The 60,948-nt window shown below is 43.8% G+C and overlaps 2 protein-coding genes across 2 annotated transcripts; both read left to right on the forward strand.

Moving 5' to 3' along the window:
* Positions 1-4,113: 4,113 nt before the first annotated feature.
* On the forward strand, positions 4,114-44,631 carry LOC108918298 (integrin alpha-5-like). Its single transcript, XM_018725418.2, has 30 exons — positions 4,114-4,537; positions 19,525-19,655; positions 22,293-22,393; positions 22,714-22,837; positions 23,073-23,134; positions 23,228-23,273; positions 23,409-23,534; positions 23,666-23,710; positions 23,951-23,994; positions 24,260-24,316; positions 25,181-25,233; positions 26,219-26,427; positions 26,524-26,715; positions 27,323-27,368; positions 28,523-28,636; positions 30,467-30,522; positions 30,678-30,835; positions 30,938-31,075; positions 33,578-33,645; positions 35,457-35,607; positions 35,961-36,053; positions 37,191-37,270; positions 37,546-37,626; positions 38,037-38,142; positions 38,399-38,557; positions 39,808-39,915; positions 42,866-42,979; positions 44,104-44,205; positions 44,301-44,423; positions 44,527-44,631. The coding sequence occupies exons 1-30, from the start codon at positions 4,317-4,319 to the stop codon at positions 44,608-44,610; spliced, it is 3,192 nt and encodes a 1,063-aa protein (XP_018580934.2). The 5' UTR covers positions 4,114-4,316; the 3' UTR covers positions 44,611-44,631.
* Positions 44,632-50,007: 5,376 nt separating this feature from the next.
* On the forward strand, positions 50,008-57,685 carry LOC108918428 (heme transporter hrg1-B-like). Its single transcript, XM_018725631.2, has 3 exons — positions 50,008-50,462; positions 53,947-54,114; positions 55,869-57,685. The coding sequence occupies exons 1-3, from the start codon at positions 50,333-50,335 to the stop codon at positions 56,003-56,005; spliced, it is 435 nt and encodes a 144-aa protein (XP_018581147.1). The 5' UTR covers positions 50,008-50,332; the 3' UTR covers positions 56,006-57,685.
* The last annotated feature ends 3,263 nt before the right edge of the window (positions 57,686-60,948 follow it).

The following is a 60,948-nucleotide window of genomic DNA, read 5'->3' on the forward strand; positions in this document are numbered from 1 at the left end:
AGCCATGGCACAAGTAATTTAGAAGTGTTTGCAGCTTTATGTACCGATTTCATACTATTTCTTTGAAAGGACACTTTTCATTAAAACAAAAGTGTGTATTTTTTACTTTAGAGTGAATTCATGTGATAACAACCATGTGTTTCATCTACCTGTGCAATGCCATGAGTATGTCTCTTGCAGTCACAGGCTGGCCAGTCGCTACATGTTTCAGGCATGACTTTTTAATCGGTTTCCTCACTGGATTTATGGGTGTGAATAAATAGCTCCTTTAGCTGAGTAAATTTATAGGACTCTAAATCTACTGTGTTTTCATACCCTGCAGAAATGCCCCTTGAGCACACATGAATTCAGGTGTTCCTTAACTTACTGTTGACGACCCGTAAAAAACTGCAGCAGTGGAGAGCTAGATAATGTGAAGTCTATCCTTGATGAAGCGTAGCTGGCAACCTCAAAGTCCTTTTCCAGCAGAGCTGGAAAATTCATGTGTAATTTGGGCCCACCAGGGTACGATCTGCTGCAGTGTAAGACTACTATACTACATTTTACCTAACCTCATGTCTATGTACTTCATATCACACATTATCTTACTTTTCTTCAGACTGCCTCATGTCTAACCTTACATCCCCTTGCTTCACCTCACCTCACCTCACTGCAAGATCATCACTCAGCAGCTGCATGAAATGGGCCACAAATTTAGCCAACCTCCCACTGCAACACATCTGCTTCTTTCTTTGTTCAAACACACAAAAAACGCAAACTGTTTGGGAACAACTGGTTACAATCAGTTGAATCACGATCTGGAAAGATCTCCATGACATTACCATTGTGAAGGGTGATGACATAAATAATATCTGAAAACACATTGATCTTTAATTGGATCTTAACTGTATTATTTCTATTGGAAGTGTCAGCTGTACAGAATCCAGTATGTGCTCGTGCTACAAGGGTCACCAAAAAATACATTCTTTTCAAAACAAGCCAACACGATTGACCAAAGTATTGTACATTAAAACCAATTGGAAGAGTTAAAGAATTTACAAAGAAAATCCAAGAAAAAAGAAGAGTACAAGTATGATCCTCAAGGAGATGAATTTAACACCTCTAGCCAAGAGTTTTCAGCGCTTCATCTCAATATGGGAATATGTTCAGTATTAAGAAGTCTGCTCCAAGAGCAATTTGAAACAGTTTGTAACACTAAATAACATGAGATACAGAGGTATACACACACACACACACACATTTTCAGAACCGCTTGTCCCATACGGGGTCACGGGGAACCGGAGCCTAACCCGGCAACTCAGAGCGTAAGGCTGGAGGGGGAGGGGACACACCCAGGACGGGACGCCAGTCCGTCGCAAGGCACCCCAAGCGGGACTTGAACCCCAGACCCACCGAAGAGCAGGACTGTGGTCCAACCCACTGCGCCACCGCACCCCCTTACACAGAGGTATACATACACAGAAATATACTACGTGAAAGAAGCCATACAGAACAATCAATCTGTTATGTATACATGTTAAAACAGCATGTTTTCTTATAAATGTATATATGTTAAAAAAAGAGGGGGTGTGGTGACGCGGTGGGTTGGACCACAGTCCTGCTCTCCAGTGGGTCTGGGGTTTGAGCCCGCTTGGGGTGCCTTGCGACGGACTGGCGTCCCGTCCTGGGTGTGTCCCCTCCCCCTCCGGCCTTCCGCCCTGTGTTGCCGGGTTGGCTCCGGTTCCCCGCGACCCCGTATGGGACAAGCGGTTCTGAAAATGTGTGTGTGTGTGTGTGTGTGTGTGTGTGTTAAAAAAAGTGCATTAACTTGTCAAATGAACAATTAAATGGACACTCAAATCCTTGTTGACTTTAAATTTATTTATTTAGCAGACACTTTTTTCTAAAGCGACTTCCAGTGAACTCTATGCAGTGTTACCAGCCCGCACACCTTATTCACCGCGGTGACTTACACTGCTAGATACACTGCTTACACTGGGTCACTCACCCACACATAAATGACAAGGGCCGTACTGATTGTGAAGAGGCTGCTGAAGGTAGCACAAGAGAACCAGCAGATGGAGCAATATGTTTTGCAAGACTAATCACATGAATTTCAGCAGCTGCAGCATGACGCCAATTTTCGTGATTTGCACTTTCATTGCAGGAATATACTTCAGAGTCCTTAACTCTTAAATGGTTGAAATGTCAGAAAGTACATATTTCAGAGGTCTCGTGTTTTCAGTAACATCAAACTGTATTGTCTATTCCTCTGTGAAACACAAAATGACAATGTACACCAAGCACTGAACAATATGTGTCAAACCGCTTAAGCTATTTAATCAAAAATAATCAATTACAAACCGAGGCACTATATTGCTAGAATAAAACGGTATTGTTCCAAACAGACAACTTAAGGGGGAATCCAAACAGTGAGTCTCATTTTGTAATAATAGGCTACGACTTCACCACTGGAGCATCTCACGCTATAAAAAAATCTTACACCATATGTCCTTTTCAGACAGTTTTACACAGAAGTTCGTACTATAGTCTCTTGGGGAGTAAAACAGAAGAGAAGTACTGTAGAAGGTGCCAGTTGCTGAGTGAGAACAATGAACTCTTCAAAGTGGTGTGTAAAGGGGTGTCACACCAGTACTGCAAAGGACAGGTGCAGGAAACATTTCAAGGTGGGGCTACACATGGAGACATGAGAACTGATGCCCAGCAGTGAGTGGAGACAAAACACACCCCAATTAGGGCTTGAAGTAGTTCTGCATGACTACAGAGACACTGAGGCAAGTAGCGAGGTCCAACTTACAGATGTGTTCTCAAAAGGTGTTTGAAAAGCATGAAGATCAAAGCCTAGAATGAATATATATTTAATTATATTTTTTCAGAACCGCTTGTCCCATATGGGGTCGCGGGGAACCGGAGCCTACCCGGTAACACAGGGCGTAAGGCCGGAGGGGGAGGGGACACACCCAGGACGGGACGCCAGTCCGTCGCAAGGCACCCCAAGCGGGACTCGAACCCCAGACCCACCAGAGAGCAGGACTGTGGTCCAACCCACTGCACCACCACACCCCCCCCATCTAATTATATACATACTGTATATTCACATTTATAATCATATATGCACAGACATCAACTGAAGCCACTTGTCCCAAGCGGGGTTGTGGCAAACCGGAGCCTAAGCTGGCAACACAGGGCGCAGGGCTGGAGGGGGAGGGGACACACCCAGGATGGGATGCCAGTCTGTCACAAGGCAGCCCCAAGCGGGGCTCGAACCCCAGACCCACCAGAGAGCAGGCACAGGCCAAACCCAATGTGCCGCTGTGCCACCATGCCCTATATATGCACAGATAATAAATATAATTTGATGTATTTATATATTATACAAAAGAATATGCAGTATATAAATGTAAAATTGACTACTGATAGTCCTTATATATAGTTTATTCTCATCTGCTCAGTTGTAGGTAACATGGAGATGTTATGTAATTCTATCATGTTGGCAGAAAAAAGATTATTCTGAATGGCAATAAACAACTTGAGGGCTGTAGCTCAGGCAAGGGTGTACTGGTTCACACAAATGTTGGAAACAGTTGTTGTGTATTTTTTTGTCTTGAAATTGACCCGCAGCTGATAACTGGATCGTTGCCAAAATATGAGCATCCACAACAATTCCCCACCTGTATTTTTTATAGGACGGATACTTACAAGAACTTTTCCTGAGGTGCTAGTACTAGTAAAATGAGTTTCCGAAAGAAAAATCAAAGTCGGTTAAGCGCTTCCATATATGATATGTTTATTTCACAACGGTTTAAAAAAACGCCACAAATAAAACCCAACACAGGATCTCTGATGAGCCTGTGTGGACATGATTGTACGTGGAGCTTCAGTTTCTTCATCATTCGCTCAGTGACAGGACGGAGTGAGTTCGTCGCGCGTGTCTGTCGGCCGCCCCCCCACGATCCACCGAATTTTTTGTGAATCAAAAGCTCCACCCCCATAAATGGTGTGTATGTGTGTGTGTGTGTGTGTGTGTGTGTGTGTGTGTGTGTGTGTGTGTGTGTTGGGGGGGGGTTCTCCATCGAGGTCGGGGAGGGAGTGAGTAGCGTTACACAGAGAACAGTGAGGAGGAGGTGTGTGTGTGTGTGTGTGTGTGTGACTTCATGGAAATGAGAAGCGCTCGCGATACGGATGCGTAAGCGCACGCAGAGACCCAGCGCAAATTCCCCATCCACTCCGGCTCACAAAATAACCTGTGGTGTCGGACACGTCGATCGCTTTAAGAAACTGCCGCGGACATACAGAAGAGCTGAGACTGAGAGTGAATGGAGGCAGGAATGGGCTTCACGGGACACATGATCATGTGGAGCGGCTGCGGCCGCGGCTCCGCGCTCCCCGGCGCGCTCCTGGGCGCGCTCCTCGGCGCGCTCCTGTCCTCGCTGAGCGCTGCCTTCAATCTGGACCTGGAGCGGCCGGCCGTGTACTCGGGACCCGCGGGCAGCTACTTCGGCTACTCGGTGGACTTCTACCTGGCCAACTCGTCCAGGTGAGCAGCCGTTTCATACCGTAAATTCTTCTCTGCAGATTTTTATTGTCTTTCAGTCTTTGCGCAAAACGTAGATCGGATACGCGAGTTGTGGGGAAAGTCTCCTTGGAGCACTTTAACTTAACGGGCGGACTCTTTTCAGAAGAAACTGGAAGAAAAGATACTAATTACATTTCAGACACTATTATATTTTTACATAGCCAGCTCCTCACTTCGGGATTATTGTAATTTGTCATTATTAATTCCTTATGTCGCGCAATCAGCACAAACTCTGCAGGAGTTCAGAAACCAGTAGAACAATGTGTGCTTTGATATTACTTGAAAAAATATTAACTTCACCATACCAGAGTACTGTGTTTACCCCAAACTTGCACGTTTAGATAACTACTTTTACAAAGGCTGTCTTGTTATTTCCATGTATTTTGGCAATAAGAGCTAACTCTCGTACTATTAGCATGGATCTAAAATAGCTGGAAACGATCATTCAGTTCAATAAAAACTGACATCTGATGTTGTGACACCGACTTGGATCGATCATTTTATTTCTTTATCGAGTGGAGACGTTTTTCAGCGCTTATCGAGTCTGACGCCTCCTCCTCTCACTCATTGATCTGTCTACGGCGCCTAACGGTGTTACCTCGTCAGCTTTACATTGATTTACCCCCCTGTGTAGTCTAACCGTAACCGGTGAGAGGAAATGTATTGATGAGGGGAACTAGAGCAGGAGTGGGATTCGAACCTGCAACCTTTAGACCGCGATGCTGCGCCTCTGGAGCGAAGGAGCGAGCGAGGCGGTCGGCTGCTGCTGCGCCCCAGTGAGCGCGGAGCGATGGAGCCGAGAGCCACGGATCTGCTCTCCCTGCCTGCGCTGAGCGCTCTTTCACCGCCGGCTGTGGTCTCCGCCGAGTCCCAGCGGGGGCTCCCCGGGCCAGGGCTCCCGGGCTTCGCCCGCCCCCCGCGGCTCCCGTCTCAGACACACACCTCCTCCGGCCGGGGACCCGCGTTTTCTCCGAAGGTTAACCCTTCTCGTGCCAGTGCTTGCGAGAGATCTCAGAGCACCTCTTTCACTAGGGACAATATTTAGCTCTGCTGCTTGCGGTGCGGTTTTCAAATCACGATCTGCTGAGGGAAAGATGTACATTTTATACACACACACACACACACATTTTCAGAACCGCTTGTCCCATACGGGGTCACGGGGAACCGGAGCCAACCCGGTAACACAGGGCGTAAGGCCGGAGGGGGAAGGGGACACACCCAGGACGGGACGCCAGCCCGTCGCAAGGCACCCCAAGCGGGACTCGAACCCCAGACCCACTGAAGAGCAGGACTGCGGTCCAACCCACTGCGCCACCGCACCCCCCACATTTTATACAGTTTAAACGAATTCTTACTTTAATGGGAGCGGCATATCGGGAGGGTAGGGCGTGGTGGCGGCGCAGCGGGCCTGGTCGGGTCCAGGTCTCTGGCGGGTCTGGGTTCGAGTCCCGCTGAGGGTGCCTTGTGATGGACTGGTGTCCCGTCCTGGGGGTGTTCCCTCCCTCTCCAACCCTGCACCCTGTGTTGCTCGGTTAGGCTCCAGCTTGCCGTGGTTAGGCTTCAGCTTGTCCCGAGCGTGTGGGTGTGCAATGGTAGGAGTAAACCTATTAGGGGGTAAATAAGCCTCCTTCAGTTAAAAAAGAACACATGTGAATATGATAATTATAATAATAATGTTAAGGTCAGCAGAGTTTAACTTCATCTTTAACCTTACAGTGACAAAGTCAGTATCAATAGGGTGTCAGTATCAGTACACTGTGGAAGATGACTTGTTGCCTCTGTTTGCAGTACCTGTAACAGGCTGGACTTTGACACATGACATAAAAGTGATGGGATAAGGAAGAATTTTCAAACCTTTCAGTAACCCAATGCAGTGCCTGCTCTCTGGTGGTCTGGGGTTCGAGTCCTGCTTGGGGTGCCTTGCAATGGACTGGTGTCCCGTCCTGGGTGTGTCCCCTCCCCCTCCAGCCTTGCACCCTATGTTGCCCGGTTAGGCTCCAGCTCACCGCGACCCTGCTTAGGATAAATGGTTTCAGTCAGTGTGTGTGAGAGTAACCCAAGGGGCAGTTTAACTGTGGCTTGAGCAATATGCTGTGCCGTTGTTGCCTCTGTGTTGGTGCATCTTGACTTTTCAGGTGCCCTGATGTTGCTGGTTGATGAGATTGGGAAATGTGCATCTCCTGCAGGTTGCTGAGTCTCTACTGCTTGAAGTCATGCAATCTGTGATGTGACAAAGAACGTAGCTCCAAATACCCCATGAATTGTCCGACAGCTCTCAGTCGGTCCTCAGCTGCAGGCGATGGTCTGCAGGTGCCTGAATTCCTTGCTGTGGTCTAACATCTGGGTGGCAGTAGCCTCTTTCATGAGGGATTATTTAGTCATGTTAAATTACTTGAGTTAATTCACAATCCATTTTTATGGGGTTTTGGTAAGTATGGGATGGTGGTTTTGTTTAACACCCAATGGGAAAGGTGTACAGTCTTCAGTATTTTCCTGCATAATGTAAAATCTCCCCTTTAAACATTTAAGACAGATGTCTTTATAAGTCATGCTCTTATCAGTCCAGCCTGAGTCAGAGCTCTAAAAATAATGGTATTAAATATGTGAGGTACAGTACCAGTGAAAGTTTGAGTACACTCAGTGGAATTTTTCACAAAGCATTCATGTGACCACAAAATACCCCGAATGTCTTCCCAGCTTCTGTGCAGCACTTCCAGAGATACAGAGCACGTGTGGTTTGCTTCGCGTTCACTATTTCGGAGTATCCCATGTAAATATTGCCCAGGTTGTCCAGGTGTACTCACACCTTTAACTACTACTCTAAGTGCTCTGTGAAGTCATACTCCGAAAAGTGTATACTGGGTGCTCACAGTTAGGTCATGAAACTGTTCTGAGTGGGTCTGCCTTTTGGTTTCTGTGCTTCATTCTCTGTAGAGATATACTGTGATTTAGAAGAAAGGGGATGCCGTTAATTGGCATTTTTGGCAGTCCAAGATTGAACCGCGAGAAGTTTGTGCAACTTTATTCCTAGGGCATGCGGGGTGTGGTGACGCAGTGGGTTTGACCGGGTCCTGCTCTCTGGTGGGTCAGGGGTTCGAGTCCGCATGGGGTGCCCTATGATGGACTGGCGTCTCGTCCTGGGTGTGTCTCCTCCCCCTCTGACCTTGCGCCCTGTGTTGCTGGGTTAGGCTCCGGCTCCCCGTGGCCCCGCATGGAACAAGTGGTTTCAGACAATGTGTGTGTCTTCCTGGGGTGTTAACTTTTGAAGAATTCTTCAACAGTCCATTCCAGAACATGTTTGGTATAGAAATGAACACTTAGAGGAAACACCCAGCATACATGCATGAACACAACAGTGGTCTCCACCCACGGTGCATGAGCAGAGTGAGTAGAAGGAGTCCAGCTGTGAGACTCTCGTGTGGAGAATAACTCTGGCTGGATAAGATTAGGCAGCACTTCTGTGTTACATAGAGCTAAGTCCTGCTACTCAAGTTCATTACAATGAATTTGATGCTATGATATAATGTACTGAAAGTGAGTTTTATTTTTTAATTCAGTTTAATTTGAATTTATTTTGTTGTTGGCTTCGTTGTCATTAAATGCTGTTTACAGAACCGCCCATGCTAGTTGTTGCAGTTGATGTAGATGTTTGTTAGACTGGAAAAAGAGTTGAAGACTTTTGATTCCAGCTGGATGTCGGGATAATTTAAACACTCTGTTTTAAACATTACACAACAAGCATTTTCTAATCCTTTTACTTCCCTACAAGAATTTGAAACTGACATCACCCAAGGCACAAAGATGCTCGGAGTTCGGGGCTGTTTCATAGATGTCAAATCATTTGAATAAATTAATGAAGTGTACCTGTCAGTGTTTATTTCTTATTGAGGAAAAATGAACTGCTAGACATGTTGAATCTTTTTGCCATATTACAAACTTTCAATTCTGGAAGCGTTTTTAAGGCAAAATTTCAAAGATTCCACTTACGTGTTCTAATTGTACATTGACCTTTTGGTAGCCCATCTTACAGGGAAATAATGCAGGTAAAAGACCATCATCAGATCAACTTGAAGCATTTATGGCCTGTACAAGGGTTAATTTCTTGTGTGAAATGGACATGCGTTCTCCAAAGCTCATGTGTTTTCTCTGTCATGGACAGCACTGACGTAAAATTTGTGTTTCATTTCTGTGTTCTGTACTTTTCAGTTTCTTAGTTTTACATTGTCAGTTTCTTTTTTTTTTGTAGATTTCATTTTGACACCATAATCATGTCAAAAGCAGAAGTGTAGTGGGAACATTAATCATATATATTCCGAATTTTGGGCGGCATGGTGGCATAGCGAGTAGCCCTGCTGTCTCACAGTGCCTGGGTGGTGGGTTAGGGTGTAGGTTTGATCCCCTCTCAATCTTTGTAGAGTTTGCATGTTCTCTCCGTGTCTGTGAGGGTTTCCTCTGGGTGCTCGGGTTTCCTCCCACAGTCCAAAGACATGCTGTTCAGGTTCACCCAGAGTGAGTGTGTTCCACTGATGTATGGATGAGTGACCCTGTGTAAGTAGCGTATCTAGCAGTGTAAGTCACTGCAGTGAATAAGGTGTGTGGGCTGATAACACTACATAGAGTTCATCGGAAAACTCTTTGGAGAAAAGTGTCTGCTAAATAAATAAATGTGAATTTCAAATGTTCCAGTAATGATAAAAATCCATGTTGTAATGCATGCACAGCCATGGTGATAAATGCTCAAGGTGTCCAATATACCGTAGGGTTACATGGGGTTTTAGCAGCATGAGGGTCATGATGGTGAGGCATGGGTTGACTCTCTGAGTTTTATTCAGGAACTTTCAGAAGCCTTGGCGGAGGGTGCTTTGTTTTTATTGAATTGTTAGTGATTACTAAACAAGGGCCAAAAGGAACAGATTTTGAAACTCTGTATTTTTACCAAACCAAAACCCTTTGCTATTACAGAAATAGTCTCTAACATGCGTCAGAAGAGTTTACGACACAGCTATTAGCACAGCCGCATGAGGCTGACCTGTAAACTTTATCACATTTGTATTTTTGGCAGGATTGAAGCATGATTGACATGCTGATCTTAAGTTGTGAAGCAGCTTTTTGGAATTGTAGCTATTACTTCCTAGCCATTGCCCGAGACTGAAGTAGAATAAACTACGGTACCCCCGACATGAGTGGAGGCTTGTCTCAAAATGTAATGCTGAGTATTCAGAATCCCCTTCATTTGCCCGCTTTTGATGGTTTTCAGCGCTGTACATTCCTTACTGGACTTGGAGATTCTGGATGCCTTCATAACAATCTATTGCTTTTGTCAGTGCTTCGGCACCAACCTCTCTCAGTAAATTTTCCTTTTAAAGCTTTCCCACTGTACATTTTTGAAGCTGTGGCTTGGGGGCTATCACATTCCTGCAATGCTGAGACAGTTTCTCAGAATTGTGATATAGGACCCTTTTACCATGGCCACTGTCACCCACTGCCAGCATGATGAATATTAATTATTACTGCCCACTCAAGAATTCATAGTCCGCATGGCAAAATGTCATGCCATATTTTAAAGGAAATTACTGTGCCAGAGTTGCTTTGTGGTATAATGAAAAGTGCATGACTCATACCGTGGCATTGTCAACAATAGTAATCCGTGAAAAAAGAAAAATATCAGCGAATTTCCTATAGCTTTGCATTTTTCTTTTTTTTGTACAAACCTGTCTAAGCACTAGTTTCCTTGTGCAGTAACGGGAACACAGATGGGCTGTCCGATGGACTGCTGTGTGTTCACTGAGGTTCCCGTAACAGCATGTGACTGGTGGCGGATAAGGCCGCTTGGGAGGTCTCTGTGTTTTCTGCTGTGTTTGAGTGAGGGGAAAGCCTCAGGCAGATGCATAGTAGTGGTTTAGAAGCCCTTTGTTCACGATGTCCCTTTCCACGCATACGTACATTTAACCTCTAATGGCTCTGCTTCCAGGTTTGTTTAGCCCAATTGGAGTTTAAAGGTGCCGCTTGAGCCGATAACAATCAAACCTCTCACAATTGGAAAATTGAGGTGACCAAAGATTGCGTTCCTGAGTAGAAATGTGGCTTTAATGGAATGTATTTGATTTGTTGTATATTTGTACTGCCCAACCCATTTTATATCCAACTGAAAAATGTTCTGCCATAATTAGACAAACAAACAAGGACAATTACTGGGCAATTACTGAATATTCTTGTCTTTCTTAGGATTATCATCTGAGTCTTTATATACAGTTAAATTACATTTTTGAAGCAGTATTTTTTCCTGAAATACTTTTACTTGTTTTCCTAGGGTTGAACTGAGCTCATTCGTAGCACTGACATATTTCTGACCACTTACATTAGCCTGTGTATAACCAGACAGTCGAAGCACGGTGATGTCAGTGCCTCAGTGTCAGTATTTGAGCTGCCTTTTACAAACAAGAAATTTGTAAGGTATCTCATTACACCAGGAGACAGTATAAAGCACACCAGTCTGTGAGTTTCTTATTCCATTTCAGCATGAGTCTGCTAGTGATGAAGGCCAGTAATCACTGTAATTTTTATTACAGAACAATGACCTAGAATGGCCTCAAGCTGTGATTCTACAGTAGCTGTGGCTTTGCAATGTGACCATAGGGGCAACTTAACATAAGTTCAGCTTCTTCCTGCTGCTTTGTCCCACACAACAGTGGCGGACTCCGCGCTGTAAAACAGGATTGAAAAATGACATTTCTTCTACATACCGTTTATACGATTATGGGGAATAATTGCATTCTTTTTAAAAATTAGCTGGCACCCAGTGAGCTACAGTTCTGGCACTAGGCACAGATGATCCCACCAAAAAAGAATCTACTGTTGTCTGCGAAAGGAGAGGCTTCTCCCACATGGCAAAGATGCTGAAGGGAGTTGAAGCATGGGACCAGGAAAAGGGAGACAATTAGAGTCTATTCAAAAGTTATTCAAATTGACATTGCACTGTGTGTCAGATAAATGCCCTTTTCTATGAGCCCTTTGTCTCTGTGGGGGTGATAACGGGGCATCCTAGAAAAAACACAGCAAAGGACCACTCTTCAGGAAGAGATTCATTATTGACTATGGGTGTTCTCATTCCAGTAAGAGTCTTTGTGAGACTGCTCTTAATCAGTTGACTTTTTAAAAAATGGGGAAATGACTGCACCTAACTGATGTATTGTCTGGAATTCAAAATATAAATTCGAACAACTGAAATTGTTCAGAAATAAGTGCAATGATTTATATCACACTACATTACATTACGTGATGCTGAAGTAACAGCAGTGATTTTTTTAAAGTTTCTCTATCTCTGGCCTTTCGCTTCTATGTTATGTACATAGCCTTCTTGAAAGTTCTGATATGTCATCTGATTGGTAAATAACAATCTATTGCGGGAATGATCATAGGAATTTCTGTTCTTCATATCAGTTCTTCTTGATAACAGAAAAGGTTATGTTGTCTTGATTATCCTTCAGAATGACACATGAGTTTGTGTATATTAGTTAGTTATTAGCCAGCTGAGAGTAGATAATGGAATTGTTGTTGCTATCAAAGAATGATGGCCCTGAGCTACCTCTGATGAGTCAGTTCTGCTATGGAAACCCCTCACTTTAAGCTACGCAAACTGAACGTAAGCTCCTCTTTCCGAGACTTTGTTATTTTCACCTAAAAGCCTTTGCAGCTGTCTTGGAGATAGTGCCATACTTGATTGTGCCTTGCAGTGGCTGAAGGAAAACATTTGCTTTTTCAGTGCAGCTGAAAAGGTGCAATTATGAAACTCTTATGGGAACTAATGATTCAGGAAAACCTCACAAAATGAGTCACATGTGTTCCCTGGACTATTGGCCTCTTTTAGGTGTTTGGATCTTAAAGTGAAGGAAGCCATTACGTAACGTACAGCACAGTCTGCAGCTGCCAGGGACTTTTGTGTCCCATGCTTGGCGTCTCCACAGATGAGCTTTGCAGGCTAGACGTGGACAGGTGTGACGCATGCAGAGTGCGTTTGTGCTGGCAGAACCACAGCTGGACCGCCAAGAGTGTGACACTCACAATTCATGGTCAGATTTTATAACCAGAAATGTACTGTGTGTCTGTCTCTGACAGATAGAGGATTAGCAAGAGGGAAAGAAGGGAAAAGGGGAGGATCAAAAAATGTAATTTATTGTCAGAAACTCCCATGGTCTGGACTGCGATGGCCGTGGATGATAATTCCACTTGCTGATTGTGTTGTTCCTTCCATCTCTCTCTCTCTGCTCTGCTACATGATGATTAACCTCTTATTGTTTTGACATGACATAGTTTTGACAAAAATGTTCTTTGAAAGCTCACCATCAATCCTCAGATGGGAGAGAGGTTACATCAATATTCAGTAGGGAATCATAAATATTCCCCCCTATATAATAGCGTATTACACCAGGGAGGATTTACCAGTGTTCCACTCTTACCATATCCTGGCTTGTCTGCAGGAAGTATTGAATCATGAAAAACGTATTAGATGTGTAAAAGAGGTAATACTGAAGGGAGAACAGAAAGTGGTCCTTTCTGTAAAAACACATATGGGAATCCCGATTTTACCACCATGAGTCAAGGTCGTCACTGTTGACCAACTGACGCAGCAGTACCTACTGTGCCTCAGTGGACTTGTGATGACTTCACCTCATGCAAGAAGCAAGACTCTTTCTGCTACAGATGACTGCCTGACAAGAGGAAACATTTTACTGGTGAAATGTAGAGCTGGCCCTGCAAGGTCCTTGTTAATTTCATCAATCTAGCATATTTTCTCTTTGCAAGACAATAATCTGTTGTTTCCAAAGCAAAGTGAGGAGGTAAAATTGTTTACTCACAGCATTGTTTTGGGTTTTAAGTTCACGTTTAATTGTGGCTTTGAAGGGGTTTTGTTTTCTTCATGAAGCACATTACAAAGGTCACTTTAGGGCTATTTGAATACTTAGTATTCAGCTGAACTTTAGTTCGTGTTGGACCCTGCTGTCTATTTGGGTGGAAGAATATTCTTCTCATGTGACATGCTCTTCAGGCCTTGCTCCAGCTGGTGGTAGGGCTGTCCTAACTGATGTTGATTGGTGCTCAGCGGCTACGTTACCTGGCAGACTCGGTTGCAACTGCTAGCCTCATCACCCCGTACCTCCTGGCACTAGAGAGCAAATCATCCAGAGAGCTTAGTGCCATGTGTGGAGTCAGCTTGACAGGGTGGGTGAGACTGTCAGCTGGGGAAAACACCATGGACTTCCATTGCTTAGGCCGTCTGGCCCCAACTCCACTCCACACCCTGATGCTGATGTACTTACTGAGCTGTGCAGACACCCACAGATGAGCCCCAACCAATAGACAGCAGGTAGCCTGATGTTTCAGGTGCCAGACCCATGACCACATGCTTGCAGAATAAAACCCTTTTAGTTGGCGTGATTTTACATCCTTTAAAGGAAACTTTTGTACACTTCTTCAGTGAAGTTCTCTATGATGCAGATGATAATTAATGTAAAAAATGCATGCAAGGTAGTAATGTTTTGGATGATAAGGATGACAAGGATGACTTTTTGGGATAGCTCTGTAAAACAGACTAAACAGCAGATTCTGTTGTCTTTCCCAGTGCTGCTTTGTAGAGTCAGCCCCTGACACTAGGTCTTAGGACTCAGCTGAGGATATTATACGTAGTCTACCGGATCAGTTTCATCCTGTAATCAACATCTGTGTGTTGTTTAGCCTATCCAGCTGTAGTTCATTCCATGTCCAGTGCTTTTTCAATGGCATACATGAGGGCTACAGCTGGGGCTGACTGGGATGGCTAGCATTTAAAAAGCCCAAACGTGGTTTCTGCTATGTTTGAGTAATTATAATAGTACTTGGATGATGTAAACGCTTAGACTGGAGGAAGCCTGTTAATACTGGAAAAGGAGAAACATGTTCGTTCAGCGGGAACCTATTTTAATCTAAGTTCTCAGGGAATGCCCCGAATAGACACGCTGACAGTCATTTCCGTGAATAACTTGGGTTGAAGTTGAAAATTCGGTGTTGTGGTATATATTCGTTTTTGTTACCAGCTCTTAATTTCATTTTATTCCAAATCATAATGTGCTCCATACACTGCAATCGTTCATTGTCCCAAATGTACTAACTGACCAGTTTAAATGAGGTGTTTCCCTTTGAAAACCTAGGAGACAGCTCTTCAGATTTCCTAGTTTTTGGTGACGTGCCAGTAGAGATGAGGTCTCAATGCACAGTTTACGTCAAGCAGTCAATTTTCCTCTAAAACCCGTGGCCTGCAACTAACAGTGTAGGCTCTCTTGATATTGGTGGTATTCACTGCCTATAGGAAATATTATAGAAATATTTTCAGTTCCAATATTTTCATTCGATGGGGGGTGCGGTGGCGCAGTGGGTTGGACCACGGTCCTGCTGCCCGGTGGGTCTGGGGTTCGAGTCCCGCTTGGGGTGCCTTGCGACGGACTGGCGTCCCGTCCTGGGTGTGTCCCCTCCCCCTCCGGCCTTACGCCCTGTGTTGCCGGGTAGGCTCCGGTTCCCCGTGACCCCGTCAGGGACAAGCGGTTCTGAAAATGTGTGTGTGTGTGTATTTTCATTCGATATTTTTCTTCCATTGGCTACTCCATTTCCCCACTGGTATAAAAGTACTTGAGACTTACTTAAACAAGTCAAAACAGTGCCATTACTGACTAATAAAACGAGGATGAGAATCTCAGAAAATACATTTTTTGAGGAAACTGCCTACTTCCCTGCAGTACATGGTCCCAAAATTAGCTGCCCTGTCATGACCAAAACCACTGTTCTTACCTTCCAATGTTTTTTCTTTAACTCAGGAGTGAGTGAAACCTTTACCTTGAGTGCCTGACACACTTGCCCCCCTAACCCCTGGTAAATCTCCTCACTCAGATGCCTGCAGGAGTGGTGCATTAAATTTATATGAGACCAAAATGTTGAATCTCTAGTCAAATTGTTCTTTTGGCCTGTTTGCCCTGATCCTGTCTAAACAAAAAAGTGCCTAAATCCATTTACTGATCCCACAAATGGATTTTACAAATTATGGTACCATTTGCAGTCCCAGGTGGAAAAGGGGTACTGTGGTAAGTGTTACAAAACAGGAAGTGTCGGTGGCAGCAGTGGTAATTCAATTCAGCTATGGTATTTGGAGTCAGCAACTGTTTCCCATCGTAATTGGCTTTATTATTGTTACAAAAAGGTCATTATGCAGAAAACTGTGAACCGCAACTACAGCTAAATGTGTGCTAATAGTGCATGATCACAAATGTTCCTTATTCTAGTGTAAAACTGGAGATTTTGATGTGCTATTTACCTCTAATTGTAGGGTTTACATGTTTAGCAGACACTTTTTTCCCCCAAAGCAACTTCCCACAAACTCTATGTAGTGTTATGAGCCCACACACCTTATTCACCAAGGTGACTTACACTGCGAGACACACTACTTACAAAGGGTCACTCATCCATACATCGGTGGAACACACTCTCTCTGGGTGAACCTGAACAGCATGTCTTTGGACTGAGGGAGGAAACCAGAGCACTTGGAGGAAACCCACACAGACACAGGGAGAACATGCAAACTCCACACAGACCAAGCAGGCATTGAACCTATGTCCTCTTGGACCACCCAGGCACTGTGAGACAGCAGTGCTACTTGCTGTGCCACTCTGTCCATATTGTCCATCTTCTCCAGGTTGTACCCTGTCCATAAACTATGTGCCCCCCCCCCAGTGGTCCCTTGTCAGCAAGAGCTCCTGTTACCAACAGACTTCCCAGCAGGCAGTTGGCTGGATGCATTCGTTTTCCAGCCTCATAAAGCATAACACTCTTTCAGCTTCTCAGACTGGGGTAGAGGGTCCACCACGGGCGTAAGACAGATCTTCAGGCAGGATAAAAAGTCTTTAAAGGGTAATTGTCCTTTATTTTTCCTACTCACAGATCATTATCGACTGCTGCAGGAGGACCGGGAGGGAGTGTGTGTCGCAAAAATGTTTCCGTTATGTTGATTAAAGCATTTCCCTCTTTTTTGCACTGTTTAGAATGCTGGCTAAGTTGGTAAGAATTTTTTTGTGCAGACATGAAGAAAACCATGAATCCTTAAGCCACAGGTATCTGTCTCTGTTAGTTTAGAGGCTATAAACATTACGCATACCGCACGTACTCCTTGTTTCATTTAGCTAAAACTAGGGCTATACTTTAGGTAGATGCTTTTAACAAATGCATTCATGTAGCTATTGATTTCATACATTTCATCTGCAAAAATGAGACATTATGCAGAAAGTCTTTCAGATGGAAGGCACAAGCTCAGACCCAAAGGAGGACAACTTGCTGCGGCACAAAAACACCAACGTTTAGAATCAGGAGCACAAGGATAAACGTAAAGTTTGCAGCAGTTTATGTACAGGCAATTTCAGTGAAATAAAATTACAGGAGGGAACAAATAAACTTACAGGAATAGTAAGTGAATAGTAGATGAACTTTGTTAATATATCATTTTTATTATTTCTGAAAAAGTCTTCTGATTTACCCGCGCAGATAATTTTTGTCAGGATTCTTGTAGCTGTTAACTGCTTATAAGATTGTACAGGAAGTGCTGAGGGAGCAAGGCTTGTTGGAGCGGTGTTGCTGGACAGCCACAGAATGTGTTATTAGCATTCATATGCAGAAATGGAGAGACATGCTCTTTTTACCAGCTAGTGCTTGCATAGCAGCAAATTGGAATGATTGCAAACGCAATACAAAGCAGACAGTGCATCACATTAGAAATTATTGAAAATATCAGTTGGAGCTGAACAGATCACTCCGGCATAAGAAGGAAGCATACGGGGCTGATGTTCAAGGGCAGTGGGTTTTAGAAATACGGAGTTGGTGTTTTGGGAGTGAAGGTTTCACAAAGAAGAAAAAAGAAGGAGAAGAAGGAGGAAAAAAAGGAGCATGGAGAATGCCTGGCTTTGAAAGGCCTTCAGTCCTGCCATGACTATGTCTGCCTGCTCTCCAGACATCCGGTCCCCAGACTGTCAATGTGGGATGCGGTGATGGGCAGGTTCTCTGGGAATGTCATTACTCCCATCCTGGGCTCTACAGCCCCTCAGAGGTCATATGCTTTAGTGCAGATGCCTGAAAACCAGGTACTCCATCAAGGGTTCAAGGCTGATTTTTCCTATGAAAACAAACATGCACCCTTTAATCTAGTCAAAGTTATACCAGAATTTCAGACTGCAAGGTGCTTGATTATGATGCAGCATAAGTACGAAGAAGTGGCTTAGATTTGGTTTCGATAACATGTTTAAAATATCACTCCCAACCCCTTCATATTCTGCAGTACTATCCAATGTCTGTCCGCTCATTATTTCGTCTGAGATTTCTTGCTCAGCTTCCCAAAAATCCACATCTTAGCCGTTACGGCATACTTGTGTCTCACCTTAACACTGTACAACCACTGGGTCACAAATTTTTTGTGATCTTTTTAAATGGCTTTTACCAGGGTTTTTGCAGAAGGCACTAGCACTAGGCTTTGATACTAGGGTATAATAAACCTGCTGTAGATCTTGGTGAGAATTTTTTCAGGAAATGGAACACGTTTCCTCTAATAGCCTAGGCCCCTTTTTTCCTACCCTGATACACACAACAGGCTGGTTATAACAGTAATGTCTTTGTGTAATGTCAGTGAGGTAATGCCCCTGCTTGCAGAGTCTTGAAGTGCTTAAAATAGATTCAGAAATGCACACGCAATCAGTAAGAAAGCCAAAGTTGGCCTAACTAAACCCAGATCCAGTCATCAAGGTGATAGAATATAGTCACTAAGTTAGCTTTTACTCATAGTTTAAAAGAGCCTGTGTACAGCTAGAGGAACTTTAAAGACACCCTCAGCCCAAGAGAAGGAATTGCTTGTCTTGTATTCAATTGCTAGTCCTTTGAGAAGTAAGTAATACGTAGAACAACACTCTGCGGAATCATTTCTCTATTACTACCTCTGAGAGTTTTGGACATCAAGTTCAGGAAGCTTAAAAGTAAAGCTTCACTTTCTTACATGTGTTAATAATGAAGTCTTCTGTTGAATCAACGTTGAGAGAGTGTCTTCACCAATGGACCACTCTGATCCTGGAGTCTGTGGTTGGGACTCTTACTGTCCTATGAATATTATTTACCCAGAAGGAAAGTAATAAGTTGTTTTACTGGCAACTGATTTAAATTTCACATGAAAGGGGACTTCTCATGCCTTAAAGAAATTCTTCCACCAGTCTGTAAACTCAAGAACATTTGGTCACCTGCTACCGTTGTGCTTTTAGACAAAAAGTTTTCAGTTTTATTTTAAGACTTATGCAGCAGCGTATGTCTGTCTCTGATAAGACTTCCACATAAGTAGGACTTGTAAATACTGATAAATGGCGACTAAAGTGTATGTTCACATGCTGGACATTGTGTACAATGTGTAGGGTCAGCGGGTGTTGTTGACTGTGTCTCTAGCAAGGTGTTGATTTCTTGTAGGGTCTGGAACTCTTTGAGTGTCAACCTCAACTAGACCCTCTGGCCTGTGCAATGACTGCTAAATGTGGTGTTTCAGTTAGCATTGGAGGTGGGTTTTTGGGCGATTGCAGACTGTTTGCCTACCGATAATCTGGGGGTCATTTGGGGTCGGTGTCCCAGATACAGCAGTGGTGATAACAAAGCTGTTGCAGCGAAGCAAAAAGCCACATGAGAAGAAAAACATCTGTGTCCCATGATTAAGTTATGTTATTGTGTTTTCCTGTTGCCAGCAGTGAATTATTGTACTGTACAACACAAGCAGAAATGGGACTCACAGTGTAACATTGTCAGAATATAACTTCAAGTACTAGTATGCAAAAAAATGATACTTCCCCATTTAATCCTCATATCTTACTAGATGTTACATTCAGTATGGTAAATGTTTTCCTTCTTTACAGTGTCGGTATACTGATTGGTGCACCCAAAGCCAACACAAGCCAAATAAACATCATTGAAGGCGGGTCTGTGTATTTCTGTCCTTGGAGTCAGAGAGAGTCAAGCTGCCATGTCATTCAATTTGACAAAGAAGGTAGGCATTCCCTTCTTCCCAAACTTTTGTACAAGCTGAAATGTCCCACAGGAAGTGTGTTTTGATAAAATGCTGATGCTATGTCCAATGCAACATTACTGCGGACACAACTTGGGCTCTAGTGAATATGAAACGTGTTCACTACAGTTTTGCACCCTGCATCGTTAGTCTTAAGCTCACCTTTCTTCTTCCAATGTTTTTCCAGATGTGGATGAGGTTTATGCTTCCTTCCTTGACAGAAACAGTCTCCTTAAAGATATGATCCATTTTCTTACACAAATAAGCAGTGGGATGATGCTGTTGACTGCTGCATTCAGAGTGAGGGTTCCTTGCTTGCTGAGTGTGTATTCACGCTTAGTTCCTTGGACATGTCAAATGGGTTATTAAGATAGGAGACAAAGACCAAGATAAGCTCTATAGTGAGGAAAGACCACTGGATTCGTGACAGAAGTACGTAAATGCATTGTAAAGGTGCATGTGAAATGGAGAATCTAATTCAGATCTATCGATTTAGATGGAAACATACAAATTAGAAGAAGAATAGGACAGAGGACATCATATTTACTGCAGATGAAGAACATATTGTCCTCCGAGTGTAGTTGCTAGCACTCTGGCCTAGTTGTACATGAGAATTTCCTTGTAGAAGATATATTATGCTGGAGTGGTTCCTCACTCATTCAGTGAAGTCCAAAATGAGCAACATGTGCACCATATGTACTTAGTACAATGCGCCTTCATCAATCATCATGGGACGGCTGGTGTTTCAAAGTGGATTCTGAAAACACATTAAATTATTTATAATATTAAATACTAGAGATATTATTATCTATATCATATATTTTTTTTAGAAACAGTGCAGCTTAAAATTGATTGGTTTTTGGTTTACGTTTAACATTTTGAGCATACATAAAGGTCCAAGGTTAATAACACTCGTTGTCTCTGTACACTTATAAATGTTAATAGACACTACTCTGTAGCTTGTCAAATGTTTTTTAACAGAAAACAGGAAAATGCCCAGAGCCTGTAGACCATGCCTACGCATGGACAGGGCAAACTACATAATATCTTAATTTGCTCCTTTGTTTAGGTCAAACTTGTTTGAAGAGCAACCTGCCCCACCTCCCCATTCCATGCGCTGCCAGTTTTATCTGATATAAAGGTGCTGATATGGCCTCATTGGACAGCCCTCTCCCAGAAGTCTGCCCCCCCATATCCCCTGCTGCACCATTGACACAATAAAAGAATTCAGCTATTTGCTGTTGTCATTGCCTTTGCATGCCCCACCCCACAACACTCAACCCTGTAATAATCCACAACTTCCATGCTGCTCCACCCTCAGCCAGTTCTAACAGATCTTCTATTGCACAGTTCAAAGGCAGGGTGTGTGTCCAAGTGCTCCAGTCAAGCTCAGTCACAATCTAGGAGTGTGTCTTGGAGATGGAAGTCATAGGAGCACTGATGTGCTACTTTCTGAGTTGATGTTGAGGGAAGTAAATGAAAGGAGAGTAATTCGTAATGAGAGGTAGCTCTTTAATATTAGGGTTAGGATCGGCTCATGGGGATCTAGGGCTCTTGGGCAGTCTTCTACAAATTTTCTAAAATCCCCAATGTCCCATCGTACCTGTGGATTCTGGAAGCAATGCTCCCAGAGGGAGGAGTGCCTGAGGGCCATGAGTGAACAAGTTAGGACCCCTGTTTATGTTGGATGAGCCTGGAATAGGCTGGGAGTGGGCCATCTCTGGCTGGGTGGTGACAAGCAGCCTTGGGAATGGGAATTAGGCTGATGTAAGGCTGTTCTCACATCTGCTGCTCACGCTTTCTCTCACTTTCCCCAGATATTTTTGCTGCAGCATACATGTAATTATGTTTATAAATGTGCTATTCTACCATTCCCTCATCAAAACTCATATATGTTAAATAAGTGGACTTTCAAGTCGCCAGTTACTGCATATGAATGTACATACTTGTTGGCATATGGTGAACTCCATTTCTTCATCCAACTCTTTGTAGCTGGACCTTTTGCCCTGTAGGTTTCAGACCAATTAGTTTTTTGTACCTGTATTTTAACAGGTACTGCTGAAACACTGGTACCACAGTTAGAGATATTTGATATTCAGGAGTTAAATTAAGATATTTCTTAATCTAAACTATTTTTCTCACAGGAGACAAGGGTATGTTTGAGGACTATGGACTGGTAACCTAAAGGTTACTAATTTGAGTTCCACCGCACATGGCAGTTTTTGTGCACTTCAGAAGATCAGTTACCCTAAATTGCGTACCCAGGTGGATAAATGGTTCATATTGTAAGATGTTTTGAATTAATGTCAGTTAAGCAAACAAATTAATAATAATAAACTACCATACATCAGATAGGAAACCAGAGTAATCAGTAGGGAAGATTTTTTTTTTTCAAATGCATCCTGTGCAACTGATGATCACATTGTAATTGTCGAGAATTAAAACTCTTTTGTGCTTATAAGCGATACTTTTTATTGAGATGTACAACTTTCAAACTGTATTAAAATTCTGTTTACAAGCAAAAACTTTAAAAGCATTTTACTGATTTACAGAGTAATTGATAGACTCCAGCTAAACACTGCCATTCCATATTTATTAGTATGCCTTTCTTATATCCAGGAGATCGCACTTACCATGTTAATGACACGGACCTCCAAGTTGAGTTTAAGTCTTATCAGTGGTTTGGAGCCACTGTCCGATCACACGGGAGCACGATACTGGTAAGATGATTTTTATGGTCTGTGAATTAGGAAGCCTGACCCTGATTGTGTTTTTGCTCTAACATTGAGTTCCATCTTTTAGCAAATATATATTCAGGATGTGTCATCTGCTATTATACGGTGTTGATTTTTCTGTGAAATTTCTATGCTTAGGGTTAGATTAAGGTTAGAAATTGTCTGTTGTTGCAGGGTAATGTAAGTATGAAGTCTGTTTATGATGTACAATGGAAATTCACAGAAATATACCATATCTGTAATTTCTTTTGTTTGATTTCAATTGTGTGACTTTCTGATTCCCCTGTCCTTTGACTGTGCTGAAGGCATGTGCTCCTCGCTATTATTGGAGGACAGAACAAGACATCCCTAAGTCTGATGCCACAGGAACCTGCTACCTCTCAGTGCATAATTTTTCCAAATTTGTGGAGTACGCCCCTTGTCGAACAGGTATGACCACGGAGGATGGTTTTCATTTAAGCTTCTATGAGGCTGAGAATTGGATTAAAATTGCGTGTAAGGTTTTTTTTTTTGAAAGATTAAGAGTTTGGCACTATTTCCACCACTGAGAGACTGCAGTTGTCATGTCAGACACTGGTGGACAACTTTAGATCTTTCCAAGAATTGTCAGGATATAGATCAACCGTATTAACACTGAGCAATGTCATTCTGTTTTTTTATTCAGAAACACATGGACCTGCTGGCCAGGGCTACTGTCAGGGGGGATTCAGTGCTGATTTTACTAAGGTTAATTATGACTCCCTACACTAATTGCCATCCCTGACATTGTCAAGGTCCCACACCTGTTGCTGTGATTTTAAAAACTGTTATGTGTTTCAGAATGGAAAGGTTGTTATTGGAGGCCCAGGCAGCTACTATTGGCAAGGTAGGCACAAAACATAGCTTTTGGGTTTTTAATGAATTGTGAACAAAATTTGGAAATTCAAATGCGCAGGTTATAAGTGGAAATAAAAAGTATGTTGAATTGATTTTAAGGGACCTGTTCTTTGAATGTGTCCAGGTCAACTTATCGCTGCCACAAAAGACGAAATTGTCAAGGCCTACTATCCCTCGTACTTCCTCCTCTCAGTCACAGGACAGATGCAGACTCGCCAAGCTCAGGCCAACTACGATGACAGTTACCTGGGTTTGTTATTCAGATTAATCTTATCATAGAATTATGCAGAGACCTTTTGGTTAGTGGAATATTTGCTTTTTTGGTTGTCTTTGTCATGGTTCATGGATCATGTAAGATTCATCATTAGTCTTTCTCTGCAGGATATTCAGTCACAGTGGGGGAGTTCAGTGGTGACAAGGAAGAAGGTATGACCACTGGTATTTTGCACAGTTTACAGTGTGGATCTCAGGGTCAAATGACTCACCCTGTGGCCTTGTTTAATTGTTAACAGCATTCTAGTGAAAGCTCTAAGCTGCTGTGCCAGCTGCAGCAGTAGAGGAAAAGTTGAGTGAAGCCGCTGAGCGTTGCAATGGTTAGTGTTCTTGAAAAACTGCATATAAACCCATTCACCTTTGACCTATTGTCCTTGTTTGTGTTTCCTGCAGATTTTGTGGCAGGTGTCCCAAAAGGAGTCATGCTCTATGGTTTAGTAAGGACCCTTAACATTGTTTTAACACAGATTTATAATAGCTGGTGTAGCCTTGGTCACTTGGGAAACATTTTCAGCAACAAAAAATGGAAAGATAGAAATAATTGTCTCTGAAAGCGTAAATGTAATGCAGGGGTTATTAAAGAAGATTCTAAATACATATAATTAGATGTTATGATTGTATGATGCTGTTTTGATGTTGTCATTAGTCTGAATACCTGTCATTTGACCATGAAGTCTTACATCCGTTTGTTCTTAAATACAGGTGTCTATTTTAAATGGAACTGATCTGAAATCAATACACAACATCACTGGTGAGCAGGTGAGCTTACAGCTTTGTTTTCTTGCCTGGTTTGAAACTGTCAGCCTGAGCATTTGATATGTGGTGTGTAGTGACCCTAGAGACACACCAGACTGAGATAAGATTTTTTCAGTCAATTTCTGGCACAGCCTCATAGTTCAGGAAAATCTCTGTCTTGAGTAGTTGAGTAATCACCTTTACTAGTATCTGTTAAGTGAGCGCAAGGGAATTTGTTGGACAGTAGACATGAAATCACCTGCAGAATTCCACTTGATGGTCCTTTGAACATACTGATTGCCTCAGCTAGATAAACAAATACAATAAGTCTATTTGCTTACCTAGGAGTTTGGGAGCTTGGATTTGATGTCCTTGAACCTTGATGGGTGAAAAACTAACAAGGATGAAGCTGAAACAGCAGTAAAAAAAAATAAATATTTAAAAGCTAGGTATATGCACACAGATCCACACAGACACACATACACACCTTTTCGCTCCAAGACATAGTGTCTTTCACGACTGGGGTGGAATTGTTGTTCATCTTGATGCAGGTCTTCACATGTGGGAACCTTCTTTTGAGATGACAGGGTGTGTTTAACTAGAGGCAATATATGTTTCCAGTAAAGCTTGTCATAATTCACCCTGTGACCATCAGCAAATGATGGGCAAAGTAATATTTCTCAGAGCAACATAAAGAGGTGTTATGGCGGGCTGGGATGAGGTAAGTCATTGTGCTACAGTATGTGTGTCAGTTGGAGGGACACTGGGATGGACTTTGGAGTCAATTGGAAGGGAAACATGCTGGTGAGGGAGCTAAAAGAGGGAGGGGAGAAATTTTCTCTTGGCCTAAAGTGGTTGGACAGTGATTTCTACTGTGATGCTTTCCAGATGGGCTCCTATTTTGGCTATGCTGTGGCAGTCTGTGACATCAACAATGATGGGTGAGTGAGCAGTAAGCAAGTGGTCAACACTGCAGATGGGTCAGGATAGGTAACCACATACACAAGACTTTTCTGATAATAGAGAAACCCCACTAAAGAGCTTTAATTTTAAACCAGTCACAAACTTAATTTTAATAGAATCACACCGACAATCTTAACCAACCACAATTACTATTTAAAGAAAATAAAATATCATTTATACAGCAAGGTGATTTTTACTATCACTGGCTGATTACCTTGTTCAGTTGTACTACAGCAGGAAGACTTTGATTGTAAGGTGATGACTCTAACCGCAACACTATTTGTAGTCCCTTAATTTTGAGCTAACTTTTAGAAATAAACTATTGAAGCATTTATATAAATCATACAAACAGCTTAAATAAGATAAATTCCATTTTGCTACAGTAAATAAAGCCTTAATATTGCAAACCAATGGAAATGATCCAAAGTCAAACATTTGTTAGTAAGTCTTCACAGTGCCTCAAACAGTATAGTGCCTGCATGCTTTGCAGAATGAAAGACAGGCTATGATCTTGAGAAATTTCTTTCTGTTGCAGAAATCTGTGAGTCAAATTATTAAAATGTCTCTGCCCAGGGTTTACCCCACCTTATACCCTGTGTCTCCTGAATACACTCTGGACGTTGTATTAAAATAAAAGCAAGAAATATTTTGTTACAAATATGTTGGTGTTATTGTCATGCAAACAGAAATTTGTTTAATGGTGTAATTTTATGGAACAAATTAAGCACGTTATGTGAGGAATATCTGTATTTATCTGTGATGTAGTTTCCATAGTCAGTTTTTTCATCATCCTGAAGAAGTCTTAGCCGTGAAAGTCAAAGTAAGGTACTACGAGGCTATAACTCACAATCTGGCTGTGACTGGATAATTAATGCAACATTAACATTTCATTTTGTGAATGTACAGAAATGAAGAATAGGTTAATGTGCTGAGTGCCCTTCTATATATTTTTGCTTTTTCCAGCCTAGATGACCTTTTGGTGGGTGCCCCTATGTTCATGGTTCGAGGATCAGGTGGGCGTCTAGAGGAGGTGGGCCGTGTCTACATTTATTTGCAACGTGGACCCTTGGTCTTGGAGCCCAGCTTTCCTCCTCTGACTGGGACACAGATGTTTGCGAGGTTTGGAAGCTCCATTGCCCCCCTGGGAGATCTTGACCAGGATGGATTCAATGGTAAGAGTTCTGGGAAACTGGTGGCAGCTCTGGGTGTCTATGATGAATGAAAGATGTAGAATCGTTTATTTGCATTTCTTCGTCTTTCCATGGCAGATGTGGCTATTGGCTCTCCCTTTGGGGGAGAAGCCCAACAGGGCCTGGTCCTCATCTATAATGGTCAGGCTGGAGGGGTGAAGGAGGTGCCCTCTCAGGTTCTGGCAGGCCAGTGGGCCTCAAGCTCTCTGCCCGCTAGCTTTGGCTATGCCATTCGTGGTAATAAAGACCTGGACATGAATGGATACCCAGGTGATTGAAATCACACTTGGTTGTTCTGGCTGATTTACATTTAAATTAGCTGATGCTCTGAAGTTTTGAAAAACACTTTTTTCAGAGTTAATATAATGCTCGGGATTGCGATGAATAGTTTAAGTAATGTTGGAAGTGTGTGTTTTAAAGGCAAGTGACATAGTGGGAAAGGAGAACTGTTGTTTGTTAGGCATGGTATTTATACTCAATTGCTTTAGTAAACATCCAGCTGTATAAATGGAGAAAAACTGTAAACGCTACACTTAAAATGTAACAAGCTGAAATCTATATTAAAAATTAAATTATAAGTGCATATTGGAAGTTGTGATAAATAAATGACACAAAGTAAATAATGACAAAATGTTTTCTCCTCACAGGGGGGTGCGGTGGCGCAGTGGGTTGAACCACAGTCCTGCTCTCTGGTGGGGCTGGGGTTCGAGTCCTGCTTGGGGTGCCTTGCGACGGACTGGCGTCCCGTCCTGGGTGTGTCCCCTCCCCCTCCGGCCTTACGCCCTGTGTTGCCGGGTAGGCTCCGGTTCCCCGTGACCCCGTATGGGACAAGCGGTTCTGAAAATGTGTGTGTGTGTGTGTGTGTTTTCTCCTCTAGATCTGATTGTAGGTGCATTTGGAGTTGATAAAGCCATTCTTTACAGGTAAACAACACCTCTTATCTTGTTTGCACCCTTTTCTATCAAAATTTATTAAAATGTAAAGCCAAGTAGATATTTAAGAATCTTGATTCTTTTTTGCTTCTTTCTTTGTTTTATATTATTTTATGTAAGGGGGATGCGGTAGCGCAGTAGGTTTGCCCTGTGTCTGCTCTCGGGTGGGCCTTGGGTTCAAGTCTCACTTGGGCTGCCTTGTGATGGACTGGTGTCCCGCCCTGCATGTGTCCCCTTCCCCTACAACCTTGTACCTGGTGTTGCTGCAACCCTGCTTGGGACAAGCGGTGTCAGTCAATATGTGTTTGTGTGTATTTTATGTAAAAAATTTGAAAGGTAGACATTATTCATTTATTCATTTAGCAGATACTTTTCTCCAAAAAAATGTACATCTCACAGAAAAATGCAATGAGTGCATTACAAGTAAATGTACTCAAGGAAAAGTACTGATTGATGATGAATGATTCATTGATGAAGAAATGATTTGTCTTTTAAATCCACTGCATAAGATCGTATTGCATATGCACACAATATAACAGAGCATGCCTCAGAAGAAGTTATGGTGTGTGCACAAGAAAGCTGTCTTCTATTATTTTGTGCACTTATTTAAAAAAATACTTTATTCAATGGCACCTGATGATGGATGAAACTCAAAACTAAACTCTGACTGCTAGCACTGCTTGAGTACTATGGCTAATGAAACTGGCTTGGGAAATGGGATAAAAAGGACAAAAGATGTCAGCTGGTAGAGAAGAAACATCGTGAATAGTTCATTTAAACATAACTGTGAATGGCAGCTAGCAATAGCCAATAAAACCCACTGAAAACACCATGTTTGCAGTAATAGAGATCTGATTAAATTTAATGAGGGAAAATTAAAATGTTACATATGAAATGTGAAAAACTCAAAAGTAAAATGAAGATGGTGACATAAATGTAACAGATTTACAGGACATTTTTTTTAACAGATATACTAAATTAGAAGTAAAAAGGATCAATGCCAAAAATTTCTCTGAAATGTATCATTTCTCCAGAAAGTCATTTTTTAAAATACAAGTATCGCAATAAATGTAATGCATCACTACCTACTCCTGTGAGGTTTAGCTTTAGAAAGTTGTGATTTTTATTTGCTCTCGTTTCTGCAGAGCACGTCCTGTCGTCAACAGCAGTGCATCCTTGCTGGTGTACCCCACTATGATCAACCCAGAAGAGAGGAACTGTATCGCCACAAGTGGGAATGAAACGATATTTGTTTCTTGGTATGATCATAACCCTGGTTTCCGGTTCTAGACAATTTGCCTAGGAAGTTTAGCACAATAGTGAGACTTGCTTTCAATATCATATTACTCAAATATTTACCTGTTGCTGTATTAATTATGACTGTGACTGTCTACAAGAGCACTATATGATCCTGACATATGCATTTAAGTGTAAACCTTATCCTTGTGCATATACACCTTGAAAAAGCAGTTTTTCTAATCAGTCCTAGATGTTTCTTTTATTGGCAGACTTTATAATATAACAAATGTGTGGAAGGCAGTGGAATCAGTGAAGTGTTTCTATTGGCTTTAGTGTGAAATTAACAATGTAGTTAACAAGGTTTTCTTGAAGCAAAAATACATTATTTGCCTGTCTTAACTGACTTACAAGAATTTTGAGAACAAAATGAAGAACTTGCAACTGTCAAGTGAAAATCTCCATTCCTTGCTTTGATACAGAGATGTATTTTTCATGAACAACTTAAGGAAGAAACGAAGAACAATCAAAGACAACTTTTAAGATCACGAAACCACTGGGTTCACCTGCATTTCTTGGAAATTAATAGAGCACAATCTTGATCTCAATTGTAATAACCTTCTATCTCACTCTGTTAGCTTTTACATTTACATTAATTTATGTAGCAGACACTTTTCTCCAAAGGGACTTCCAATAAACTCCATGTAGTGTTATCAGCCCACACACCTTATTCACCAAGATGACTTACTCTGCTAGATACACTACTTACACTGGGCCACTCATCCATAAATCAGTGAAACACACTCTTTCTGTGTCACTCACACACTATGGGGAACCTGAACAGCATGTCTTTGGACTGTGGGAGGAAACCCAAGACACAGGGAGAACATGGAAACTATACACAGACTAAACGGGGATCGAACCCATGTCCTCTCAGACCACCCAGGGGCTGTGACACATACATATTGCTATACTGTGCTACAGAAAAAACAGGAAAAGCAAGATGAATAATTTTGCACAATGCAAGGACTTCCTATGTGAACATCTCATGAAACTTCTCTCTTTATCACTGAATGTTAGGCTCAGAATAGTGTAGGTGCATGACTTGAGGCAATGCATTTAATGTCTGACTCACTTTAGCCTAAGCCTTGGTTTTTGAGTTCCACATCTTTATTTACTAAAAGTAATTGGTGACTATGTCTCAATTACAGTTTTGCACTGGTTGGTGACAGATGCAATAAGAATGGGAAGCAGAGGTGGCATGCCCATTGACTGAGAGTAGCGAGGGTGTGGGAAGGACTGGGGATCCTTTGAAAGCTAAACGCCTAAGGAAAAACATTCTTGTATACACAGTTATGCACAACCCCAGCTTACACACTCAAACTTGTCCATGGCCCTCTTGCCATCTCACTTCCTGGCATCTTTCTGTTAGGTCTGTATAGACAGGGGTTCAACTTTAGTTGATAGCAGGAGAGCTTCGGGAAACCATGAGAAGACCTGGTTGGTTTGAAATGCAGGAAAATGTGGGCCGTTAAAGGTGTCCCTGACTTGCCTTTGCCAGTTCTGTTGACTTTGCACTATACAGTATATGAGGGTACTGCACAGTATTGTACATTCTATTGTACTATTTTAGATGTTGCAAAGGAGTTTGGAAAGTCGGTGTAGTTGATCTGCAATGCTGGCAGTCTATCACGGTGCACGTTTTTTATTTCTGCTTCACACATTCTGTGGCTTGGATTTTCTACTGGCTTGAATAGCATGTAAGAAATGATGTAGACTCAGTATTCCTGAAGTTTTTGTTTCTTTCTGTACTGGGGAATGCCGATAACCTTGGTCCCTGCCTCCTTTTATAGCGTCAACCTCAGCTTCTGTCTGTCTGCCAATGGGAAGCACCTACCTGATGTTTTAGGTGAGCCTTTGCTAAGCTGAGACATCTGCATGCGCTGCCTCTGCAAACAAAACCTGTAACTTCTGAAATAACTGTGGTTCATCGGAGCTGCTCTGCTTGTTGCGATAAAGCGGTGGATGCAGGTGGTAACACGACGTGCCTGCTATGTGCTGCAGAGTTTGTGGTGGAGGTGCAGTTGGACAGCATGAAGCAGAGGCAGAAAGGGGCCGTGAGGAGGGCGCTCTTCATCGACACACAGCAGCCTATGATGAAGAGGAGGCTGCAGCTGGCCAACGGGGCCCGTGCCTGCCATCAAACCAAGATCTACCTACGGGTTGGTGAAAGCATTTACTCGTACCCAAGATCGGCTTGGTTTGTGTGTACATGTGTGGGTGTCCCTATGTAAAACCCTCTACATACTTTGTCATTGCTACAGGAAGAAAGGGAATTTCGGGATAAACTGTCATCCATCCATGTTGCGCTCAACTACAGCCTAGACCCAACTGCGCCGCAGGATTCCCATGGCCTGTTGCCTGTTCTTAATTATCACACCGCTGAGCTGATTGAACAGAAGGTACTTTACCACATCTCAAAATCCAGTGTCACCAGCCTACTTTGAACCAGTATCTTAAATTCAAGCTCTAGGATCAAAATAGTCTCAATTTCCTCTGTGCTGAAGGCATGCAGAGCAAAAGCTTCGGTTTTTATTTAACTTATTTAGCTTGAAAAGTGGAAAATCTTTTCAGTCACCAAGCCAACAAGCACCCCGGTCTACTTCTGACAGGAACAAGAGACGCACGTTTTCCATTTTCGGTGTTCCCACAGCTAGGAAACAATCCAGAGTGTTTCGAAGGTTGTTTTTGAATACCACTTTTTTGGAAATTCATCAAGATTTGCCTTTGTCACTGCATTCAATGTGTCCATAGAAGGTGTGTTATGGCAGTGGAGGAAAACAAAGAGGGGGTTAACAGATATTTTGGGAGGGGCTTTCAAGTGCATATGCCATCTGGTAGCAATTTGTTTGTACTTCATCAATGCTGTGAGCCAGACTCAGCATGAGGACTGCACGGAGCTATTGGATTCTCCACATGTCAGAGCAGCTAAGATCAGCCAACCAGAGCATTGCAATGGACAGAATGCAACTTTTCACACTCTTTGAAGCAAAAAAATTTTGTGTCATCTTTCTGAGTCTTCTTTCTTTTCTTGCAGCAGGAGTTGCATTCTTTCTTTGGTTGCAAAAAGCATGGCAATGGGGGGGGGGGGGGGGGGTTCCCTGAGTTGAAGGGGTCTTTGTTGGCAATACATTGTCTGCATGTAGCCATTTCGCCACTGAGCGCTAAGACTTGTGCGTGCTCACACTGACGCATTCTCTCACACTCCTGACTGAGAGGATCATCATGGTCTGCACACTCCTGATATTCCCTGTAGGTCTAATTTGTGCCAGATGTTGTTGCTACAGCTTAGCAAAACAGTGGAGCTTTGACATGTGCTGCTGTTTGAGTGAAAAAGGCACAAAAGGGCATCATACTGGCAGTATCCACGAAAAAACAAACCTTAACAGTTCTCAGAGACAACTGGATGTTTGAAAAATTCAACATAAGCATTACAAAAGATATATAAATTTTTATTAACGGCTATGAAGCGTAGGTTTCACTAATATAGAGGTACCTTTGTATTCTTAATAGCTGTATAATCTGCAGTACATTGAGAATTTTTAATAATGCTGTTCATATGTACTGTAAGAATTTTACATTGTTGATTACAGTCTTATGAAGGTATTTAGGTGTGAAGATCAATCAATATTAAAGAGGAAAAATACTTGACCGGAAAATAAATGACACTGCGCTTGTGAGAACTTGCTCTGTAGCGGAACATGCAGCGTGCAGTCTGTGCTCCCAGTGATGCTCGTGTCTGTATCTGAGTGACCTCTCCCTCCCTGTGAAAAGCTTAATACGGGCTGGGGTGCACGCTGGCTGTGCTCGTGAAAAAAGTGGCCTCACCATCCCTAATTATAGTCCCTTGGTCCTGTAATTACAGGCAAGGCAGAAAGCTTTGATAGGGTTTGTGCAGGGCTGCCTCCATGGGCTTACTCTTTATAATTTTCAGATCCCCCCCTCCTTCTTTTTATACTTTCTATCATCTTTGTCACACTCTTTGATCTTATGGAGAGATGGTGAAACAGGGCAAACCATTTCCAACGACAGGGCTCTCTGCTGCCCAGCGATGCGCTCTTTCCCATGTCTCTCCTAGACTTTGTTCACCCAGCCCTGGGTCAGTGCACTCGTGCCATTGCGTTACACTGACTGCCCTTCTGACTCCATTCCGCTGTTTCCATTTCTGACTCTCAATTAGAATTTCCGGTTGTTTTCTTGTCTTTGTTTCACCAGCTTCATTCTGACTGTTTCACAAGCTCTGTTTTGCAGGTTTTGTCTCTCCTTATGTTTCACTGGCCCTGCTGCTCACTTTGTTTCTAAATGTATTTTGCTGCTTCCCTTTCTGGCTCTTACCTTGACTCTAGCTTGCTGGCCCCATTTCTGGCTCCGTGAACGTCCTGTTATATCACTATTTCTGTTTCTGCCTCGTCTTGTGCCTTTAACTTTGACTGGCTCAATTTCCTGCTGCCCCGTGGGACCTTGCTTCCTGGACAGGTTAGATCCCTCAAGCTGAACGATGCCAGGGGATGTTTGCCATAAAAACCTGGTACTTTTGATATGTCCGTCAAAAAATCTTTCTGTGCTTATGCTAACCTCCGAATAAATTTAGTTTGCTTGACAGGTGGGGTTGGAAAAAAACAACCTGAATGCTCATGGATGTTTCATGTTTGGAAGTTTAACGGCAAAATCGACAAATGTACCGAACAATGAGCCTCAGTAGTTTTTGTGTCTTCTACTTGATGGAACCCAAAGTGTATGTTTGGCTTGGCGCTTTAAGTTCAGTTATATTTTATTGTTCGGTGGAACACACTATAAGGTTTGTTCTGGCTTTTGGTTGAAAGCCTTGAACACCCTTCCCCAACTTTCTGGGACTATTGCCCTGATACCTCTCATCATGTGTCTCTTTTACATGGGTCTTTCAGGCACAGATTTTACTGGACTGCGGAGAGGACAACATCTGTGTTCCTGATCTGAAGCTGGCTGTTCATGGGTGAGTCTCTTCATTCCTGACTTGAGTCTTGAGTCTGTTTCAGCAGTCTGCTGGTTTTAATTCCGGTTACCTCACTGGTAGCATCATTCACTAAGAAAAAACCTACTGGTGATTTTCACTCTATGACAGTGAAATTTTCTTCTAAATCTGGCACAGCTGATCTTACGGAGTCTTGTAAACCCTACTCACGACTTGCAAACCGTTTGAGGGAAAAATCAGGCTGCCATGCTCCGATTACTCAACATATGATAAGAAATCTTAGTAGCATACAAGGAGTTCCTGTAGTGCATATTAATCTGTTTTGAGCGACGTTTACTGTGAGGTTCTGCTTTAGAGTACAGGACGGTGTACTGAGGCAAAGTGGCCCCATGGCTGCAGTCCAGCATTCCATTATAGCCATTCATGAAAGGGGGAATGATGACAGGTATACGGATTTTACCACAGAAAGCCAGGAAGAAACAACATGGAGAGTAGGTAGGACACGCAGCGGCCGCGGAGATGAAAGGGACAAGTTTGGAAGCAGAAGGAAACCCTATTCCAGAATTCTCTGAGCTTCTTTGAAGCTGCAGCAGAACCCAGCTGCACGTTGATTAAGGAAATGTGTTTGCGTTCTCCAAAAGCAGCTCTGCAGCCCTTTCCCTCACTTGCATTTTTCACTCATGCGATGAAGCGCTTAACCTTCCTAAGCATAAACATATACGTGGTTGTCGTATTATTTTTTAATGTCGCAAAATCTAAATAAGCTTCGTGTGAGGGGCAAGCGGGAGAAATGTAGCCGTTGCGGAACTCCTACTTAAGGGGACACGCTCGTTGGCTTCGGTGGCTGTTTAAGGATCTTTGAAAGTTTTATGGCCTGGGGTGTTCCAGCATTCAGGGAAAAAAAAAGTGCTGCACTCAAGGCATCAGGTTCTGCTGAGGTGGGTTTTTGTCTTCATGCCCCCTGACAAAGTGCATCCATGTTGAAACGCTACGTGTTCTGCTGTGCGTTTTTGGTTTAAAGAACGTGGTGACTGTTTGGCTCCCCCAGCCAGTGCAGTGCTGGCGTTCACGATATTGATTGTGTTGCTCCCTCAAGCTCCTCACTCCCCCCACAACTTCGGGAGGCCTGTGTGTAATTGGAATCATCTGTGTGCCCCTCATATGGAGTTTCTTATTGTGTCCAGAATGTTTGCAGTGCGGGAAGAAGGGGCTGATGTTCTACACATCCCCCGTCTGCTCCACCGCCTGTGCGACCTAGCTCTTGCGAAAGCGGTGTGTGTGTGTGTGTGTGTGTGTGTGTGTGTGTGTGAGTGTGTGAGTGAGTGTACGTGTGCACTGTGCGATGGTGTCAAACGGGGGAGGGTTTCCTGAGGAAAAATGGTAGTGCTGTTACTTCCAAGCACTCAGCCTAGTGACTATGTACACCGACAGCCTTAAGAAGAGGAAAAACAGATTACAGGAGGGAGAGAATGAGTTGGAAAGGAATGCGGGCACTGACGTTATAGAAAAACACATAAGCGCCGTGATTGTGATTGACCTCTGCACGGCACTAAGTGTCCTGTAAGAGATCTTCTTATGTAGACGAGAGAGAGAGAGAGAGAGCTGAATAGTTATGAAGTTCGGTCTGTTTTTGTTTTATTGTTTATTGGCTTCTTTCTTTGGCTTCTTCTATGTCAGCAATAGAATAAATTATATTTGATTGCCCTTTTGTTTTTAAATGACTTAAAATGGTCTATAAATAATTCTAGTTTGACAACCAGGTGTGGATATGCGTTTGATCACGTTGATGCTGATCTTGAAACATGGCCCTTATTAGTGTATGTCTGTTGCAGTGACAGGCAAGAAGTCTACTTGGGTGATGAGAACTCGCTGACTCTCACGTTCAACGCTAGAAATGAGGGAGAAGGAGGGGCATACGAAGCAGAACTCTACGTGGTGCTGCCTCCCGAAGCAGACTACAGTGGGATTTCACGCAATAATGATGTAAGATCGTAACAGGAGCTTAATGATCTTTTCTTTAATCTAAAGAAATGTACATATTTATCAGTTTCTAGAGTTTATGCCATTGCCTTTCAGGGAAATAATACAACAGCATGCACCTCTCTTTGTAACTTGAGCCAGTAGCCTTCAAGTTACAAGCCCTTGTCCTTAACTAACGTGTTACCGGCTGCTCTAAACATGGAAATTATGTACGTCCTGCCACTCCTCACTGAGCTTTAATGAAGGGGTTCAGTGATCTCTTTGTTCATCTGAAGTGACGTTTACCTTCGTTCCCATGGTGCATGTCACCCCGACCTTTGTCTGAGAGACCTGCCCTTTGTGCAACCCTCATCCAGAGCCTGTCCCAGTTGACATGCAGCTATGAGATGGAGAACCAGACCCGTTACCTCAGCTGCGATCTGGGCAACCCCATGAAATCTGGCACAAGTGTAAGCATCTGTCTCCACTTTCTTCAGGGATATGTGACACAGGCCACTTGGAACAGGGAGCTTGTGCACTATGATCTTGTTACATGCATTTAATATTGGAAGGTCATCAATTGTTTGCTGGCTTTTGATTACATTACTGTTTATGTTTCAGACTGGCTTCTATACGTGTTTTATTAGGGTAATACTGTATGTATGGTACAATGGAGGATGGACAAAAAAGCCTTTATTTACTTTATCGACATTGCAAGAATATTATATTGGAGACACAATTTGGGGAATTTAACAAAGACACAGGTGTGCCTTCTCCTGCCTCTCTTCTTAAAAAATTTCACATAAAATTTTGAAAAGTAATTCAAGGTTTAAGAAAAAAAACAGACAACTGATCTACAGCTTCAGAGGAATCAACACGGTTAATAAATCGGTTAAATTAATTTGTTGCGATTTTGATTTTTCCCTTTTTTGTTCGTATACAGACTTACTTTACAGTGATGTTAAATACACAGTAAATGCGAAATGAACTGAATGGTTTTACAGAGGGAAAAGCAACTGCCTTGTAATATAAGAAACAATGCATTGCTGGCATTACGTTTGTCAGTTGTTATTGTGCTTTTATTTTCCTGATTTTCTTTTGCTGTAAATTTTTTCTCTTTACTTAGCTTTTACTGACACTGAAGCGGGCAGCGTAATGCATGGTCTAGCTTACCCTGCTTAATATTTCAACAGCCCAAACATGAGCCAAATTAAATGGTTTTCCCAATGTAGGCACAGGTACTTTGCACGCACAGGTACTTTGATACTTCTGCAGACTGCTGGAAAACCGAAGGAACATAAAAATACAGCTGAAATCCAGTTGCACAACACCTGACCACGATTACATGCCTAGAGGTGCGTGGTGTATGTGATGTAGGCCATCAGTAATAGAGGCAAACAACAGCAATAACGGCACTGGACTGGATCACAGCTGGGTGTTTGAAACCGGCTGCTGTGTAGACAGCTCTCTCCAGCCCCAGTTGTTCCCCCTGTCCCTGTCCTGCAGTTTCACCGAGCACACTTTTCCTCTTGGTGCTCTGGTTTCTGCGCTGTGAGAACATCTCTCATTCCGGGCTGTGTCTCTCTCTCTCTCCTTTGGACTGTCAGCTGTGGGCTGGTCTCCGCTTCACCGTCCCAAGGCTGAGGGACGTGGACAGAACAGTGCAGTTTGAGTTTCAAATACGCAGGTGATTATTGATGGGGTGGACATAAATAACCATACCTTTCTTGTCTTTTGCTGTCTGTTTGACCCCTAACAGTGGTAATAATGATAAGTAATGAGTAGTGATAATAAAGATAGTAATGATTACAGTACCAATAACAATCTGACAGCACATGTGTATATATGTGGGGACCTTATCTTTAATTCACTGCCCACTGTACTGTAGTCCTGTAAGTATAATATTGATGAATCGCTCAGGATAACTGGTCCAATCCGTGTTTCTCTTCCCTCTGTCCTCAGCAAAAATGAGAACAATTCTCGCAGTGAAGTGGTGCCTTTCAGGCTGGAGGTGGCGGTGCAGGCTGATGTCATTTTACAAGGGTGAGACCTCCTCGGTTATACACGTCACTCCATTTACAGCACAGAAAAAGAGCACCTTTTGCAAAATTAAAGGTTGTCGCTCCGACTGCAAATGTTTAATTTAACTCTGTTCTGCCTCATCACGCCACAAGTGGAGTAACCATATCCCTTCTGAGCGCTTAGTTGCAGTGTAAAGGCAACAGGTAAAAATCTCATTAGTTTGTGTCCTTGACCAGCCGACTTACTGACGATAACTTCAGTCAATATCTAGATTTATACGTAGGTAAAGAGAAACTGTAAGGTTTGCTTTTTGTCTGCCAAACAGTTTAATTAAAGAACTCCATTTCTCTGTGAGAATTAATGAATAAACTGTGTCTCATGTCATAAATACATTAAAAAATAAGTGCCTTGTAATTACTGCTTCCCTTCAGCGTCTCCCGTCCAGACAAGGTCATTTTTCCTCCTGCAAACCAGGGAGACTCCCAGAGGCAGCTGGAAGAGCAAGACATTGGGCCTCCGGTCCAGCACGTATACGAGGTGGGAAGGCTGAGGCCGCCTGGGTCCCAGCTGGAGAAACAGACCCTGTAGCTGCTGTCCTGTCTCAGCTGTTAACATAGTCTGCTCCTGTCTCTAGACTGGAAATGTCTATTTTACATTTCAGTGCCGACCGAGCCTAGACAATAGATGTTACCAATAGACACAGCGAAGCAGCCTGGTGGAGACTCACGTTTTGTCCTTTTCAACCTTCCCCCTCAGCCATGCCTCTCTGATGTGTGTGTTTCTCATCCCGCAGCTGGTGAACAACGGGCCGAGCATGGTGAGCAGCATCCTTCTGGAGCTGCAGTGCCCCATGAGGGCCCACGGGTACAGGCTCATGTACCCCATGTCAGTGAGCACGCAGGGGCCCCTCAACTGCTCCACACATGGCGTAGTCAACCCTCTGCAGCTGAAGGTGAGCGCCTCTCACGCCGGCCTGCGGAAGACGCCGACCGCAGTGGAACAACCCACAGCGAGACTGCACTTGAATTCCACCGCAGCCTTTCCTTAGTTGACAACATGTTCTGTAGCAGTAAAAACACTAGAGGTGGTGAGTTTTAATTTGCAGCGGGACAGCGCCGTTGTGCTTCTGCTGCCGCGGAATATGCTGACACAATATGGGTTATTGGTGAAAACGTCAAAGACTCACAGTCGGAGGGTTTCTAGACAGTACGATTCAAATGTCGCCATACGGAGTGAGCGGGATGGTGCATTTTGCATTACTTACTATCAAATCACAATGGGTTCTGTTAACCTCCAGGAAAGAAAACAGAAAGCGAGCGATACAAACCCAGGCCGCCCCGGTTGTTTCCGTACGTTCCGTCTCACGGCTCCTTCCACTGGGCCGTCCGCGACGGAGCGGCTGCCAGAAGCCCGCGCTCAGCCTCACGCAAATGTAAACATCCATATCCCTTGTGCGGGAACCCTGAATCCCCTGTGCCAAAACATACAGAGAGGGAGTGCGGCGGTCGAGAGCGCTCCCCGGGGCTCGGTTCAGGCCCGGGCCCAAAGCCCGGGCGAAGGCGGAGCGCGCTCCAGAGGGCTGTGGGTTTTCCAGGCCTTCCGAAAGCCCGCTTTCTGACGCTAAGCCTTGCGAGGCCCTTCCCCGCCGTACGCTCCGTAAATACTCGGCTCCTGCTCAAGAGCCCCTGCAGGAGAGTCGCCGGAAGCCTGCTTTTCAATTAATTTTACTAAGGCTTTGCTGCAGCTAACTGTTTTGGGATTGCTGTTTTTGCTCACTTTCAGTTCCTAGCTGTTTATTGCAGCCCCAGTGTGTGGGTAATAGGGCCGTCTATATCTCCGCCCGTACGCATCCCCGCACGTGACAGACGGCAGGGAACTGCACGTATAAGCTATACCAGATGTGGCAGCCATTTTACTGCGCTTCTCGTTCTCATCTGTGCCTCCGCGTGCGCGCGCGCGTGTATGTGTGTATTCCACTGTCATTTGTTGGACTGGGCAGCAATAGCCTTAACAAACTTTAAATCCTTTTCCCTTTTCAGTTCTCTTCTGTTTAGAAATCTCACCCTACCCAAGAGAATTTGCCAGGCACCCCTTCCGTCCTGCGTTGGAGACAGAACGCGACCGCTCTCCTCTCCAGGGTTGTGTGAACATGCCTGTGTGTGATGTCATGTGATACATGCCTCCTTGCCGCCCTCCCCGCAGCTCCGAAGTTCCCCCACGGAGCAGACGCCGCTTCTGTCGGCCAGCGCGGACCACCATGTGGAGAGGAGAGAGGCGCGCAGAGACCAGCTGTCTGAGTTGGGCAACCTGGTGAGGCTCCATTAGGACAGAAGCGGGGGTGGTAGGGCGGTGGGGATACCGTTCAGCTCGGTGACACGGGTACGGATCACAACAAACACCATATGTTCAAAATTTTGAGGCCAACTGGGACAAAGGCCTGAACAAGAGTGGCGAAATAGAGAAGGAACCAGAAGGGACGGTTACAGTGCCGTAATTGCTCGATTTTGAAATGTTCAGAACAATTACTGGCAGGCAGAAGTAAACATCTCCTCGGAGAAATTAACCGCTGAATTCGAAGAATGGCTGCAAAATTCTGGGGGAACTATTGTTCGGACACATTTTGACACAACTTACGTCCGCATCACGTGTATTGTCACACTTTTCCAGTTTCGAGGAAAAAAAAGCCGGAACAGATGTAAGTGGTACTTGTACAAGCTTTCCGCCCTCGTCTTTCACACCTCCAGTCGCCCAGGTATGAGAGGGTGTAAACGTTGATCATCCCGGCAGTGCCTGAGGCCGAGCCTAAAATGCAAGGAGGCGGTCTGCGTGCGAGTCACATGTTGGCAAGTCACGAGGATACAATGAGAGACGCCGGTCTGGACGGCCCAGGTGGGCTTATCCATGTTCGAGGCAGACTGCTGGGTTTTGTCTCAGTTTGTTGGTCCCAGCGGAGCTGCGCCTCGAGGCCTTCGTTACGTCTGCTCTTCCGTCGGTTTGGTGCTCTTGTGGCCGTCTGTCTCAGGGCTCCCGGGATCCCCACAAACAGAGACTCCATTGAGCTCGAGTGCTTCGGGAGCCCCTGCCCGTCATCTGGTAACCTGTCTCCATCAATTGGCTCGTTGTCCTCCGAGCCTGTCCTCTTTCAAGCCTGTAATTGATTTGTTCTGTTTGATTGCCGTTTTTAAAGGAAGCACTATGCTGAGGCTATGCCCGATGATACTTGGACGCTGCTGTTGAAGAGGGCTGGAATAGCGTTGATTGTCGGGAAGCACTTTGAGTATTCTCATCACCAGCTACAGCACCTCTGTGGTCCCGGTGAAACCAGTGCAGTCAGTATTGAGTGAGACATGTGCCAGTGTGGAGCAGGTCCTTTGGGGACCTGAAGACAGTTAGAGCTGTTAAAACACATTGGAGAAGTAATGTGTCAAAATATTACAGGTAATACACATAAGATACATTTTACATTCACTTAGCAGTCACTTTTATTCAAAGCGACCTACAATGGATACTATGTAGTGTTATGGACCCACACACCTTATTCACCAAGGTGACCACACTGCTAGATACACTACTTATACTGGGTCACTCATCCATGCATCAGTGAAACATGCTCACTCCATGACACTCACACACTATGAGGGAACCTGAACAGCATGTCTTTTGAGTGTGGGAGGAAACCAGAGCACACTCACTGTGCCAGACACACACCATCTGAAGCTACTTGTCCCATGTAGGGAGCCAGAGCCTAACCCAGCAGCACAGGGCATAAGGCTAGAGGGGGAGGGGACACACCCAGGATGGAACATCAGTCCATTACAAGGCACCCCAAGCAGGACTCAAACTCCCGATCCACCAGAGAGCAGGACCTGGTCAAACCCACTACACCACAGTTCCACCATGCCCCCCATTTTACAAAACACACTTTTGTAAAATTGCATAATTAATTGAACTGATATTTGAAAACTCTGTACTACATACTGTATGAGAAACTAATATGCTGTGGACCAGTGAGTAACAGTTTATATAAAAATTAAAAGGAAGGACCCTCATTTATGGCTTTATAAGTCCAAGTTTCCCAGGAGGCCTTTGTGGCATATTGCAGAGATATACCATCACCTCTCCCCAGCAAAGAGTGCGGGGAGGGGGGGTGGAACATGCCATGGTGGGGCAGATTGTGCCAGTGAACCGTAACTAACGCACTCCCCTGCTTTTGGGGTGCCAAACTGCCCTTTCCCCGTGTGGCCTTTGAGGGACCCTGGCAGGCAGCACACCAGCGTGGCCGGCTCCACTTCACTGCCCTCATACCCTTATAAAGCCAACTTTGCCAGTTCTCAGGGGCCCTGTCTGACTGATGCTCCTGTGTAGCCTTTTTTGAGCAATGTTTTTTCACTGTATTTTTACTTTGGGTTGAATAATAGTAATTTTTTTCCCAAGGCCCACCCAGCAACTGCATAATCTGAGAGGGTTGTATGTATTTAGAGCATCAAGATGAAAGTGCTGGGAACGTGCGATAGATCATAATGTTTTTAGATTTAAAGGCAGTGTGTACACCAGCCCCACTGTTTAGAGTCTGTGTTTTTATATAGTTCTAGGTGCAGCTCTTCAGTCCATAAGGCTGTTTGGTCTTTTCCGTTTACATTTACTCACTTAGCAGACACTTTTCTTCAAAGCAACTTACAATGGATACTATGTAGTGTTACCAGCCAACACACCTTATTCACCGCGGTGACTTACACTGCTAGATACACTACTTACACTGGGTCACTCATCCATACATCAGTGAAACACACTCTATAATCTGTGTCACTCACACACTATGGGGGAACCTGAACAGCATGTCTTTGGACTGTGGGAGGAAACCAGAGCACCCTAAGGAAACCCACGCAGACACGGGGAGAACATGCAAACTCCACACAGACTGAGCGGGGATCGAACCCACGTTCTCTCACACCACTCAGGTGCTGTGAAAGAGCAATGCTACTCAGGGTGGCACCATGCTGCCAATGGGGGTAGCCTAAGGGTGGCAGCTATTGTCTTTAGACCTGAAGGTTGCAGGTTTGAGCCCCACTTCAAGCAATGTATTTAGCCTAAATTGTGCCAATTACCTGTTTCCTTGCCTTCTGCCATTTTGTTGTGAAACAACATATCAAGCTGTGCAATTAAAATTTACATGCATGTGACAGCTTTCACCGTGTGATGAATGAAACATCAAACAACATATTGCACTATTTAACTGTCCCTGTTCTGCTCACCTGTGCAGTCATGCTTCAGTGTGGAATGCTGGACACTGCGGTGCCATGTGGGCCTGTTGGAGAGGGGGACCACGGCTATCCTCAAAGTACGCTCTCTCATTTGGGCTTCGACCTTCACGGAGGTGAGGAACTCTGCGACCTGATCTTAGCGCTTTCACTAGCTGACATTTATACAACGGGAGAGATAACCAGGCCTTGTTCATGGCCCCGTAGCCTCCCTGCTTTTGTTAAAGTTTGGTTTTCCGCGTTGCACTCTGTACCACCGCAATGCTCCCTCTTATGTCATTTCCCGTGAATATGTCACTCGGAGCGGTTAAAGTTTGGTCACAAGTTCAGTTCTCATCACTTTTACCTGTTATCAGCCTCAACCAGTGAGCAGGATACCTTTAACAGCAGCCAAAGCAGTTCCTGAAGGTTGCAATGACACCACAGTTCTTGTGGTGGTGGGAAATCTTGGCTCAGGAGCACTCTGAACATTTCGACATGGTCATTAAGACTTGAGCCAGTCCAGTTGTGTGTGTGTGTGTGTGTGTCTGTGCATTGGTGTGCATTGAAAATCCATTAAACCTGTGGCTAGGGACTCTCATTGCAATGGAATGCCCAAAGGATCTTTTGGACCAGGACCAAGTCTCATGCCTGTTTGTCGAGCTTCCTGCGCCCTCTTGTGTGCCTGCACTGAAGTGTTCGGTACCACGTGCCATTAATTCATGGCTTTCCCAACCTGTAACCGTCCTGATGTATGGTATAGTCCTATCTATAGTTTTAAAGTCCCTCATCCACCCTGCAACTTCAGCAACTACAGTGTTTGCTACTAATGGCGAAAAAAAGCAGCCATTGCAGTGGTTAAGGAACTTGATACAAGAAAAATTCTCTTCTTCAGTAAGAAATTTTATGTTGTTTGAGATAGCCACACACACACACTGTCTGAAGCCACCCGTCCCAAGCGGGGTCGCGGCAAGCCGGAGCCTAACCCGGCAACACGGGGTGCAGGGGGAGGGCACGCACCCAAGATGGGACACCAGTCCATCACAAGGCACCCCAAGCAGGACTCGCACCCCGGACCCACTGGGGAGCAGACCCTGTACCAACCTGCTACGCCACCATACGCCTCCTTGTTTGAGATATCCATTTTGTATAAGTAGTGTTAAAACATTTCTTGCCTTGTGATGAAATTAATAGCACAGTCCCTGCCCGATAACGTTTACATACACTGAAAACGGGTTTCCGTCCTGTACGTTCACCACAGAGGCCATACAAGCAGTATGTGCTGGAATGCTCAGCCAGGTATGATGTGCAGAAGATGCCGTATGCCATACTTTCCAAGGAGATGCCCAAGGGATTCAGGACGGCAAGTATTCGGGTCACAGGGAGGGTTTAGATCATCTCTCAAAGGCATCTGCATGGCACCCTGGAAGTCTGACATGCTCCTATTTCTTCCATTAGGTGGTGACACCTGTGGTGTGGAACAAGCCGGACAACCAGTATTCTGTGCCCTTGTGGATCATCATACTGGCCATACTGGCTGGGCTGCTGCTGCTGACACTGCTCATCTATGTCCTGTACAAAGTGAGTTCTTACAGAAAATGACTCAATGTTGGTATTACCATGTCCATAATGTTTACTCTAAACATTTAATTAACACTCTTTTTTTTCCCCCTACATCCTGCAGCTTGGATTTTTCAAGAGGTCTCTCCCCTACGGCACTGCAATGGAAAAAGCACACCTCAAACCACAGGCTGCCTCTGAGGCCTGATGGGGAAAAACAGAAAATACAGCAAAAAACCCAAACAAAAGAACAAGACAAAAAAAAAAAAACAGCATCAATGCATCCAAACAAGTCACCTATGAGATTCCAGGCGGAATCTGTTCGACTGAGTAGCTCTCGGGGGTAAACGCTGCAGTTAGGGTATTTTGGCGGGAACACCACTGGAACTCCACTGCACTGCACTAGGAGAGCTACGAAAAGCAAATTGAATTGAATGTTGTTGATTATTTTTCTGTCTTCAAAGTGACGGAACACGGGGGACTGTTTTCAGACACTTTTTGCCGGAACAGTCGCAGCAATGGACGGGAACATCAGTGTTCCCGAAATACTGTAACATCTGCAGTGTGCACTTGTCTTCCTGGTTTCCATCTTAAGGTTCACTATGCCTGATGGAATACTTCTGGTATTTTGGGTTTTATTATTAACTGAGGGGGTGTTATGCAGAATATGGCTGCATGCTGTCTGGGTGCAGTCGGTGCTCCTTAAGTAAGTCGGCAACATAGACCTGGACTTTGACATTATTGGAACCTTTATCACCAAGAGAATGACCCTAGATATGTGAAGTCTAGTATCTTCAAAAAAGCCTTCGCTATAGTGAACCGTTTTACTGAAGAATTACAGACAGTTCTGCGTATGGATCTCTTCTCAAGTGCCTTCTCTAAAGTGTGTTTGTCTTGTGCGTGGCCTCTCAGCAACCACCAGGAAGGCCTGCAGCTGCATAGTAGCACAGTGTGAATCAGAACTGTACTGAAGTCTGAAGACTTGGCTTAAACTGCCGCCACTGTGTCTTTGGCCCAGAACGTACGTCAGACGCTTGCTGAAGAAAATGTGACTGGAGAAGGTTTGGAGTTGCAACCACCAAAGAATTTGCCATGCTGGTGGACACATGGACATCGGGAAGCTCTCCCTGGGGTGGTCCTTGCCTCTTCATCAGTTCCCATTAGTCCAGGTTGTCTTAATGTTCCTCACCAACGAACCAGCCACAAAACCTATGATAAGGAAAATGCAACACAATGAAATTCCAACAAAAGTCACCTGGGAAATGACTGGAGAAAAAAGTTCTGTATTGCAAAAGCGCTGAACTGACTGTGGTCTCATCTTTTCAGCTTCCACTAGTCTCCACAGGTTAGCAAAGTGTACTTATGAAGAAAGGGTCTTTAAGGGAAGGAAACCTTAATATAACAACTTAACCTATCAGCATATCCAAATAATACTGGGTATGAAGAAACACTCTATGTCTTAGTCTGTGTCTATGTCTATGTGTAGAGGTTATGTGTGAATTGGCAGAGGTCATTAGGGGTCACAGAAATCCACAAGATTCCAATATACAGATGCAGATTTCATTGCATCTTCTTAAAATGTTCTTTTTTTTTGTTTTTGCTTTAAAACAAAAATCAAAGAACCTTTTTACAGCCAATTTGCCAAATCAGGGAAGCATCACATACTGTACTTTGTCAGGTTTCCCTACAGTTAGTAATCTGGAGAAAATGACTTAACCTGACACTGGCTGGTTTGACTGGAATTGCTAAGCATTTATTGATGTGGAAAACCGGTGTATTGTAAAAAGGTTTCAGGTTGTCCGACTTTGCAGTTCAAAGAAGAGGTTTGTCTGGAGTTAAAGCAGAAAGCTCTACAGTGTGAACATGTATGAGCAAAGTAGAAAGCGAGGCTCCAGGGTTTTGGGAACCTTTTGAAAAGCTTGTTTTAAGTGCAATATGTCTTTACGTCCTTTGTTTTTCATAAGTGTGGACTTTTCAAAGGCTGACCCATGTGCGTTGTGTTTAACTTAATCCATGCATTTCTCTCAGCCTTTACTCCTCAATTGCTCCAATCTGCGAAGGTCTTAGCAGGAAATGCATGATAATCCTCCCAAAGTTCAGCTTGCTGAGGTGAGGCTACATCTGGTTTTTCAATTGAGGTGCCTCCACCTTCCTTGCTGCCTTACTCGTTTCGTCACAGAAGCCAATGTTTTTTGCAGTGAATGGTACAATAGTAACACTAAGCGCCCCAATAGCATGTGAGAAAAAGGAGTCAAGCCCCTCTACTGCCCCAAATTGTATTTCTATGCATCTGTATGATTTTTAGCTAATGTTATTTGTAGTTCTGTAAATTCTTTGAAATTTAATGAGGAATTTATATTTTAAATAAAAAAGCACTGGGTTATACCTTTGGAAGTTTACTTTTTATTTTTCTTGTATCTCCCAATCATCTAAAGTTGTAAATTTATATCAGGTAAGGAGAATATTTGAAAATTTTAACAATTCAGTGAAACTCTGATTTGTTTTGAAATGTCCTCTCCCCATATTGTGGGAAATGCTTTTTAAAATCTTTGCTTTATTGTTATATTTTACTGTAAACAATTAAAATAAAAATTCAGTTTTTAATATCTTTTGATCATACAGATCATTTTAAGCAGATCTTACAAGTGTCTGCAACAGCCACAGGACTAAGCTCCACATTTTGGAAGGTTTAGCGGTATGCTCACCCCAGAAAATGTTACCCACATTTATTTTTCTTACGAATGCAGTTTGTATTTAAAAGGGACTTTGCATGATATGAATCACTGGGTAATAAGGAAGTAGGAAAACAAAAATCCCTGCAAACCAGTTTCCAAGTACAGGTTTTAATTACTCTGTGTATTATTTACATTTACATTTATTCATTTAGCAGATGCTTTTCTCCAGGTAAGGGGAGAGTTTTTGCCCCAGGTGGAGGAGTTCAAGAATCTTGGGGTCTTGTTCACGAGTGAGGGAAGAAGGAAGCGTGAGATCGGCCACAGACTGGGAGCAGCGGCAGCAGTGATGCGGTCGCTGTACCGGTCTGTAGTGGTGAAGAGGGAGCTGAGCCATAAGGCGAAGCTCTCCATTTACCGGTCGATCTACTTCCCTACCCTCACCTATGGTCATCAACTCTGGGTGATGACCGAAAGAGTAAGATCGCGGATACAAGCGGCCGAAATGAGTTTTCTCCGCAGGGTGCTTGGGACTCACTCTCCGTGACGGGGTGAGGCATTCGGACATCCGGGAGGAACTCGGAATAGAGCCGCTACTCCTCCACATTCAGAGGAGCCAGTTGAGGTGGTTCGGGCATCTGATAAGGATGCCCCCTGGGCGACTCCCTTTGGAGGTGTACCGGGCATGGCCAACTGGGACGAGGCCCCGAGGTCAGCCCAGGACCCGCTGGAGGGATTATATCTCACAGTTGGCCTGGGAACAGCTGGGGATCCCCCAGGTTGAGCTGGAGGAAGTTGTGGGGGACGGGGGGGCTGGGCCTCTCTGCTCTCCCTGCTGCCACCGCGACCCTTTTAGGACAAGCGGGTCAGAAGATGGATGGATGGATTTTCTCCAAAGTGACATACAGCTCGGAGAAAAGTGTTTCACCAACATATGGAGACATGTGATTCATGAAGTAAAGTGTCTTAGTTCAATACCCCCATCCTTGCCAGCATACACTACACAAACAGTTGTATATAGAATTGACAGGGAGGCACTTTTTTTTAACACATAGGCAGTGAAGGTTTATGAAGCAGACAGAAGATGAAGAAAGCAGCGAGCCAGAACGAGATGTGTTTTGAGACTCTTCCTGAATGCTGAGAGGGATTCAGCAGTTCTCAGGGAGGGAGGGAGCTTATTCCACCAGTTTAGAGCTAGAACTGAGAACCACGTGCAGCGAGTGATCAAGTCTTGCAGGTATGTTGGAACAGATCCACTGATGGTCAGGTAGGCCATAACCAGAGTCTTGAACTTGTATAAATTATTAAAACTGCAAGTCACTTTGGAAAAAAGCATTAGCTAAAAAAAGATGTCATTTAAATGTACTTTACTCCTCTGCTCATTAGACACATGAGCCTCTTATCTACAAGGCTTATGTTTCTGAAGAAAGAGCACTGCTGAATTTATATAATTTTAATTATTGGCAAACAATTATTAAATTAATTGCAAGCAATACTAAATTAATCTCTTTTTTTTTTCTTTGATACTAAATGTCATCATTTGAACTCAGGAAGGTAAGCAAACTAAGCCAAATTTTTACCTACAACATTATGATCTCCATAAATTCAAAATGCCAGCGGTGTAATTACCTCACACCCGGGAATCACTACACCATTACTGAGACAGATTTAGTCACATATCACTCAGTTTAAAGCTCAGCTGAATTAGACATGGGAACGTTAACAGAGGAAAGAGGAACACACTACTATGGTCCTTGGAGGCTGCAAGTGTTTCTCAGCCTCAACTCTTCAATGCTCCATTGAAGTATTTAACCTGGATAGTTACCGTGCCTGGAAGGTCTGCTGTCAAACAGGGTTTCAGTCATTACTCGCTCACTCAGTGTCCATAACTGCCCGTCTGCCACAAAACAGAGCTGTGGGGTTGGTCTGGACCCTATCCTGGATGCAAGGGGCACTGGGCTTGGTGTGGTAAACCGTGCGTGGAACAAAGAGTATGGTATCACATTCTATGCAAAGCTTCCATGGAAATTTTGTTTCCATTTTTTCATCAATTGTAATCAAGATAAATGTTATGGTTATTATGTTTTCATGCAATTAAACAAGATGTAAAAAGTTGGTGTAACATTTTACGCAGGCGATTCTATAGATTAGTACATTAAGTACCTGTATTTTCCTACCACTTGCTCCCATCTATGTGTAATTTATGCTAAGTACCTTTCTCAAGGGTACTACAGATGGAGATGAGATTCGAACCTTTTGGTCCAAAGGCAGCAGCTCTAACCACTGGCTAATCGGTAAGTTTTACATTTATGAATGGGTGAATTTCTTTAACAGCCTTTGTTGTGTTATAACATGAACTTACCTGAAGGTTCTTTGTTTATTTCTCGCTCCCATAATAATAATAATAATAATAATAATAATAATAAATGGTGGCACAGTGAGTAGTGCTGCTGTCTCACAGCGCCTGGGTGGTGTGAGAAAACGTGGGTTTGATCCCTGCTAAGTCTGTGTGGAGTTTGCATGTTCTCCCTGTGTCTGTGTGAACTTCCTCCAGGTGCTCTGGTTTCCTTTTTCAGTCCAAAGACATGCCGGTCAGGTTCCCCATAGTGTGTGTGAGTGACACAGAGAGAGTGTGTTCCACTGATGTATGGATGAGTGACCCAGTGTAAGTAGTGTATCTAGCAGTTTAAGTCACCGCGGTGAATAAGGTGTGTGGGCTGATGACGGTACAGAGAGTTCGTTGGAGGTCGCTTTAGACAAAATCGTCTGCTGAGTGAATAAACGTAAACGTAATAATTAGAAAACTGAATGTGCAGTACATCTTCCAAGACTGTAGGCGGCGCTGTTCGGACGCTCCTCCGTCGCTCGGCGCGCACCAGAGGCGAAGTGCTATTTTTTTTTTTTTTTTCTTTTTTTTTTTCCTCTCTCGTTGCTCTCAGCGCGTCGCCTCTGTGTCTCGGGGTGTCAACAAGCGCTGCGATGTAGTTACGAACCGTCGGCGAAAACGAGGCTCTCGGTCGGCTGTCGGTCCGTGCAACTGCTCTGCGCGCGCGTCCTTCATGGTGTTTCGTAACCGCCGCTGCTGGTCTCGCCAGTCCGCGCGCGCATTTGCACACAGCAGAGCAGGCGGGCGGACAGCGAGCGATCGATCGATCGATCGGTCGCGCTCTTCCGTTATTATTTTAGCGGCGGAGCCGGAGGAGGGTTAAGTTTCGGAGCCGTTGTTGGTTGGTTTTCTCGGCCCGGGCCGAGGCGATCATGGGGTTCAATAAGACGTACCTGAGTGCGGGATACGCGTCTTTCGGGCTCGTGGTGGGACTGTCCGCTTTCCTCGTCTGGAACATCGTGTACAAACAGCCGTGGACAGCCGCTCTGGGGGGGCTCTCAGGTACCGTACCGTACCGTACCGTACCGCACCTCCACCACCACTCCACTCATCATCATCATCATCATCACCACCAGAGGAGCCACTCCTTGGCTTGAACTTGTCATCATCACTGTGTCAGTTACTCTTGTTTTCTCAGCGCAGTACCGACTAGCGGATTCATCATCATTTTGCTGCTATAATAATTTATTAATAAATCATGGCAGTGGTGGATATTGATATGATGATGTCGGTATTAATAAATAAAGACGCGTAAACAAAGCGAGGGGACAGGGGACGTGTCCCTCCCAGTGTTTACACAACCCGGCGGCCGACTTCGGACTTCAACTTGTCCCTCCAACATTTGACAAATGATTTGTGTATTATAATAATAATACTTTCGGTAACCAACACCTGGCACGTTGTTACACCCGTGATGAAATAAAAATGTAGGGTAAATTGAAGTTATCACGTGAAAAGTTATGCAGAGCCCCATGATGATCCTGGGTGCTGGGTTTTTCATAATAATCACTTGTAATAAATATTACTAGAATTTACTGTGAACGCAACAATAACGGTGTGACTGCATTTTCGAAGGGAAACTTATGCAAAACACTGGCTGGTACAAAGTTTACCCTGCGCGCCGGTGTGGAACTTGGTGCAGATCAGGGCCTTTTTTTTTTTTCTTTAAATTTTAATAAATAAATAACTATTTTAACTTGTTTACTGGTTTGGACTCACCGATACTCAAAGTGAGCCCCTTTGACCAGTCTACTTTAACTCTCCTCATTTTCTTTGTATGTGTTTCTCCGTAGCCATTAAGTCCTAGGCATTAATTGATTTTATTGCACTTTTAGAGTTTTCCCCTCTCTTTAAGTTGTATAAAATGTAGTTATTTAGCAATACCAATTGGTTCACGCAAATAGTAGTCTAAGGTGTTAATATTTAGTTCACTGCATAGTTAAATTGCTTAGTGGCCCTCGAATATTTCATGTCCGTGAACTTTGAAGTCATAATGAACTTCTCTTTATATCAGCAGTTTCTATGCAGGTTTTGCACAGAGGAGCTACGTGAACTTTAATGCAAGTGCGGCCGGCCTTCAGATCGGGTGGGATGTATGAGGAAGAGTAACTGAGCGAACTTGTCAGGCTCTCACTCCAGATGAAACTTGTCTCGAACCTTCCTTGCTGTTTTTTCCAGCGTGTCGCAATGAAGGAGAATATCTTACGATGATGGCTGTTACATAAAGAGAAACATGGTCGGACCACTTGCGTGCTCGTACTAAGCCCTCGTTTTCTCGAAGTATCACGTGCTCTGATGTGTCTTTATGCAGGACTCTTCTGACAGCAGCACGCATATTTGTCACGGTCCGTAGACTCCTTGCAGGCGACGTAGACCCGGTGATGTCACGACTCCAGCGCTTTCCCAGAGCGCCAGCCCTGCCTTGCCTACCGCTGCACGTGACCATTGGAGCCGTGCGAACCGCGGCGGGGCACGAACAGAGTCCGTCTTGTGAAACGGAGAAGTGACCCCGCGGATGCGAGGCAGGAAAGCGGAAGGCAGCTATGTGCGACCACGGAAAAGCTTGCGCGGCAGAACGCGCTGCTGTGTCATGGCACTGTGGTTCCTGACACTCTGTCCCCACGCTGAGTCACCGCAGACCAGCGTGTCCCCGATTAGGCAACATGGAGCGGGTCGACCCGGGCCGAGTGACAACGTTTGGCTTTTTATCAAAGTACTTCAGCTCATTAACATTTATCATTTAGCTGACACTTTTCTCCAAAGCCGCTTGCAGTGTTAAGCTACTTAGTTACTTACTCGTTTATACAGCTGCATAATTTTACTGGAGTAAGTCCAAGGTACTTTGCTCAAGCATCGTAAAACTGACGTTTGCATTCACGTGGTGTGAATTAATTTCAAAAGCTGCCCTCCACCCAAAAAAAAATGACAGCTTTTCATACTCAAGGCTTATTTGGAAACTGGCAAATTTGATGGTAAAATACTCTTTATATTAATACACATTATTTAATATGTATATAAAACAGAAAAAAATATAAAATAAGTTTATATAAAACAGAAAAAGTGTGTAAATACAAAATATTTATAAAATCTATTGCACATATGAAGCATAACAGAAAGCTTAAAAGGACAGTAGAAGTAAAACACTGATAGTAACAGCCTCTGAGTGGCACAAAAGTAAATGTTTCAACCAAAACGGCTACATGCGCTTGTTTAAAATGCACACCACTATCAGCGGTGTATATAAAAGGTATGAACAGGCTGTAAAGGCCTTCAGATGCTGGATTGTTCAACTTGTTGGCCTTGCACCACCGGTAGTAATTTGTTCTGGTGACTCTTCTATTTCCAATCTGCCGTTGCCCTCTGACATTTTTCCCACATTAGTCTTCTTATTACGAAGTTAATAATTGGTACTTTTTTTGCATGTTCTTCTCTGCAATTTCTATACGCATTATTGTTATTTCTTACTGAGCAGTTTAGGGCAAATGTTTGGGAAGTGAGCTCTATAAAAACACTTTGAATTGATTTTTGTGATGAATTGTGTCAACAATTTAACTGGGTGCTCATATTACAAATATTCCAGTCAGGGATTTCTGAAAATCAAAACATTGTTCTGCGTGTTTGTTTATTTTTAATTGTATTTTCTTACTTATTTACAAGAATTGTTTATTGCGAAAAGAATGCCACCTACGTTTTCCTATCCAGTAGTTATTTGACAGTAAAGACGCTTGAACAGAGCAGGGATTTGGGACAGGATTCATTCAGCTCCCTTCCACAGGGTTTAGAGTTTGTGTAGTGTTTCTGAGTGTGGGTTATCAATAACAAATCTATACAATATAAATCTGTTAATTTTTTTTTTTTTTATCATTAAACAGGAATTTAAGACAAAATTTTCAATATCAGTCATTTTAACTCTTGGGTTAGGGTTAAAGTTTTAATCTAACTTGTAGTTAATGTTAATATAAAAGTCTTGCAGCATAGTTTTATTTTTTATAGCTATATCCAAGACTTTTACAGAACCTTCCCAGGGAATATATTGAAGCATGTTTCTATTTTCTAAGTTAGTAATAGATAATCCAATTCCTGGTGCAGACTGGTGTCCCATCCAACATGTTCCCTGCCTCACCCCCTCTGTTTTCAGGATAGCCTCTGAAATACAGTGACCCTGCACAGGACAAGCAGTGGATGAAAATGGAATAAAAATCTTACAGTGAATTTTCATTAATTATAGTTTTATATGAGGGTTTTACAGAATGTAATGTGACTAAATTGAGGGATATGTTCATTACTAAGCTGCTTTTATTGTGATGTAGTGCTTGGATTTTTGAGCAAAGTGATTTATGAATGGACTTCTGATTCCCAGAAATTGAAGACCCAACGTAATAGATACTATAATATTTCTTCTCCAGGCAGAAAACAACGTGTTCTTTTTCTCAGCTGAAGTTCTAAACCCAGTGCATTGTGGAATGTCTTCTGGCTGTGTCTACAGGTGTGCTAGCACTTTGGGCCCTTGTCACTCACGTCATGTACCTGCAGGACTATTGGCGCACCTGGCTGAAGGGCCTCAAATTCTTCCTCTTCATCAGCATCCTCTTCTCCTTCCTGGCTGTGGTGGCCTTCATCACCTTCCTCTCTCTAGCCATTACGCAGAAGCAGTGTGAGTTTCTCGGTTGCTCAATTTCCGAACAGCCCGCCCCCTTATCACAAATCTTTTTACCCGATGCTTCCTGTCTCCAGCTTTCGTTTTCTGCCACCCTTTCCTTCTTACCACTGAAGAGCCAAACTTAGTGTTCATTAGCAGCAGATTCTTCTCACACTTGCTCTCCCTTAAGAAGCTAAGCTGTCCTGTCTACTGAAATCTCTTCAGTGGGTTCAAATATCAAGAGAAATAAGTTTTCAAAACGCTCTCCCCCAGCCTCTCAGTGGTAACGCATTGCCGAAGAATGCTTCGTAAGGTGAACATAACTAAAAAAATGCAACTGCCAATAGTTTTGGCGGTAAGAATTTTTGTGTGTTCCTGAGCTCCAAAAGTGACACCCATTTATGCTAAAATATCACCAAATCCCATCGAAATGGACGTTTACTTTAACGTAATGTTTAATGTAGTTAACGTTAGTTATAACAAGGCAGTTTCCTCTCATTACGTAGTCTATAGTACTGTATGCCCGTCTACTTGCGCTCCTCCAGCTCTTACTGTGCACTTTACAAGGTGTGGCTTTCCTCCAGGTGCCCCAGTTTTGTGTTTCAGGTGGATTGGTGACTCTGAATTGCCCATAGTGTGTGTGTGTGTGTGTGTGTGTGTGTGTGTGTGTGTGTGTGTGTGTGTGTGTGTGTGTGTGTGTGTGTGAGACATTGTTCTGCTGCCCAAAAAACACATCTGACCATGTCACCACATAAACCTTATAGGATATGCTACAGTAAACTTGCACTTAAAAAATAATAAGACATATAATACTACACCTTTTTACAAAATATGTTGTAATTACTAATAAACAAAGAAGCTGTAAAAATACCAATATACATAGAATAAATACATATTATATATATATCTGTGTGTATATATGTAGATACAGACAGAAGAAGCAGTGCCCCCTTCTTTTGGAAATTACACTTGAATGGCTGGGATGAGGGCTTGGAAAGGGGACATTGCTGAGAGCTCATGGAGGCCATTAGATATTAACCATCTCTTGGACCCCAGCTCTGTATCCCGTTCACCTGACAGCCCCTCAACAAACCACACAGGGAATAGTAGCTGGAACTCCTGCCATAGACAGGGCTGGGTCTCCTCATGGGTTCTGGACCCTTTGGTGGCAGTTCCAGAATTTTCACCTCCAGCTCTGCCTCAAAACAGTGTTTGATCTTCAGGGAGTGTGAGGTCCCACACAATGACTCCTGGGATGTCCCCATTCTTCTACTTGATCTTGGCTCCTGGCTCTGGACGCACCGCTGGGCGTACGGGTGGCTGGGCTCAACCCCGGTCTAGTGGTTCGTGCTGCCCGGACCTCGGTCTCGAAAAGCCCAGGCTCTCACCCCTAAGGTCCCCCTCTAAATCATCCTCTGTCCTCCCCGATGAGTCTTTACTTGGCCATGTCCGTTCTCCATAAAAATGTACCAACTCATCACTAAACCGAAGAGTGCTGCTGAATCTGCTACCCAATGTTACTGCCGGGGACAGTCTTCTGGCCCATGGCCTTTCTCCTCATTTGTCATTTGTAATTCAGCTGCTGTAGTAAATGGAAGTTTTACACTCTAAAGCTCAACTTATTATATGTGCTCATTAAATATATAATAATGTGTGTCGCTGAGGGATAAATGGAGTTTTACTGCATGCCAGTGTAATATATTATTTACTGGCTCTACATCTTTTGGCTAACGCCACTGTTGTGTTTGATATTTCCATTTCCACGGCAGCTCTCACCGACCCCAGGAGTTTCTACCTGTCCAGCGTGTGGAGCTTCCTGAGCTTCAAATGGGCCTTCCTGCTGGGACTCTACTCCCATCGCTATCGCAAGGAGTTTGCTGACATCAGCATCCTCAGTGACTTCTGAGGTGCACTGCTCAGGGGTCCTTGGGGTGAGGGTGCCGGTGTCGCCCCCTCCCCTCAGAGGTTCAGAAAACCCTGCCCGTCCTGCCCGGAGGATTTGATCCGTTCCACGTTTACGTTCACGGCTTTTTAAAGACACGGGTAGGACCCCCGTATGATCCGCCGGTTCGCTTAAACGCGGTTGACCGCGGTCCGAAAAAAATTAAACAGAAAATTACAGAAATATAGTAAACGTTCATAAGTGAAATTGCTCGCTGTTCCGAGTTACGTGATGAAATCTCGTGCGGTCCCACCTGGGACGTTCATCATCCCTTTTGTCCGGCGTATCCGTGCTGTGTGCTCTACCCAGCCGTTAGTCGCTTAGTAGCCGTCTCGGTTATTAGATCGACCCCCACGGTACCGCAGTGCTTGTGTTCGAGTAACCCTTATGTCGCGTAATAATGGCCCCAAAGCGCAAGAGTAGCGATGCCGGCAAATCGGTATATAGTGTTTGCTACTATCCGCGGTCTCAGGCATCCGTTGGGGGGGCTCGGAACCTATCCCCCGCGGATACGGGGGTCCTCCTGCATATGCTAATGAGCGTGTATGCGTGCTCTTTTCCCAAACGCTAATGTGTGTCGTCATCTGTCCCACGTGGTGCTCATCGGGCGCACTGCTGGTATCCCACAAAAGCTCCACTAGATGTACGTGATTCTGTACGCGCCACGCGTTTCCTCGTGGGAGGGAGCAGGACTGCCCGCTGTTGTTGTGTGGAGGACGAGAGCGAGAGCGAGTGGCAGTTTCGTGTAAATATGTTTCTTATGTAGGGTCTTCAGTAGCATTTGGTTAGCGGTCTGAGCAGGGGGGAGCAGGACGGAGCCACAGAGTGCGGTTGCTTAAGTTTTGTGACGATCGCAGCGCCTCCCTCGGTGCTGTCAGTTACCACGGTTTGGCGCGTTTGTTTACCCCGATTCCACTTCGTTCAACTTTTAGTACCCAGAATTTTTCTGATATTCCGAAGCCTCCGTATTGTGATGTTTGGTGCAAGATCAGTCTGTTGCAGCTTTATTCCTCGCCACAGGGAGGTGTTGATGGATTGCGTTTCCCTTCTCTGCAAGTTAAATATGGATTTTTGTAAGCAGTTCACGTGTATGGGAACTAGACTCGTACATTTATTGGTACCACGATATGCACATTCGGTGGAATGTCTTGGGTTCCATAGTATAGATGAACATACAAATGCACTTTATTATTAACAGAATGATGAATCCTATTTTTTGCTGTACTAGACTGTGATTCGTTCATATTAAAGATGCAGAGTGTGTTCAGTTTTTGGGTGACAGGCGAGAGTGTATTAATTTACAGTCATTTGGGTGTGTGCTGCAGTTTTCCGATACCTAGAAATTCTGGCCTTTCACAAGTAGTACGTGTTTGTCAGGCACAGGACAGGACTTGCCTGCAGTGATTATATATATAGGTTCCTTTTTTTTAAACAAAGAACATTGTTTTGACATTTAAAGATTTAAAAACGTCTTCTCTTGGTCTGATTTTATTGTTTTAAAAGTTTTTGTCCCCCTCACTGTGCAGATGCATCTCTTGTACTGAAAAATAATTAAAAGCCAGTTTTATTATATTGATACTTGTGTAAAATCTGTGTAAGTGAAATTGTCAAGGGAACATTAATAAAAACATTATTTTATGATTATCTCTTTGCTGACTGTTGGTTTGTAAAAAAAAAAAAAAGAAAAAAGATAGAAAAAAACAAATATTAAGTGTGTTACAGATGTGTCTATCAAGAGGACATTCAACAGTATTATTTCCTGGACACTTAATAGCAGGTATAGTATGTATTTCAGGTGAAGTTGATGTGCACTGAGTCATTTGTTCAAAACTACTTTCATCATTGTATTATTACATTTATTCACTTAGCAGACACTTTTCTCCAAAGTGTCTTACAATGGATACTATGTGGTGTTATGAGCCCACACACCTTATTCACCGCGGTGACTTACGCTGCTAGATACATTACTTACACTGGGTCACTCATCCATACATCAGTGGAACACACACACTCTCTCTGTCACTCACGCACTATGGGGGAACCTGAATAGCATCTCTTTGGACTGTGGGAGGAAACCAGAGCACCCTGAGGAAACCCACGCAGACACGGGGAGAACATGCAAACTCCACACAGACTGAGCGGAGATTGAACTTTCCTCAAGGACCGCAGTTACCTAGCCATCTAATAAGAAAAAGATGATAATTTTAAAGGGTCTCTGGTAAGGAATTTGGTAAAAGCACCAGTCTAATCATCACATTACTTAAGTCACATCATATAGCATGATAGCAGTAATGAGAATTGATTTAATCTCATGTTGTCACTAATGCTAATAATCCATCCTGATATACAATATGCTTTTGAAAATATTTATAACTGTTTGTTGCTGGAGGACTGAAAGGGTGAAGTTTTTATTAGAAACTGCTGATGATACACTGATACTTAGCCTCAGTCTGCAGACCAATTAAGATGTGCCCAGAGAAGCCAAAAGAGCCTAATACCAGGCCTGGAAACACTTAACTACCGAGACGCCTAATCGGCATTAACGCAGAGATAACAGGTCGTGTTAGTCGTGTGGTCATTGTGGTCAGTGCAATAAAAAGTACTTTTCAAAGGACCCTCCAACACATCTGGTATGATGGCAACCAGTGTTTGCTTCCACTCCCAACAACAACAACAACAAACAACAACGACAACAGCAACATTTTAACAAGGAATTTTTTTTTTTTTTTTTTTTTTTTGGATAAGTGAAAGGGGTGATTTTAAACATCTGGCAGAAATTGAAGTGAGTCTATTTATAGTCTTGGCTTTGTGAGGTGTTGTAAATAACAGCACAAATGTTTGGCCCTGAATTCTAAACATAAAGTTTCTTGAAGGGACTCGTAGGGTGGCCTAATTTTGAATTTGCATTTAATTTTATGCCTGGTTTTCTGAAATCCGGGGAGGAAACAATCAAAACTCTCAGCTGGCCCAACGGGTGTAAAGAAGAGGAAGAAGACTGTGAAAGTGTACGTGTGTGCGTGGCAGACGGTTGTCTATCCACATGCACGCAGAAGCGTAATGTTAGACTGGTCTCATCATTGCACAATTAGCGAAAATATTAAGGTTTGCTCTACTGCATATAAATGATGTTTGCACTGGAAGTGATCTATTTTGAAGACTCCTCCCTTGGACGGTGCTGTATGGCCACACAGGAAATGAGGCTCAGCCGCTGCTTTATACTTGGCTGCCTCTGTGGAATGATCTGCACACACCTGTCTCCCCCCCTTCTGTTCGTGCACCGGAGTGCTGCCGTGTTCTTCTCCCTTCTATTCATATTATGAGTCTCTTTGGGTCTACGCACGCTTCGCGGGCCTCCACGCTTCACTTTTGCTCGATCCTTCAGCCGTGGACGGTCGTGCGGTTATTTAACGTCGTCGTTTCATCCCCGCTCAGAGTGTGGAGTTCGCATGGGTTTCCTCTGGGTGCTCTGGTTTCCACCCACCGTCCAAAGACACGTGCTTCAAGTGAACGGGCAGCTCTACACATTACCCATGGTGTCAACGTGTGTTCCGCAGGTGTATAGATGAGTGACTCTCTGTAGGCAGTGTACTGCGGTGTATCCCGTGCATCTAGTGTAAGGCACCTTGATGAAAAGGCATTATATTTACATTTATTCATTTAGCAGATGCTTTTCTCCAAAGTGACGTACATCTCAGAGAAAATACACACATGCACATCGTCTGAACCGCTCGTCTCATTCGGGGTTGCGGGGAGCCGGAGCCTAACCAGGCAACGCAGAGCGTAAGGCAGGAGGGGACACACCCAGGATGGGACGCCAGTCCATTGCAAGGCACCCCAAGTGGGACTTGAACCCCAGACCCACCGGAGAGCAGGACCCAGTCCAAGCCACTGCACCCCCCTAGAGAAAATACAATTTGTGCAATACCTTAGGAGAAAGAGAGACACAGATAAATATTACGGTGTGCTCTACACCAAAGCATGCGCTAAATGTGAATGTTGTGTGTCGCACTTCCAATGTCACTTCTTCCAGTAACAAAGGGAATGTTAATCATGCGGCGCTCGAAGGACATAGCGGATTAGACAGAGTTAGTCATAGCAAAGTGGAAAAACAACAGTTGTTCCTCTGTAATCGCTTTCCATTAGGTTTGCGGTCCACGTTTAAACTGGCATTCCAGATATATGCTGCAGAAGTTCCACGTCCATTGATACGCGCAAGAGCTGCTAATACTGCGCTCTTTAAGAGTCACATCAAAACCCATTGTGTTTATTTTTTTTTATTTTTTTTTCCGCAGTGCTTTTCGTGACGGAAAGCCACATAAAAGGGCGAGTACAGGACATTCAGAGCCCGTGGTCCCCGGCGTATTAACAAGCTTACCATGGACACTTGCTTCAGCTAATGACCATGGTCCTGGATTGCTGCCGCCTACAGCACGGAGATATTCTCCCTGTTGGTCCTTGGGGACTGGCGGGATTTTTATTGTTTGAAAATCCTCACAAAAATATTTGTGATGTCATCTTTACAGACAAAAAAAAGCACAAGCCTCCTGCACCTGGTAAGCTGGCCCATATGAGATGTATAAAATGAGACAACCCATGAGAAAAGAAAAGTAAGTCTGAGTAGCTTCAGACAACTGACTGGCGCAAGATCTGAGCCAAATGTATTCATACATGCAATAATTTATTAGTTATAATACTGCACATATTTCCCTGTCCACTTAGCTAAAGCTTTGGTTCTGGCACCGATTTCAAATTTTATTTCCTGCTGCGACCACTCTCCATATCCTCACTTGTCTTCGTCGTCATTCCGTCAAACCGGGGGGAGTTAGATAAGCATTATCAGGACTCCTTTCGAACCTCTTTCGCTGTCCACATGAGGTAATTTGCCAGTTTCATTCCCCCATTACTGT

Source organism: Scleropages formosus, chromosome 22 (genome assembly GCF_900964775.1).
Source record: "Scleropages formosus chromosome 22, fSclFor1.1, whole genome shotgun sequence".
Taxonomy (NCBI): Eukaryota; Metazoa; Chordata; class Actinopteri; order Osteoglossiformes; family Osteoglossidae; genus Scleropages; species Scleropages formosus.

What these genes read in the sequence shown, in the direction of transcription:
- LOC108918298 (XM_018725418.2), top strand. Translation starts at nt 4,317, where the DNA reads ATGGAGGCAGGAATGGGCTTCACGGGACACATGATCATGTGGAGCGGC. An exon ending in TACCTGGCCAACTCGTCCAG is followed by an intron (nt 4,538 to 19,524) that starts GTGAGCAGCCGT and finishes CCTTCTTTACAG; the next exon opens with TGTCGGTATACTGATTGGTG. An exon ending in TGTGACATCAACAATGATGG is followed by an intron (nt 25,234 to 26,218) that starts GTGAGTGAGCAG and finishes TGCTTTTTCCAG; the next exon opens with CCTAGATGACCTTTTGGTGG.
- LOC108918428 (XM_018725631.2), top strand. Translation starts at nt 50,333, where the DNA reads ATGGGGTTCAATAAGACGTACCTGAGTGCGGGATACGCGTCTTTCGGG. An exon ending in CGCTCTGGGGGGGCTCTCAG is followed by an intron (nt 50,463 to 53,946) that starts GTACCGTACCGT and finishes CTGTGTCTACAG; the next exon opens with GTGTGCTAGCACTTTGGGCC. An exon ending in AGCCATTACGCAGAAGCAGT is followed by an intron (nt 54,115 to 55,868) that starts GTGAGTTTCTCG and finishes TTTCCACGGCAG; the next exon opens with CTCTCACCGACCCCAGGAGT.